Consider the following 72,089-nt stretch of genomic DNA (forward strand, 5'->3'; position numbering starts at 1 on the left):
GCAGATGGAGCAAACAATGCTTTTACCTAGCACCTACCTAGGAGGGTGCTACAGATGCCAAAAAACTGCCTCCTCCTCCTGGTAACTAGCTTTCCACTGACTAAAACAAAATACTGAAACCTGAAAATGCGTAAAAAACGCAAATACAAATGCACATGAAAACTACTGAATATGCAAACGCTCTAGTGTGAATGCTGCCTAAGAGGTAAATATTGCATGTATTTATTTGTATGGTATATAAATGTATTATGCTTTTATTTTCTGTCAATTCACAAAAAATATATATATTTATCAAATCTATTGCCAATTCTATTAATAATATAATTTAGTAATTATTTACATTGTTTTACGGCAATTGTTTGCTAGAATCCAGAGTACCGTACTTCATAACTTAGTATGCAGATGTAAAATCAGATAGTTTGATAAACATAATTATTTATTTAACTCCACTTCCTATTGATCATCCAGAAGTGTATGGGCGGTGAAATATCTTGGAGATATAACCACGACACTTTTACTTCTCCTTCTCCTCCACTGATTACCTCTAACAAGGTGGTTTCAAAAGCATCCATTCTGTCAAAGGTGAAAATTCCACCAGAGGACCGACAGACCCAAAATTTTGAGTATACCCCACAATAAATATTGATTTAATTTTTTTTTATAGTAAATTGTTTTAAATGGATTTCCGCATTTATCACAAAAATATTGTGCTCAAGTCAAAATTGGATGCATTTTTTTTAACTAATAGCTGTTAGTCACAGAATGGTGCAACATGCAAAAGAATCAGGGCATTATCCATTCCCGATTTTAAGTATTGTGGCTGTGGAGGGCATACATTTTTGTTGTACTTGTTGAAAATAAATAGATAAATTCAGTCTTTGGTCCCGTATCCCGTAACCCCACTGCACTTTTGCGAGAATATACTGCTCTGTCAAACTGGTCCAGCAGCCTCCTGGGACATGTGACGTGTTCCAGGAAGTTGTGGGCAGGGGAGTGGCAATCTGAGCCCCCTCCCCTGTGCATCCGAGTCCCCGCTGCTGAGTGGGGGAGGGAGCACGCCCCCTAACTGCGGCGGGCGGTCCTTAAGTGGTTAAGGGGACTTGGCAGGCGTCGTGCCCTATGCTTACATACTTTGCTAAAAGGTGTCTCTCTCTTTCCCATCTTAAAAAGTTTGGAGGTATGTAAGCACATGGTGAAAATGGGCTGTGATTGGCCCTGTCTGTACCATGTGATCACTGTGATCAATCACAGCTAGCAACATAATTGTACACAATGAATGGCATGAATTTAATCAACTTTCAACAGCAATTGTCTAAGTTGTATTCTGAAACATGCCTGAAACTCCTCCTGAAAAATAGCAGTGTACTTCCTGGTATACTACAAAGTATAATACCAGTGTATGGCGCCCTAGAAAGAAAGTGTATCAAATGTGGTTGCCCCTTTAACCACTTAACGCAAACTGACGTAGCCCTATGTCGGCTGACTTGAAGTGGTTGGACCGGGATGATGCCTCTAGCTAGAGGCATCATTCCGCTACTGTTTTTTAGAGCCGGCGGGCAGCTTTCCGGCAGTAATGACCGACGCGGCTCGGGAGCCGCACGATCGTTACCCCGGCGAGCGGGAGGGGACATCCCTCCCCCTCCCGCCACCTTCCGTGACTCTGCCCGGGTCTCCCGTCCCACCGAGAGACCCGAGCAACCTGCCGGCGTGTCCGCTGGCTGGATGGAGTCCCGATCAAAGCCAAAAGCAGCTTCAATCGGGTCTCCGATGACGTAACCCAGAGGCGGCGTCCATGACGTCACATCCGGGTTACTCGGCTGCTAAAGGCGGCAGTTTTAAAAAGTGAATGTATTTAAAAATTCAATTTTCGGCGTTTTTAATACATGGAAGTGCAGTGGAGGGGTTTGGGGTCTTTTAGACCCCGATCCCTCCATAAAGAGTACCTGTCACTGCATATTGCTGTCACAATTTAAAATTAACAAAAAAAATAAATAAATAGAAAAAAACATTTTTAGCCGCCCCCATCGCCATGAGCTCATGCACAAAAGAAAACGTATACGGGAAGTCGGGCCGCAAATGAAATCGCTGTTCAAACCACACATATGAGGTATTGCCGCGATCGCCAGAGCGTGAGCAATAATTTAAAAAAAGAACTACACTCTAACTCTAAACTGGTAACCGTTAAAAAATTTGAAAGCGTCGCCTATTGAGATTTTTATTGACCGTAGTTTGTCGCCATCCCGCGGGTGTGCGCAATTTTAAACCGTAACATGTTGGGTATCTATTTACTCGGCGTGACATCATCTTTCACAATATACAAAAAAAATGGGCTAACTTTACTGTTTAGTTTTTTTTTTAAATGCAGTGAAATGTAATTTTTCGTAATTTTTCCAAAAAAATGGCGTTTGAAAGACCGCTGCACAAATACCTCGTGACAAAAAATATTGCAATGACCGCCATGTTATTCTCCAGAGTCTTTGCTAAACAATATATATAATGTTTGGGGGTTCTAAGTAGTTTTCTAGCAAAAAATACTGATTTTAACTTGTAAACAAAAAGTGTCAAAAATGGGCTTGGGGCTGAAGTGGTTAAATGAGTGAAATCAATCCCCTATTATCACCAAAAAAAACAAACTGAAAGATGGCACTCACAAAATCATATGTTCATTACATAAGTTACATTACACCAGCATGAATATCCAAGAATCCATTGGCAGTGTAATTTCACAGAATAATACCATATTGCAATTATATCCATACAATAAAAAACAAATATAATATACAAAAAAAGTCCAATGTGAGAATCCCAACACCAAATGAGTGCTTCAGTATGGATATATCCATACGGATATTGTCTTCACCACTAGTGCTTAAGTGGTAGGTGTGAATTCACTAGAGGTTTGAACCCTCAGCTGCAACCTCTCCACTTATATGCTCCATTATTGCAAGGTAAGAAAAATGACTCCCCAGGAGACATAATTAAAAAATTCCATAATGTAATATGTTTATTTGATGGTATAAAAGTATAAAATAATAGTTTTGCACTCACATGTAAGTGTGCGTTAGACCGGCACTGGTGTATACACAGCATGTGCAGATAACAATAGTTCCTCTGGTGCTGGCATGCAGTTCACGCCTCGTTCTCACCACCAGCCCAAATTGGAAGTCACACAAGATCCAGAAGTGACGATGTACGTTTCACCGTGGATTTCTTGAAGACTTCCTGAAGATGCCAATCACTGTGAAACGTACGTTGGAGCGGGGATTTGTCACTTCTGGATCCTGTGTGACTTCCAATCTGGGCTGGTAGTGAGAACGAGGCGTAACTGCTAACTGTTCTCTTTGCTGGAATGTCTGATATGGGGAAGCAAAGCTTTGCCTCTACCAAGATGGCCACCTCAATACAGAGACACTGTGCAGAAGAAGGCATGGTAAGTCAGCAATGCATAGATATTGCATAGATTTTGAGGGACTGTCCCACATTCAGAACAAAGTCCCTCTATCCCTCTTTCCTTCTTATTTTTCCCTCATTATGGTCTGATCTATATAGTTTATTATAAAATGCACTATTTATCTATCAAAAAGTGTTTCCCAGTGCTAAACCTTTCATCCAATTTAAAAGCGTTTGACACAGTTCCCCACACACAGCTAATGTGAAAGGTAAAGTCTACAGGCTTGGAAAGATCAGTTTGTAATTGGATAGAAAAATGGCTAAAAGATAGAATTCAGAGAGTAGTGGTTAATGGTTCTCACACTGAATGGTCTAAGGTTATCAGTGGTGTACCCCAAGGTTCAGTGTTGGGACCCTTGCTTTTTAATATATTTATAAATTATATCGGGTCTGGGATTAAAAGTACAATTTCAGTCTTTTCAGATGACACCGAGCTTTGCAGTGGAATAACTTCCTTACAGGATGTCTCCAATTTATAACCTGACCTCAATGCACTGTTTCATTGGGCAACTATGTGGCAAATGAGGTTTAATGTTGATAAATGTAAAGTTATGCACTTGGGGGGGAAGAATATGCATGCATAATACATACTAGGTGGAGTAGAACTGGGAGAATCCATAGCAGAGAAGGATCTGGGTGTCCTGGTAGATCCTAAGCTTAATAATAGCATGCAATGCCAAGCTGCGGTTTCCAAAGCAAGCAAAGTCCTTTCTTGTATCAAGAGAGGCATGGACTCCAGAGAGAGAGATATAATTTTGCCCCTGTACAAATCATTAGTAAGACCTCATCTGGAATATGCAGTTCAGTTTTGGGCACCAGTTCTCAAAAAGGATATCAGGGAACTGGAGAAAGTGCAGAGAAGGGCAACCAAACCGATAAGAGGCATGGAGGAGCTCAGCTATGAGAAAAGATTAAAAGGAACTGAATTTATTCTCTCTTGAGAAGAGGAGATTAAGGGAGATACGATCAACATGTATAAATACATAAGGGGTCCATATAGTGAACTTGGTGTTGAGTTATTCACTTTAAGGTCAACACAGAGGACAAGGGGGCACTCTTTACGTCTAGAGGAAAACAGATTTCATCCCCAAATACGGAAAGGTTTTTTCACAGTAAGAGCTGTGAAAATGTGGAATAGACTCCCTCCAGAGGTGGTTCTGGCTAGCTCAGTAGATTGCTTTAAAAAGGCCTGGATTCTTTCCTAGGTGTACATAATATAAATGGGTACTAATATTTATAGATAAAGTTGATTCAAGGAATATCTGATAGCCTCTCTGGGGATCAGGAATTTGCTTTAGTAAATTGGATCATGCTTTGCTGGGGTTTTTACGCCTTCCTCTGGATCAACTGTGGGTATAGGATTGTGGGTATGGGATTGTATGGTTGGGTTTTCTTTTTTTTTGGTTGAGCCAGATGTCTTTTTTCATTCTGACTTAGGCCTCATGTACACTGATACTTGTAAACGGACGTTTAGGAGCAGTATGACATTTTTTTTGGAAGCAGCCCCTGAACCCTCCTATATGTTATCTTATCTGTCCATGTACACTGAGTCATTTACAGTCATTTAGAGGCAGTTGAGTTTAGTGTCGTTTTTTGGAAAGCAATTATTTGCGTTCAGGATGTTCAGAACGTGTGTTTACTGGCGTTTCAAATGCCAAACGCGGCTAAACGCGGCTACCCGCGTTTTGCGCTTGCGTTTTTACTGTTTAAAAGGGGAATGATTTTTTAATTTTTTAAACGCGGCATACAAACACGACACAACGGACGTTTTAAAATTTGTTTACATAGCTGTTAAGTTCCAGCATTCAAAGGAGGTTTTTAAACGTCCTATGAACATTTACCCTAGCTATATAACCATGTAAATTGCTGCATTTGTAAATTTCAAAAAGCCAGTAAAAAGGAATAGTAGTGGTAGAAAAAAAGTACTTGTGGGTTTAACTAATGATTTTTTTGTACAATTCCCTTTGGGGTGGGCGTGGCAAGGGGTATGTCCTACATACATTTGCTAATAGGTGTCCCTCGTTCCCATCTCATAAAGTATGGTAATGGAGATAGAGAAGGATCATCAACAGGAAGGGCCCCAGGCAATCCTGGTGACTGGTTCCTTTGTTCTCTGCCCTTTTTTTTCAGGTACAGCCTCCAGAGTTTATTTCTTCCTTAACCACTTAAGCCCCGGAGGATTTTCCTGCTAAACGACCAGGGGGTATTTTGCGATTCGGCACTGCGTGACTTTAACGGACAATTGCGCGGTCGTGCAACGCTGTACCTAAACTAATTTGACGTCCTTTCTTTCCCACAAACAGAGCTTTCTTTTGGTGGTATTTGATCACCTGTGCGATTTTTACTTTTTGCGCTATAAACAAAAAAAGAGCGTAAATTTTGCAAAAATAACAATATTTTTCACATTTTTTTATATGAAATTCCCCAAAAAAAATGTAAAAATCAAAATTTTTTAACATTTTCGGCCAATTTGTTTTATCCTACCTATGTTTGGTAAAAAAAAAATCGCAAAAAGCGTATTTTTATTGGTTTGCGCAAAAGTTATCGCGTTTACTAACAAAGGGAAAGATTTTTGTCATTTTTGTTGTTTTTTTTTTTTAACACGTAATGTCGGCGATCTGCGATTTTTTTTGCGGTACTGCGACATTGCGGCGGACAGATCGGACCCTTGACTGAAATTTTTGACACTTTTGGGGTTACCAGTGACATTTCTACAGTAATCAGTGCTATATATATGCACTGTTACTGTAAAAATACACTGGTAGTGAAGGGGTTAACTTTATTTGGGAGGGAGGGGCTGTGTGTGTCCCTAGGGGCGTGCTTTCTACTGTGATTGGCTGTGGCTTGAGGTGAAAGGACACTGATCAACGGTTCTACATAGTAGATCTGTCTGATCAGTGTTTTAACACCGAGGAGAATGACAGGCAGCTTGTTTACACAAGCTGCCTGACTTTCTCCCTCTCCCCCGACGATCGCCGAGTGAGCGGCGGACATCGGGTCCGCCGTTCACACGCGCGGGGGGGTCCGTGACCGCGCGGGAGCGTGCCTCCGGCGGCGCGCGCTCGCTCCCCAGACCCTCCCAGGCTAGTGACGTTAATTAACGTCACTCTGCCTGGCAGGGGCTGACCGCCGCAGTAAATTGTCTTGCGGCGGTCGGCAAGCGGTTAATAATAGAAATTTGCATTTTTCCCTTACCATAACAACAGTGGCTGACTATTACTGGCGTCAGGTAAGCAACTGAAGTGCGTTCTCAACAATGCTGACAATAAACAGCTTGGGAATACATCCGACTTCATTTCTGTAAGAGAGAAATACTTGAATGTGTGAAATGTGAGCATATGTTTTGTACTGACATTGTAGGGAAATAAAGTGACAACAACTCCTACTTCTAAATGTATTAAAGGAGGACTCCGCTCTGATGGAGAAGCAAGTAACACCTTTTTTTGTAGCAAACAGACAAGCATAGGCGCCAGCAACCATTTCCAAGTGAAAATCTGCATTGTGCTAATAAAAAATAAAGCCTAAGGATAAAGTCTAGGGATCCATATCTTTATAACAGTGACAGTTAAAGCGGAGTTCCGGGCAAAAAAAAAAAAAAAATTACCTAAAAATCCCCCCGGGACAGTCAGGGCTAGTAGTGAATTTAAGCAAGGATAGCCTCTGGACTGTCCCCTGTTTCATTTACCTGTAAGAAGAAATACTTACCTTGAAAATGTCTTGCCCAGCGCTGCCATCTCAGGTGTGGGCAGCTGAAGCCGGAGCGTCCCTCTTTGTGTCCTCTTCCATGATGTCGGAGTCCCAGAATGCCCTGCTCGTCACTTCCGGGGCAGGGGCGTCATCCCTGCACAGCTTCTTCTGGGCATGCCCAGAAGCTGTTCAGCAGGGAATGACGTGCCTACACCAGAAGTGGCAAGGGACACCGGTGCAGGTGCATTGACTCCTGGGATTGATGACGCTCATCTCCCAGGAGTCAATGCAAGGAGGAAGTGACGTCGTGCGCTGTGTCCGCAGAGGGCGGAAGAGGAAGGAAGATAAATATATTTTCATTAAAAACAAGGTAAGTGAAACAAAAAAAATTTTTAATTATCCAATTCTTTTTCAGGTTTGTGTAAGCTAGCGGACGGTGAAAAGTTTTTTTTTCTAGGGTGGAACTCTGCTTTAAAGTGACAGTAATTTTTGGTTAAACAAAAATTCTATTCTAGTATGTATTTTTATCTCAAGGAAGCCCTTTCTATTGCTCTCAGCCTCCTCCAAATCTCCAAATTCCTTCTGCTGTGATCTGACTTCCTGTTACAGGGTGGCTACAATAACTACTTAAGGACTGAGCCCATTTTTGACACATTTTGTTCACGAGTTAAGATCAGTATTTTTTGCTAGAAAACTACTTAGAACCCCCAAACATTATATATATATATATATATTTTAGCAAAGACTCTGGAGAATAAAATGGCGGACATTGCAATATTTTTTGTCACGCGGTATTTGCGCAGCGGTCTTTCAAACGCCATTTATTTTTTAAAATTACATTTCACTGCATTTTAAAAAAACTAAACAGTAAAGTTAGCCAATTTTTTATTTTATTTTTGTATATTGCAAAATATGATGTCACGTCGAGTAAAGAGATACCTAACATGTTATGGTTTAAAATTGCGCACACCCACGGAATGGCGACAAACTACGGTCAATAAAAATCTCCATAGGCAACGCTTTAAAAAATTTGAACGGTTACCAGTTAGAGAGTAGCTCTTTTCTTTTAAATTATTGCTCTCACTCTGGCGATCGCGGCGATACCTCACATGTGTGGTTTGAACAGCGATTTCATTTGCGGGCACGACTTTCGTATACCTTTTCATTCGTGCAGAAGCTCACGGCGACGGGGGTGGCTACATTTTTTTTTTTTTCCTATTTATTTTATTAATTTTTTGAATTTTAGCACAGGTTTTTTAAAAAAAAAAATCTGATCACTTTTATTGCTGTCACTGTCACAAGCAATGTGAACATCCCTTGTGACAGCAATAGGCAGTGACAGGTACTCTTTATGGAGGGATCGGGGGTCTAAAAGACCCCAAACCCCTCCACTGCACTTCACTGTATTTAAAACGCAGAAAACAGCAATTTTGAATACACTCACTTGTTAAATTTGGCGCCTTTAGCAGCCGAGTATCCCGGACATGATGTCATGCACGCCGCCTCCGGGTTACGTCATCGGAGACCCGATTGAAGCTGCATCCGGCTTTGATTGGGACTCCATCCAGCCGGCGGACGCACCAGCTGGTTGCTTGGGTCTCCCGGTGGGACGGGAGACGCGGGCAGAGCCGCGGAAGGTGGCGGGAGGAGGGGTGTCCCCTCCCGCTCGCTGGGGTAACGGCCGAGCGGCAGCGGACGTACAGTTACAACGGTTTGCGTTAAGTGGTTAATTCTCCATTGCCCCACTGTATGTAACCACCTCCTCTTGCTTACTCTCTGCTCAGGGATCTGTGAGAACTGAGAGATCAGTGGCGTTTGATCGCTCGGTTCTCGGTGTTAGAGCCAGCAGTACAGATGCAGCATCAGACCGATACTGAATCCACCTAGGTAAGTATGATTTAAAAAAACAATATTCCCATACTTCACTTTTAAGTTCCAGATTATTGGTGGTGATCGGAGTGTACTTAAGATTCGAAGGACCATACAAGAGGATATTTCCATGGAACCATTGTGTTGATCTGCTCTTTGACCTTTCTTTAGTTAGAAGGTCACGGCTATCTGGTGGGCCTGCATTGTGTTCTTTGGTGGAGGCTTTTCCAGCTATCTTCAGGATACCTGAATTTTGAGGCTCTTACGTTGGTGGATGTGATCAAATTTTCTTCACATTTCTATTTTGGCCACTTATATTTTTCACATTTGGACTTTATGATTTTTTACACATATTATAAGTAATATATCCATTTCTGCAGGATCAATTTTGTTTGAATTGGTTATTATAATTAAGTCACATTTTTATTTTTATCAGAAGTATTGGAATTAGCACAACATGGTTTTGGTGTGTTTTGAACTACTGTATGTCTAATTTCTCATAGTATGATTACAGCTCTTTCCATTTAAAGTGATTGTAAATGATCACCTTGTAAAACAACCCATTCAGTTTAAAATATAAATTAAAGGCAAAACATTTGTGTATAGATATAAAAAAATGTTTAAATACCTTTTTTTATAAGTCATCACATTCCCTCTGTTCTCAACTGCATAAGAGCTGGGGGAGGATACGCAGTAGCACACTGAGCTTCCCAGTGAATGGCTGTGCAGATGGGGCGTGTCAGGACAAGTCTGATTATTGGAGAAGAGCAATACAAACACACACATGCAGCGCTGATCAAAAATAAGAATAAAAGTCCAACAGAAAATATATGAAATAATCCAGTAATGGTTTGGCAAGATCTTCCACCCGGGCGCTAAGGTCATGCAGTAGTGAGCCCGATCCTCCACCTCCACCATACACTGACTCTTACCCTAATGTGTAGACCATCATTCCCACAATGGTCAAACTGCGCAGTGGGTGATTTAAAGGATCACTCAGCCTTATACATCTAGGCCGATCTTGTATTGAAATCTCTCCCGTAGCCACAATATACCTCATACATGAAAGAGGATCAAGGAAAGAGACTCTTAGTGTAGTAAGTTTCCAATGATTTATTTAAAACAGTGAAGTAACACTCACCAAACAGCAGATAAAATGCACAGATCACACTACATGGAACTCGTTGTTTCCAACCGATAAGACGGCGTGACGACATAACGTAAGGCTAGCTCCTCCCAACGCATTTCGTCATTAAGACCTTATTATTTTATTATTTTACATTGGAGAAGAGCAGGCTGAGTTCCCAGCATAGCTAGAGAACTGACTATGGTGTGTTCTCCTGCTTGGTGTGGTCAGTTTTTAATATGAAAGCAGAGGGACTGGCAGGAACACCAGAGATTTCACATGAAGGAAGCAATACAAAGGGAATAGGATACTTTCTCATACAAGTACATGGTACTGCAGGCACTATTTTAGGAATATGAAATACTGGGGTAACAAACACTTTAACACTTACTTTTCACCTAAGCACAGTTCACGTTTCTTTACACTATAAAATATCCATAACTGGAACTCCTCTTTAAAGTGTTAGCTCACTTTTACAGAAGAAAATGAAAAGGTGAACTAACACTGGACACTCTGCCCACCATTCTGGACCCTGCTGTATGTACCTCTGGGGTTGATGAGCTGGGAGCACCTCCGCAACCGGTCCAGCGGTCCAGGGATTCAGAGCTTCCACTCTTCTCCCTCTTCTCTGTACAGCGCTTCCGGGACAGACGAGATCGATTCTGATTGGCCAGCGACCTCACCGTGAATCGACCTGATATGTCCCTGGAGGCTCTGCAAAGGGAGAGGGAGAAAAGCAGGGATTTCAAATCCCCACACCGCTGGACCAGCTACAGGTCATCACCCATGTACAGTGTTTGTTCAACTTACATTTTTTTTCTGAAAAAGGTGAACTAACCCTTTAAAGTGATTGTAAAGCTTTAATTTTTATTGTTTAATTGAAATAATAAACATGTCATACTTACCTGCTCTGTGCAGTGTTTTTGCACAAAGTGGCCCAGATACTCCTCTTCTTGGGTCCCCCCGCTCTTCCCTCCTGCCAAGTGCCCCCACCGCAAGCAGCTTGCTATGGGGGCAACTAAGCAGAGCCACTGCTCTGTGTGTCCATTTAAACACGAAGCCGCAGTTTGGCCCCATCCTCTCTGTTTCCTGATTGTCTCACTGGTTGTGATTGACAGCAGCGGGAGCCAATGGCTCCCACTGCTCCCAATAGCCAATCAGGAGTGCGAGTCCCCGGAGAGGCAAGGCTCTTGTGGAATTCGCTGAAACAAGAGGGGGCTCAGGTATGTATTAGGGGTGCTGCTGTACTCAGAAGGTTTTTTACCTCCATGCATAGAATGCATGAAAGTAAAAAAAATCTTGCACCTTTACAACCACTTTAGGTTACCAAAAAGATAATATTACGGCTCCAGCACTATTTTTCCACTTTCCTCAACTATGGGTTTGAAATGACAGTGATGGATTAACCACCACAGAATGTTTGGTGAAAGTCACATTCCAGAGGCGTAACTAGAACCTTCAGGGCCCCGGTGCAAGAAACCATGAAGGGCCCCCTGGACCCTTGGCACCCTTTACTCTAGTTGCGGGGCCCTTTATTACAGTCCCGCAGCAGGACCCTTCTGCAGTGGGCCCCCTTCCTGCCATCTTGGGGCCTACCCACGGTGGTGGAATGCCAGGGCCCTGTCACAAGTGTGACCTTTGCGATCCTGGAAGTTCACCCACTGGTGTCAGTAGGTTTTTTTTTGGTATTTTAATTGTATTATTTTTATCATTTTATTTAATTTTTTTTACAATGTCACTGACTATGACTCTGTCCATTCAGAAAAGGAAGGAGCTTGTAAATTACATATTTACCGAGCCCTTCCTGGTTCTCTATTGTGAAGGGAGCATTCTGAAGGGGGGGGGGGGGCAGCACAGAAGGGGGGGGACCAGGGGAGCACACAGGGGCCCAGAGACAGCAGAACACAAGTGAACTGGATAGGAGAAGTGGTGGGGGCAGCATACAGAGGAACCAATCTCCTCCATTTTCCTCCTGCAGCTACAGAAGGAAAAAAGGAGGACAGTGATTTCTCTACATGCTGCCCCCGCCGCCCCTCCTATTCAGGTGTACAGGGGAGCCACATGGGCCCCCTTGAGCATGGGGCCCGGTTGCGATTGCAACCCCTGCAACCCCTGTAGTTACGCCCCTGTCACATTCATTGCTTTATAAATACACTCCTAATGATTCCATCCCTAGTGAGTTGTCACCGGGGAAAAAAATTGCTATTGTGACACATTTTATTCGGTACAGTATGAGAAGCCAAGGGTGGAGAGCATTTTATCAAAACAGGATTTGAGACCAGGCAGACCACAGGAACTCCCACAGGCTCACTGATGAATTATTACAAACACAACAGTCCCTCTATCGGCTGCCAAGTTTGCCAGATTGCCAGTCAGTTCCAGGACCCAACCACCATGGCCAACCTTCGGTAGAGAGAGCCTTGTGCAGGAGCCCCCAGCAGTACACAGGTCTGAGCTGTTCAGATTCACACTGTTCTCGTACCGGAGCCAGTAGGATGATCTCAGTTAACTCACGTACTTACATCTCCTGCAAATACTCCCATCGCTGGATTATGATTCTGTTTACATCTCCAGCGCCAGCAGTTGAAAGACCCTTTGGCAGCAATGAATTCCATTTCCTCCTGTTTTTCAGAATTCTTATTTGCAAGATGTTACAAGACTCTTTCTGCACACATTCTCCTTATGTGAGAATTCAAGATCAACAGCCTTCATTTAAATACAATTGCAGAGTTTTGCCCATTTTTTTTCTTAGCCTTCATTTAACCACTTAAGCCCCGGAAGATTTTACCCCCTTCCTGACCAGGTCCTATTTTGCGATTCGGCACTGCGTGATTTTAACGGACAATTGCGCGGTCGTGCGATGCTGTACCTAAACAGATTTGATGTCCTTTTCCCCCCCACAAACAGAGCTTTCTTTTGGTGGTATTTGATCACCTGTGTGATTTTTTTGATCATGAGCTATAAACAAAAAAATAGCGACAATTTTGCAAAAATAATATTTTTCAAATGTTTTTATATGAAATTCCCCCCCAAAAAAATGTAAAAATCAAAAATTTTTAACATTTTTGGCCAATTTGTTTTCTGCTACATATGCTTGGTAAAAAAAATCACAATAAGCGTATTTTTATTGGTTTGCGCAAAAGTTATTGTGTTTACTAACTAAGGGAAAGATTTGTCATTTTTGTTGTTTTTTTTTTAACGAGTAATGGCGGCGATCTGCAATTTTTTTGCGGGACTGCGACATTGCGGCGGACAGATCGGACCCTTGACTGACATTTTTGACACTTTTGGGGGTACCAGTGACATTACTACAGTAATCAGTGCTATAAATATGCACTGTTACTGTAAAAATGACACTGGCAGGGAAGGGGTTAACTTTATTGGGGGAGGAGGGGTTAAGTATGTCCCTAGGGGCGTGTTTCTAACTGTGATTGGACGTGTCCTACATAGTAGAACCGTGTGATCTCCATTTTTACACAGGGGAAAATGACAGACGGCTTTGTTTACATTAGCCGCCTGCCTTTCTTCCTTCACGGCGAACGATCGCGAGTGACCGGCGGACATCGGGACACACGCAATGACTTCTTAGGGAACGAGCCGGGGCGGGCGCGCCTCCGCAGGCGCGCGCTCGCCCGCTATTGGCTCACAAGCTAGTGACGTACCGGCACGTCACTTTGCCTGGCCGGGGCTGACCGCCGCAGTATATGTACTTGCGGCGGTCGGCAACTGGTTAAAGCGTAACTCCCCTTTTGTTGAGAAAAAAACATCCCCCTCTGGGTGATCTCTGTACATTACGAGGATTATAACAACCTTTGTTGCAGATTCCTACCTTTTGTTATTCTTTTTTTTTTATTTTTTTATTGAAAAATTTAGATGTATAGGTACAAAATATAATCTTTGGGCATTCCCCAGCTAATACATATGTAGCACTACTCCCTTGGGAGCTGCTGGTTACGGATTCCCCTGGGTTACCCATAGCAACAACTTGACAAAGCATGTTCAAAGTACTTGGCTCAGTCAGAAAACAGTCTAGGGGTTTTGGTTTTTTGTAGTTTTATTTGAGAACTTGGATAGGAGAAAGGGGTAAGTGGGATATTCCAACTTGAATAACTATGCACAATTTGCTGGGACTGCTGAATAACTGAATGCAGCAAGGCCGCTGATTCACCTTGACTATTCAGTGAAGAAGTATTTAGATAAGATGCACTGTACTGTAGAACACTCTTCAGGGCCCTTCCTGGTATCCACTTTGTCCCTATTCTTTGGGGTTCTCTACACGGCACCCCCTTTACTGTAACTCTCTGTGTTAGCTGGCTCCCTGATCCCCTGACTTCATTGGAGTGGTCCCCCTTCCTGGGCAGACCCTTTGGCAAGTCCCTTAGTACTCACGGACACTGTTTTTCCCAAGAGACTCTGCCAGCAGCTCCACCATCAGCTACACTGGATCCTCTGCAGCTCAGCTCCACCCCTGGTTCACTAGGCCGACCGCCTAAGACCACCTTCCTCTTGCTTCAGGGGGAGAGACAGCCACCAGCCTCCTCCTGGGACTCTGCTTCCCACCAAAGACGCCCTGTCACATGTCCCCTCAGCTTTTATGAGCAATCCCAGGATGCACTGCAAGAGTGCCCGCCCACTGGGACTCCCACAAAAGCCAATGTGTCACTGGCTGGGTTTCCTCCACTGTCCAACAAGCTCCCTCATTGGATACAGTGGGGACACTCCTCAGACCCAGTGAATCACAGCTGGAAACATGTAACAGGCAACAGATTAGGCTCCCCTGATAAGCAGAAGGAGCAATACATGCTTTTACCTAGCACCTACCTAGGAGGGTGCTACACATAAAAAATAGAACTACTAATAACACCTCCTATTAAAAAGAGGGAAAGAAACAACACACTTTCCATACACCTCACTCTGTCATTCTCTTATAAAATCACTCCAGGGGTTGATGAATTATAAGGAGATTCCTGTTCCCTCTCATCCATCAGAATTCTACCTGAACAAATGTAATGTGAGTCCCTCCGGAGGAATACATTTGTTCATATCATAAACTAAACCTTAAAAAAGGTAATCCTCGGCGCGGGTGACCCGTTCTGTTTTCAGATATAAAAGATGCAAATAATGCAGCTCTATAATCATTTATAAATCATTAAAGTGGGTGTAAATCTCAGACATGAAATACAAACAAAGCTTATCCCTCTATATAGTGTGTGCTTGTCTCAATCCAGAGCAATAAGTGTAATTTCTGTCTGCTGCTTCATTCCTCTGCTATCAACATTAACCCGTTGCCGACCGCCGCACGACTATATACTGCGGCGGTCAGCCCCGGCCAGGCAGAGTGACGTACCGGTACCTCACTTGCCTGTCACTTCCTTGTGAGCCAATAGCGGGTGAGCGCGCGCCTGCGGAGGCGCGCGCCCGCCGCGGCTCGTTCACAGGGAAGTTAGTGCGTGTGACCGGCGGACCCGATGTCTGCCGGTCACTCGCCGATCGTCGGTACAGAGGGAGAAAGCCAGGCGGCTGATGTAAACAAGCCGCCTGTCATTCTCCCCTGTGTAGAAACAGTGATCAGACGGTTCTACTATGTAGGACCGTTGATCGCTGTTCCTACACTAGTAGCCACAGTCAATCACAGTAGAAAGCACGCCCCTAGGGACACACTTAACCCCTCCCTCCCCAATAAAGTTACCCCCTTCCCTGCCAGTGTCATTTTGCAGTAACAGAGCATATGTATAGCACTGATTACTGCAGTAATGTCACTGGTAACCCCAAAAGTGTCAAAAATGTCAGTCAAGGGTCCGATCTGTCCGCCGCAATGTCGCAGTCCCGCAAAAAAAATCGCAGATCGCCGCCATTACTCATTAAAAAAAAAAACACCAAAAATGACAAAAATCTTTCCCTTAGTTAGTAAACACAATAACTTTTGCGCAAACCAATCAAAATACGCTTTTTGCGATTTTTTTTACCAAACATATGTAGCAGAAAACAAATTGGCCAAAAATGTTAAAAAATTTTGATTTTTACATTTTTTTTGGGGGGGAATTTCATTTAAAAAAATTTGAAAAATATTGTTTCTAGTGCAAAAAGTAAAAATCGCACAGGTGATCAAATACCACCAAAGCTCTATTTGTGGGGAAAAAAAGGACGTCAATTTAATTTGGGTACAGCATCGCAGGGACCGCGCAATTGTCTGTTAAAGTAACGCAGTGCCGAATTGCAAAATATGGCCTGGTCAGGAATGGGGTAAAATCTTCCAGTCTTAAAGCGGTTAAAAATTCGCTCATTGAGAATTTTTTTGTCAAAGACATGTAGCTAAATACATTTTGGCCTAAATATATGACAAAAATTGAATATATTGGATATTTTTTAACTGTCAAAGTAGAAAAATATTGTTATTTTTTCAAAATTGTCGCATTTTTTTTATTACTATCGCAAAAAATAAAAATCGCAGAGGTGATCAAATACCACCAAAAGAAAGCTCTGTTTGTGGGAAAAAAAAGGACGTAAATTCGTTTGGGTACAGCGTTGCATGACCGCGCAATTGTCAGTTAAAGTCGCACAGTGCCAAATCGCAAAAAGTGGCCCAGACGTAAGACAGCAAAATCCTCCGGTGGTAAAGTGGTTAAAATGATAGAATTTTTGATTTCTAGGTGTGATTTTTAAATTAAGGAACGTTACAGCTGAACTTAAGGCAACGCAGCAATATAATTTATCCCACCCCCTCTAGCTAATCTGACAATTACATTTGTAAAAGACTTAACCTAAGAGGCCAAATACTTACCTGAATCTGCAGTCACATGATGGACAGGATACCAACTCTTCTTTCTTCAGGGCCCTTAGAATGGGAGGATCTTTTTTCAGGTGCCCACATCGCTGCCTGGTGACATGGACAGTTCCCCCATCTGTCTCACGGCGGGAGCCCCACTGATACAGAAGACTCAAGCAATGGTGTAATGAGATTGAGAAGAAGGTGGGGGTCAATCAGATTGGTTGGCGGGGCACCTGATTTGAAGTAGCTCATTAGTCGCCACTCTTTGAAGAGGTGTTAGGGAATCCCATGATGGTGGGCCAGTGCCAGTTAGCTGAGGACTTGTGTTAATGGCATCGGTTTGACAACTGTTTTGGAACACTTCTGAGATGATTCAGCATTCATTGACTGGTGACCTGCGGTTGACCTCCTTCTGACCTGTGTTTGACCTGCTTAACGACTTGTATAGGAATGGAGCATTTGAAGCTAAAAAAGCCCATCCACACAGACCCTTAAAGGGATTGTTTATTTAAAAACTTGGGAAATTTTAGTAGTGGGCCAGCAGTGAGGAGAGGCTTTGAATTTTGCCCAGAGATGGGCTTTACAGACTCTAAATGACAGCGCAGATGGCGGGAAGGTAATGATTAAAATGGTTAGTGAAAAGCTTAGCTAGATGCCACCTAATTGAGTGTAGGGAGGTTGGCATGGAGTGGTTCCAGGATGGTTAGAGGGAATAGTGATTGAGGATGCAGTTGAAGAGTTGTAGACATCATGAGAACTTTCCATCCATCTACTTTGACATTGCTGATGCCAGATTGAAAGTCTGGAAGTGATGGTAGCTGATCAGCCGGTTAGGATTAGTTTGGTAGGCACAAGAAATGGTCAGGGACCCATTCTGGGTATAATGTTCTCTTATCAATGCAGTCAACTTGTAGTGACATGGTATTTTATTGGATGAGCAGGTGTCCAAAGGCAGTTTGTGATGTCCCTGTGGTGCAGCTGGAGGCCTAACATATGAAACTGGTTTCAAAGATCTTGTTCTCTTTTATTGCCCAAGTGGAAGGGGAGGGTTAAGGGATAGCTCCTGAAACGATAGTTTTTGAAAAATGAATATGCCGTGGGCTGTGCTAAGAGTGCTCAATGCAGAATTTGACATCAGAAAGATAAAATTTTCTGGGACAGAACTTGGCAAATCCCGTTGGGTGACCTAGATCTTCGAGATCAACTGGCTGAATTATAGCGGATGGGGATTACATGAAAGTTGCAATGCCCTTACGCCACCCCCATAGTTGTGGCAAGGAAGAAAAATGCTCCCTCAGCATGGGAATTGGTTATCTAACACTCAACTGGAGAACAATTCCTGACCACTACACTACTCCATGAGTAGAGGATGCTCTCCAGTGCCTATCAGGGGTTAAATGGTTTAGTGTGCTAGATCTAAAAAGCGGGTATTACCCAATCCCCATGCACCCAGAACCGGGCATCGTTGGTTGGCTGTACTGTCTAGGTTCCCATTTAGCCTAAAGTATCAACCTTGAGTCAGAAACATGGATGCCGATGCTTTCTTCACAAGGCCTCATGGTTTAGGTGTCCACACAGACAGCTGGATGCAACTAACTCCAGAAGGAGTACAAGCCCTGGAGCACCACGGCACAGGGGCGACAGACGCTGAAGTCGTTGGAGTCACCACAGCTGTTGCTCCCAAATATTACTGTGACCATTCCTAAATAGGAGGTGAAGGCCTGCCCAGTTTGTCAAAGAAGGATCTACAGCAAGACCAACAAGGAAACCCCCTCTGCAATTTAAGCTGAATGCTCTAGACCAGGGCTCCCCAACCTTTTTATCGCCGCGGACCGGTCAACGTTTGATCATTTTTCTATGGCCCGCTGAGGGGGGGGACGTCAATGCAGAGTGACCAGCGTGCCCCCAATCAATGCAGAGTGCCACAGTGTGCCCCCCTCAATGCAGAGTGCCAAAGCGTGCCCCCATCAATGCACAGAGACCACAGCGTGCCCCCAATCAATGCACAATGATCACAGCGTGCCCCCAATGAATGCACAGTGACCACAGCGTGTCCCCATCAATACACAGTGACCACAGCGTGCCCCTAATCAATGCACAGTGCCACAGCTTGCCCCCAATCAATGCACAGTGCCACAGCATGCCCCCAATCAATGCACAGTGACCACAGCATGCCCCCAATCAATGCACAGTGCCACAGTATGCCCCCAATCAATGCACAGTGCCACAGCATGCCCCCAATCAATGCACAGTGCCACAGCATGCCCCCAATCAATGCACAGTGCCACAGCATGCCCCCAATCAATGCACAGTGACCACAGCATGCCCCCAATCAATGCACAGTACCACAGCATGCCCTCAATCACTGCACGGTGCCACAGCATGCCCCCAATCAATGCAGAGATGCCAGCATTCCCCCTGTGAGACCAGTGCACTTACCTTACCTCACGGCAGCTTCTTTTCAGTTCCCGCATCTCCTCAAATCCTCAGTCCTCCCGCCTCCTCCTCGGCCAATGGTATGGGGTTTGCCTTTCGGCCAATCAGGAACCGGGAGGACCCGCTCCCTGATTGGCCAGAAGGAGGATCGGTGTGACAATAGCAAACAGAAAAATGATTTAAAGTTCCTCGGGCGGCCCGGTACCGTTTGATCCACGGACCGGTCCGCGGCCCGAGGGTTGGGTAACATTGCTCTAGACAGTCAAATCCCAGATTGGACACTAACAGACACTCTGAAAGAAGCATGATTAATCCACAGGGGTTTGAATCGATTGCAAATAAGAGATGGGTAGTCTACCGGACAACCCAGATGACAGATGAGAGACCATATTACCAGCTTTATATGATAATCATGGCCACCTAGGCCCAGAGAGACCTTTCAAGCTAGTCAGAAATCGCTTCTATTGGCGTTGTATGAGAGCTGAAGTCGAGGGCTATTGTCAATCTTGCCTAAGGTTTATGCAACAAAAGGCTTTACCAACCAAAGCTGCACTTATGGACTATCTCCAAAGTCAAGTACCAATGGAATTGGCCTGCATTGATTTTCTGTGTCTGAAGCCTGACTTGATTGGGCAAGGAAATGTCCTGATAATAGGAACTAACCACTTTACCTGGTACACCTAGGCGTTCCCAACCAAAGACCAACAAGCCTCAACTGTAGCCAAAGTTCTTGTGGAAAAATTCTTTGTCCACTATATCTAGCCTCAGCGTATCCATTCTGATCAAGAAAGAGACTGTGAGAGTAAGCTCATTAAACGATTGTTGGATCTGCTAGGTATTCAGAAATCCAGAACAACCCCCTATCATTCTCAAAGGTACCCCCAGCTACAAAGATTTAACTGCAAAGATTTAAAAGATTTAATATTTAACCAGGGGCGTAACTACAGGGGTTGCAGGGGTTGCAATTGCTACCGGGCCCCATGCTCCAGGGGGCCCGGTAGCAAACCAGTGGGTGAACTTCCAGGATCTCAAAGGTCACACTTGCGACCGGGCCCTGGCATTGCACCACTGTGGGGAGGCCCCAAGATTGCAGGAAGGGGGGCCCACTGCAGAACTTGTGAAAGGATCCTGCTGCGGGACCATAATAAAAGGCCATGCAACGAGAGTAAAGAGCCCCAGGATTAGTGGGAAGAGCCCCGGGCTTGAAGGGAAGGGCCCCGGCCAGGGGTCTGGCGGGCCCTTCATGGTTTCTTGCATCGGGGCCCTGAAGGTTCTAGTTACGCCTCTGTATTTAACCCTTCTAGATATGCTTGGGATGCTCTCATCTGAAAAGAAACAGCATGGAGTAGACACATAGAAGGTGTAGTACATGCTTATAATGCTTATAATAGCACTGAAAATGATGCTACAGGCTATTCACTGTATCTGCTGATGTTCAGGAGGAAAGGCCAACTACCTGTCAATCTGGCCTTTGGCACTTCTTTAAATGAAATGTCAATAACCTTACGTAGGTATGTAGATCACTTAAGAAAGACTTTGAAAACTGTGTATGAAAAAGCTCTGGAGGCCTCCAATGCTCGGGTTTAAGAGAACAAAAATAACTTTGGCCTTTAAATAAAAGATTTGCATCCTGGGGACACAGTATTGCTGAGTGTTCCAGGTGTAGCGGTTCCCCCCCCACAGGAGCCGCTGGTATTTTGCCCAGGTCTTCCCCACTGTTTGCTCGGCACCCAGGCACAAAGTATTTCCCACAGCCAGGTGCACACATACACTTCCGCTTGTTACTCCAATAACCAGTCTAGGGGATTTGTTTTTGATTTTTTATATTTTTTATTGGAGAACTTAGATAGGGTTAGTGTCCATTCACACTGGTACGACTTGTCAGGCGACTTGGTCAGCCTGACAAGTCGTGCACCGTCGCTCCCACTGTGTAGTGCAGGAGCCGTTTTAATAGGAGCGAAACAAGTCGCTCCGACTTAGAAAAAGGGTCCTGTACTACTTGGGGGCGACCTGGAGGCGACTTGCATTGACTTCCATTATGTGAAGTCCGTGCAAGTCGCGCCAAAGTCGCGCTGCACGCGACTTCACAGGTCGCCCCCTAAGTCGGAGCGACCTAATGTGAACGGGGTCTAAGGGATATAGTAGGCTGTTTCCAAATTGAACTATTCATATCAAAAAAAGACTCTATTTTCCTTTTCTAGTGAAACTTGACTGAAGTCCTTGCAAAGGCACATGCAGACCTCTCCACAGCAGCACAGAGCATTGTTCTTTAGTAAAGTAGTAAAGTCTGGACAATGCTCTAAGAACACTAGCTAGCATTCTTCTTTTTGTGGGCCCTCAGCTGACTAAGGCCCCTTTCACACAGACGGACCGTTTAGATCCGCCTGTCTGTTTTTTGGCGGATCTGAACGGTCCCCCCATGCATCCCTATGGGGCATCGGATGTCTGCTGATATCCGATCTGTCAAATCTGGACGGATGGAAACCCTATTTTCCATCCGTCCAGCGGATCGGATGGAATCGGATGAGAACGGACCGACGGTCCGTTCCCATCCGATTCCCCCATAGAGATGCATCGGGAACTGACAGCTGTGTCTCCGCACGCAGCCCGGAGAACAGCTGTCATCCTCCTGCTCAGCGGGGAATCGGCGGATCGATCCCCTGCTGAGATAAACGGAGTCCGTCCGACGGACGGATAGTGTGAAAGAGCTCTTAGAGCTCAAGAGGGTTTAATTGTCTTAGGCCCTGTTCACACCTGAGCGTTTTTCAGCTTGTAAAACACTCATCTCTGAAGTCTCAAAACGCCCAAAAAACAAAATCCTATTCATTTCAATGGCCCCTGTTCACATATGAGCTTTTTGTCGCCTGAAGCTCAAAAAAGTACATGAGCTTCTTTTTTGGCAGATTACAAGCGTTTTTGTTAGCTGTCTAAGTCTGCCTCCCAACACCTGCAAAAAATGCCTGAAAAAAGCCCCAAAAAAATGTCTGACAAAAGCCCAAAAAAAACAAACGCCTGGAAAAAGCCCAACAAACGCCTGAAAACAAAACGCTCAGGTGTGAATGGAGCCTAAGGATCCTTAGGGTGTCTGTTCTCACAAGGCTCCTGCAGCTCCACTGGTAGCCTTCTCTCTCTGTGATACCAGATCAGATGCACTGTAGACTCTCTCTCTGTTAGCTATGGTAGGACCAGGGTTGCCATGCAGACTTCAGGTTCTCAGATCTCCCATCCGAAGCTGCATGTCAGCAATTCAGGCCCTTAGGAGGCCACATGGCAGCAACATGCTAGGGGGGGGGGGGGCAGAGCTCCTCCCCAGCCGAATGCAATCCTCTCCAGGGATAACCCAGGGCCCATGTGCTCTTCATACATAAATACCAGCACCCAGCATGCCTAGGGCCACCTCCCCTTCCAATTGACCAGGACAGTATGCATGTTCATGCTGCTCATCTGCCTAGTCTCCACCTATAGCCCAGAATCTTCCTAGGCTGCTAGGCACAGGGACACTTAGACAGCAAAAGCAGCACCAGAGTACACTCAGCAGCCTACACTAACCAATCACAGCTCTATGTTAAGAAGACAGAACATACATTTATAAAACAAGTACCTCTTTAAAAAGGCATACTCCCCGCGCCTAGGAATTAGTGTTTAAAATTATCTTTAAATTAGTGATAAAACGTGAAAAATGTAGCAGCAGTAGTAGTGTGTAATTGGTATGAAAGGAAAAAAAATAGTCCTGAAATAGGGCTATCTACAGCACTTGCTAAAATTATATGTGAATTCACAAATATAAGTGCAAGTGTGCAAGTTGTTTTGTGCCAATCAAATATCCATATTAATACGAATCCATAAATAAATTAATAAAAGTCCATCTCATATTTCAAAAATTATAAAGAATATGATATAAAAATAATAAAAAATATGAAAAACAATGTTCCGTGATTATTCCTTTTTCTGGGAACTGTGCAGGTGCTCTAAAAGAATTCAATAGGACTGATAAAGTGCAGGTGCTGGGTGCCTTCTTCCCGTGCAGCAATTTATAAAATGGGTAACTTACCAAATGTAGTGGGTCTCATATACCTTACAATATTGAGACCAATCAACGAATTGGCAAGTCCCCTTTAAGATCCTCCTGTGCCGATGGTAATTTTCTTCCTCACCATTCCATAAGGCAGCTCATCAGGGGCGTAACTACAGGGGTTGCAGGGGTTGCAATCGCTACCGGGCCCCATGCTCCAGGGGGCCCGGTAGCAAACCAGTGGGTGAACTTCCAGGATCGCAAAGGTCACACTTGCAACCGGACCCTGGCATTGCACCACTGTGGGGAGGCCCCAAGATTGCAGGAAGGGGGCCCACTGCAGAACTTGTGAAAGAATCCTGCTGCGGGACCGTAATAAAAGGCCATGCAACGAGTGTAAAGAGCCCCAGGATTAGTGGGAAGAGCCCTGGGCTTGAAGGTAAGGGGTCTGGGGGGCCCTTCATGGTTTCTTGCATCAGGGCCCTGAAGGTTCTAGTTACGCCTCTGCAGCTCATGATGTTAAAATGGAAAGGCTCCAGATAGTGTGATATTGATTTTCAAGGGGTTTATTCCCATAAAATATACAGAATAGCAGCGATTCAGCAAGATCCAGCAAGGATCCTATTGCGGTAATGTGTAACGCTCCTGCGTTTTACGTATGATGTGGATTTTCAGCTGCAGAAATATTCCACTTCAGTAGTCATGTAGAGAAACGCTGAGACACCAATCCCAACTCTCAATGACTCATCATGTGTGGATGATCTCAATTCAGCAAGTAAATACACATTCTCAATAATATGTTTTCCTAGAGTGACTTATGTATATAGTAACACAGTGATGATAGGCTGAAGAGACAGGTTGGGTAGAGATGGTAGATGACAGACACTTGAAAGGAAATGTTCTTGAAAGTAAGATAGTAGCAGATGGGATGCAGATAGATTTAGCAATCATGTATGGTAGCAGATGACAGAGTAGCAGTGGACATACAAGAGAGATCAACCCAGTGCAAGAACAGGTGGTAGTAGGCTCAAGAGCTAGCAATCTTAGATAATGCAGATGTAGTAATAGTCCTTAGTATGCAGAGCTAGATAGTGTAAGCTTTAGTATAAAGGTTATAGAGGTTTCCCCTGTGGGGTACTTATCACTAATAGCAATGTAGCAGAGGAGAGGTTCGGCAAGAGCGGATAATCCGGTAGCGGGATACAGGGATCAGCGCAGCGTGGTTCCGACAGCGAGGTATGCTTGCAAGCATGAGAGCTTCAAGACAGGTTAGCATCAAGGCACAAAGCAGTTTGAACGAACACATGTGAGTGAGAGCCGGCGATCTAAATAGCCATCCAGTCCGGCGCTCAGTGATGACAGCATCAGTCTTAAAGGTGTATGCGCACCTTACTAAAAGAGAATGGTGGGGCGCATACACTTATGAAAGAGTAATTAGGGTACCCAAAGGTACCAGAACATTACATAATGTCCGTGACAATCAATATGACCATGCGGAGGGGCGAGCGGAGGTAAATCCGGCTTGCGTTCCAATGGTGTGTCACGTTGCGCGGTCCACGTACTGACGCGTTTCGTCACATATGGTGACGTTCTCAAAGGGCCCTGATGAAAGAGCGCGCATGTCCGATCGGGACCTTGCGCATGCTCAGAAACGCGTCGTCCATGCCGTTCATTCCAAGCATTCCAGCTCCCTGGTGACATGGCTGCATTCTTCTCTCCTTCATCTCCACATCGCAGTTGCTGCCCCGGACGCCGCTAAGAGACAGCCGGCAGTCTTCCTCCTATGTGACGGGCGGCTTTTCAGCGTTTTTTGCCTGTTGTGTAGATAGATGGCACCACCTAGAGGAGCTTCATATATTATCTGATGATATAAAGGCTGAATACCGTGGCATCTTGTGAGTTGCTACAGCTATTGTTCTCATTTTATAATAAATTTGTCTGCACTTAGAGCACTTTTCTTTTTGTTTGTTTCCTTCTACAGCAAGAGGTCACTGCAGTAGCAGGGACTAATGAGAAGGCTATTCGGCCATTGCTCATACTGCTAACAGGGACTCACTGAGAGCAGGACACCCAGTGTAAACAATTCATACCCCATCCATACTGCACTTGTTCCAAACCTAGACTTCACCTATACCAACCCTATGATACAATATACCGAACCTTTACCACACCTGAACCACATTTACCTTTCAGCTTTGCCGAGATTATACTGTATATACCTATATTCTACCTGTAGCACATCCCCCATAGGAGCCACTGGTGAATAGGAATCCCCCACCCTGCACAGCCTGGTACACCGAATTTTCCACAGGAAACAGTCCATGCAGCTTTTTTTTTTTTTCCCGGGGTTAATAACTTTGGTGGGGATAGGGGTATTATGGGATGCAGACTTGACTGGAACAGTCTCTTTAGGGACACTTCAACTATATACTGTACACTCTCTATGTACACTCCTCTTCCTCCAACACATCACTTGCTTACAGAAACACTCAGACCCAGCTGGAACAATGTTTAGAGGGATTTGACAGGGCACTCCAGATCCAGCAAAAACTCTTTACAGGCATGGACAGCGGGCCCCTTTGGTGTGTAGAAAAGTCCCAGTGTCCAGCTACATTCCTGTGGCTACTGATCCCAGCACCACCTCTTCAGGCACTGCCAGCCCACCTGGCTGCAGATGCCCTTTTCACTAGCCCTCCTGGCTAAACTTCCGCAGTGTTCCCAGACTGACTCTCCAATCATCCCAGACTGCCACTCACCAGTCCTCTCAGGCTGTCTCTCAGTCCTCCCAGACTGTCTCACTCACCAGCCCCCCGACTGTCTTCTCCATGGAGATCTTTTGGACGTGCTCGCAAGTTCCTGCTGTACTCGCCATTGATCCCGTGCCTCTGGACAGGACTTCTCCTTGTGTTTTCAGAGGATCCCTCCAGCACCCAAGCCCCAGACCTGAGGTCAAACCCCAAGCCCCAGACCTGCGGTCAAACCCCCCCCCAGACTAGGGGGTTCCCCTCAAGAGCCCACCGACAGCCTCCTCAGCACTCCATCTTCAGCTTCCACCAAAACTCCATACTGCCCCTGTGTCAAGGTCTTACCATGCCTTCCTGTCTGCAGCCATCTTGGACATGTGCTAACTGCTGTATTTTATAGACTCTGATTGCATCATCACTTCCTGCTGCTTCCTGGGCGTCGCTTAGTGATGAGGTTGCACACAGGATATATATATCACCTGTTGGCTTATAGTCCTTTGCTCGTATGTTTGTGCTTCAAGGTGCATCTATCTTCTGTTTTCTGTGTTCCTCTGTGCATGACCTGGCTTTGGCTGATGACCTTCCTGGCTCTCGATTTCGCTTTTGGCTGACGACCTTCCTGGGTTTCAATTCCCATCTGCTGACGACTTTCATGTGACTTTGCTTCCGTCTAATCCCTATCGGTTCCTCCACTCCTGGATTCGAACTTGCTCACCTCATGGTGGGGCTACCCTGGGGACCGTGACCTGGTGCCAACAAGCAACGAAGTCCATCTCCACCATCAAGAGCTCTGGTGAATACCGTTTGGTGCTATGTACACTAACTAGCACTCTATACTAAAGGATGCTGCATGCCTATACTGCATGAAGGGTTAACTGGGACTGTCGTTTGGTGCAAAGACACTTGTAAAGGGTCCCATCAAGAGCCAAGCAGTATAATTATTCTACAAGCCCCCTTTGTTCCCCTGCCCCCTCCACTACCATCCTCCTTTTCCTTTGGACAGTGCATACCCAGTACGGCTAGGACTAGCATCTCCGCCATAAATGCGCTCTGCCAGTATAATTCCAGCACTCCTTAGATTAAATATCACTACTGCTCACTGCTGCACTTGAGGTGGTCTTACTACTGTTTATGCTGATCTGGACTCAAAATGTCATCCTATGCTGCGTTATTACCATTGTAAATACATTTTATGCTTGCCTAGTTACCAACCTTATTGGTTGACAATATATTATTAGATTTGCATTTACTATCTAGTTTGGTGCTTTTTTTCTATGATGTAGCACTACTATTAAGTATTACTTTTGGTGACTTTCTGTGATATTATATGTTTTTATACTCAGCCTGGTGTTTCAGGCTCAAGTTCTTAAAAAGGTGTTTTAAAAACAGTGAACCCATCCTACAGACATGGGAGTAAGTCACACATATACAAGTCACAAGCAAGTCTCAAGTCTTAACCTTCAAGTCTCAAGCAAGTCCCAAGTTACTGTGGCTAAAAGCAAGCAAGTCAAGTCGAGTCCCTGCTAGAAGTCAAGCAAGTCAAGTCATTTATTTTGGTCAAGTCACAAATCAAGTCAAAATACTGATCTACCCCAATTTTCACCTTTAAATCAGTTAAGTCAGTGGTCAGGAAAGGTTTTGTTTTATTTTCAACATTAACAAAACTGCTTAGTGCTTTTTTCTTGGCATATTAAAGAAACACTTTGAATGCCCAAACAGCTCAAAATCCTTTGTCTGGTCATGTTTCAACACCACAGTCACTAAAAACATGTTAAAGCGGAGTTCCGGCCTCAAAATAGAAAAAAATCGAAAAAATTGCTGAGTGCAACCTGAAAAAGAAATGGATACTGACGATTTTTTTTTTTGGTCACTTACCTTATTATAGAAGAAAATATACTCACCTTCCTTCCACTTCCTCCCTCGGCGTGCAGGGATGCCGCGCCTGCACCGGAAGTGACGAGCGGGGCCGGTGCAGTGCATTGTGAGACTCCAACATCACGGAAGAGGACACAAAGAGAGACGCTGCGGCTTCAGCTGCCCACACCTGAGATGGCAGCGCTGGAGAAGAACTTTTCAAGGTAAGTATTTCTTCTTACAGGTAAGTGCAACCCGGAACAGTTCAGAGGCTATCCATTATGGAATGTACTAGCCCTGACCGTCCCGGGGGTATTTTTAGCTAAAATTGACCGAGGCCGGAACTCCGCTTGAAGTATTTCCATTGTTAAACAGCCAGTGTCCTAAAAATCAGAACACACTGAGGTGTTTTAAGTGACTGTGGTATCAGAAACATAACAGGCACATTCATTTTGCTTTAACACATCTTGAGAAAATGCAAATATTTAATAACTTAAAAAAGAAAAGTCATTTCGAGTCATATGTCTCAAGTCAAAGTCAAGTCTCAAGTCATGAATATCAAGTCAAAGTCAAGTCGAGTCTTTTATTAATTTTAGTCAAGCAAGTCTCAAGTCCTCAAACTGGTGACTTAAGTCAAGTCATGTGACTCAAGTCCCCCACCTCTGCCATCCTATCCAGCAGTTCCTACAGGGGTAACACTACACATGGTTAAGTGAAATTGGGAGTCCTAACCTCAACCCCATTGAACACCTTTGGGTTGAACTGGAAATTGGTTTTCGAGCCAAGTCTTCTTGTCCCAAATCATACCTGACCTCACAAATGCTCTTATGGCTGAATAGGCACAAATTCCCACAGACACACTTCAAAATCTTGTGGAAAACCTTCCAAGAAGAGTGGAGGCTGTTATACCCGCAAAGATGAGGGGAAAGCAACTCCACATTAATGGTCGTGGTTTTGGAGTTTGATGGTAACCAAAGGTTTGATGGTCAGGTATCCACAAGCGTTCGGCCACATTGTAAATGTTTGCTCCAAACAATTTTTTTTAATTTCCTCCGAAAGAGCCTTCAAAATATAAAAAGCAGACCCTGCTACGATCACTTTTTACGTTACATATTTATTGTCGTCTTTTGTGTTGAGTTTGGAGTTTTCTTTCAGTGTTCTCTGGAGAAAAGCCGATCTCTCTTCCAGGGGTCTGCTCAATACATTAGTAGCCAGCAGACGCACAATGATGTATTTTCAATTGGATTGTGTATAAATTAGGTCTGTTGGAGCTGATACAGATGGGATGCTAATGTAGATGGTGGGGATGGAAATGTATTTTTCTCCTCCAGCGCAGAAGCTTTTCATACAAGTACATTTGTGCAGTGAATGTGGTAATGCCACACATTCAGAGACAATTTGATTAGCTCTGCTCGGAGAGCTGGATGTAATGCTCCTATCAGACCCTCGTAGGGTTCTGCCTAATGTTATGCTGCAGCTACATGTGAGATTTAGTTGCCTGCCAGCAAAACACAGAACTTGTTTGTGAACAATGACTTCATTTCCAGTACACTCATTTCAGCTAAGGAGCTTGTCAACAAGGAATTAAAAGAATTTTGAGGGAAATATGTGGGTTGTCATTTTTCACCTCTTCCTGAAAATGCTATCTATCTAGCTAAATAAAATGACCTAAAATAAACATGTAGGCAGTGAAGACATGCAAAGGTTTTCGTGGAACACAAGGGGTTTGGTTTAATGACCCTTCTACCAGTTGCGAAACTTCCACCATTTTGTTTCAGCATTTTCTAGTTTGGGCACCTTTGCTTCCAAGCCTTTAGTCCAGTCAGAACTTACTGTTCTAATGCTTTACTGAGCAGTTAATTCTTTACAAAATAATCCAACTTGTGGGTAAAGTGGTATTAAAGCTTTGTTTGAAAAAAAAAAAAAAAAACATAATGTTATACTTACCTGCTCTGTGCAGTGGTTTTGCACAGAGCAGCTCCTATCCTCTTCTTTTTGGGCCCCCCTCGAGCAGTGTCCCCAGAGAAAGCTTCTTGCCCTGGGGGGCACCACTGCGTGCATGCTCCCGAGCCACTGCTCTTTGCGTCCTTAAGACACATAGAGCCACAGCTCGGCCCTGCCCCTGCTCTCTCCTCATTGGCTCACTGGCTGTGGTTGCAGCAGTAGGAGCCAATGGGGATGGAGAGTCCTGGAACATCACTGGATCAATAGGGATCTCAGGTAAGGATAAGTGGGGGCACACAGAAGATTTTTTACCTTCATGTATTACTGTATTATGTGTTACTGTTTTTTGTTTTTTATTGGTTGAGCTAGATGGACTTGTGTCTTTTTTCAACCTGACTAAGGCTCCATGTACACGGGACGCTGGAAACGGCCGTTTAGGAGCAGTTGGGCGTTTTTTTCAGAAGCCCCTGAACCCATCTACATTTTATCTTATCTGTCCATGTACACCAGGTCGTTTACAGTCATTTGCAGGCAGTTGCGTTCAGGGACTGTTTTTAGAACGCAATTATTTGCGTTCGAACGTGTGTTTCCCAGCGTTTCAAAAGCACAAACGCGTCCGAACGCGTCTGAACGCGTCCGAACGCGTCTGAACGCGATGACCCGCGTTTAGCGTTCGCGTTTTTCCATTTTAAAGGGGAATAATTTTTTTGACCTCTAGGAACGCTTCTAAACGCAAACGCCCGCAAACGCTGCTAAACGCCCGCTAAACGCGGGTAAAAACACGACCGAACGGACGTTTCAAACGTCCTAAAAATTCCAGCATTCAAAGGGACTTTTAACAACGTCCCGTGTACATGGAGCCTAACTATGTAACCATGTAACTATGTATAGAAAGCATGAAGGTCAAAATTATTCAGCCTTTAGAACCACTTTACCCTCTCCTCCAAACAAGCACATTTTCCTGCATAGAGGTTTGTAGGCAGGCAGGCAGGGCCTACAGGTTGCTTATCACGTCCTCCATGTTTTCCCATTAACTCGTTTGGTGCCAAGCACTGGGTAACATGAGAGGCCTACCCGCGTGGGTTCTTCTGGGCCATGTTAGGCACTTTTTATAAGGTAACTTTACTGCACGCATGGGGTACCGTTGTCTTGTGTCATCTTCATACATGCCCTCGACAAGGCTAAGGCTGCTATGGGGAAATACTCAACCTTAAGGCGGACTTCCATTGTTAGAGATGTTCACCATGTACACTCGCACTGCATATGTTTTCCAGTTAACCCTCAGTTCCCCGTGCCAATGTACACCTTCTCTGTACTGTGCATTTAGGGAGGACACTCTGAGCGAATGTCCACATCCACCTGTCCATCATTTTCCACTATTACTCCCTGGTAGCCGAATGGGCTCCACCATGTACTCTGCCTGGGCTCCACACAGGAACCTCTACATTGTCAATCCGTTTCCGTTACTCTGGGAGACAGACCGCTGGCAGAAGGAATGCCTACAACATCTCCCTCGCCGCTAGAGGCCGTTCTAGCTATAACAGGTACGCGCTTTCGACCAGCTGCTTTTTAAACTTCCGTTACTCTAGGTAACCACATGTGTCTTTCCATTACTCCACCCCATTTTATCCAAATTCATTATTTGCATTAAGATAAAAAACCCTCTGGGTGTAGCAGCCTCCCCAGCACCCCCTAATACTTACCTGAGGTCCATCTCTGTCCAGCGGTGTCTACAAGTTTCTTGGCCATCTGGGACTTTCCTTCCTGTTTGGCTGGGACACAGTCACGGCACCATTGGCTCCCATGGCTGTCAATCAAAGTCAGTTAGCCAATCAGGAGAGAGAGAGGGTGGGGCTGAACCGCAGCTCCATGTCCGAATGGACAATAGGTGCTGCAGGTCGGCTCGGGGGCCCCCATAGCAAGCTGCTTGCTGTGGGGGAACTCAACAGGAGGGAGGGGTTAGGAGCAAAAATTAGGGACCTGTGACGAGCAGGATCCAGGCTGCCGTGTGCAAAACCAACTGCACAGAGGAGGTAGGTATAACATGTTTGTTATTTAAAAAAAAAAAAAAAGAGGCTTAACAATCACTTTAAGAAAGGTGTAAATAGACATTTTACAGTCCAACGTATAAAGACATTATTCTTTCCTATTCCCTAACTTTAACTACATGCTTGAGTGCTGCCCCTGCATACCTGAAAAGGTGTAGTCCAAGCAAAGATAAGTCCTTTACAGGCATCTCCATGCAGGTGTAAGTCCTTTCCGAGGTTCATGCCAGCGCTGGTGTCTTCGAAGTGAACCCCAGGTTCAGATTGCTCTACATCTGGGTGGTGGTGGATAACATCCTTCCTCACCTTCTCCTTCTCCCACTTCTACCTCCCTCTGGGTTTCTCTGCAGTGGGACTCCCTCATGCTGGACCACTGTCCCAATATATATGTCATGGGATATGTTGGCTGGACCCAGAAAAAAATCCACCAAAAAGACAAAAGAATCGGAAGAGGCATTAACTCCTATCCTCCCGGCTGGGACAGCACCTAACTAACAATTTAAACATGCCCACAGGTTGCATGCCAGCCTTCTGCATCTTTGTACGTATCCTCTGTGCTCTGACACCCAGAACGATAATTCACTGGCCCCAACTGAGGGCCAGCAGAGGGTAAACAATCCTGGTAATCCTACCACCACCAAGCAGGGTAATCAATGGATTTTCTTTTTTTAATAGGAACAGAACTGGTACCACCCTAAAGGGGACAAGTAACTCTTGCTTACAACTTGGCAGAGTTGGTATCAAACCATCAGTGATCTTTTAATCTGTCACGTACCTGATCTGAGGCCGAGATGCAGAGAGGGCTCCCTTTGCGGCTGAGTGCGGCACACCCCTGGGGTTGAGACAGAGGGTGTAGCGCCCACAGAAGCACTGGTTGCCGGCAGGGTCCTGATGGTAGACAGGCGGTCTCTAGCAGAGTGCTGGGCAGGAATACACCGGACAGTCCAAGGAGGAACCAGGAACAACCAGGCAGTAGGTGTAAGACCGGCCGGGGGTCAAACACAGGAAGCTGCAACAGGTGCAAGCCAAAGGTATAGCAGGAAAGCCAGAAGCAGACAAGTCCGTGGTAAAGCCAAGATCAGGTACCTGGAGGGCAGGTAGACAGGAAGCAAGTCCGTGAGCCAAGCCGAGATCAGATAACGGGAGAGCCAAACTGGAGCAGGGATGGTCAGACGAAGCCGAGGGTCAAAGCCAGGAGAGAGAGCAGACAGGTCAGGTCAAACTGGAATCCAGGAAGTAGCAATGCTCAGGAAACAGGAAGAGCTGAAGACAATCCAGCAATCTGATGGGCTGAGCAGAGTCCTTTTATAGGCCAGTGAATTAGTCTATGGCCTGAGTCCATTGCGGCCATGGGAAGTACTGGCAAAGTTGCCAGTTTGCAGCACAGCCATTTCACTGACAATGAGTCTATGGCCTGAGTCCATTGCGGCCATTGGAAGTACTGGCGGAGTTGCCAGTTGCAGCATGGCCGTTTCTCTGACATAATCTATCTGTAAGAGGGGCATTCTGACCACCAATGTAAGTGCCACTTTTTCCACTGACACTGATAAACTACTAGGGTTCCTTAAGACCTGAAATTTATTTCAAGGGTTCCTCTTGGATAAAAAGGATGAGAAAGGCTGCTTTAGTAAATCAAGCCAGTTTTTCAACATTCCTACTCACGACTTTTTGAACTTTGCCATGCATGACGATACAATCAAACATCATTAGAAAAAGCTGAGCTGAGGCTTATTGCCTGTGTAGACCTGACTGGAAACATATAACCTTTGTCCCTTATAGATCCACAGTACTGATACATTTATTTACTCTTCATTGTGCTGTGACTTTTCCAACCACACAACACATTGCAGGAGATCTGGCGCTGGAGAGCAGAAGGAAATGGGCCAAAAAACTGATTATTCCTGCCATTTGCTTTTCATCAGTGCAATGACTATCTCATAACATTCAGCAAGACTGCACTCGTGGTCCCTAGCAATGTTCTGTGCTTCTTCACAAACAGATTGAATTCATTTGTTAGGAAGTAAAACAACTGGCAGCAGCATATGTGTCTCTGTTCAAGGACAAAAAACAATTGTCCGTTGTTTTGCCTGTACAGTCCAGCCCCAGCTTGTGATATACACTTGGTGCATAGATGAATGATCATTTTCATTTTGGAAGACAGAATACTTTCTGCAGTCATCTCAATGCTTCAAGCATTTTGGAAAATCGCAGTAGTTTGATATTTAGGAAGGAATAAAGATTGGACAGGACAGAAAGCCTATAGGCAGGCATAACTGGGCAACCTGAGCGTGTATGTTTAAGAGGATGCGCATCCAGAAATAAAGTTCAGTTGTTTGACTGTAAATGTGATTTAACCAAACAAGCCTGGAAGCCTGGTGTGACTATTGGGGGCTGAGTACTCCCATAGCAGATGGAGACAGGGGGGGTTATGTACAGACAAGGGAGGGGGGAAGGAATGGAGAAGGGAGAAAGATGGGTCCAGCCGGGGCAGGTCTGAGAATGTGTGCCAGAATTAGCTTACATTGGTGGTAGGACATGTGAGGGATTTAAAATGGGTGGGGGAAGAGAATGCAATCCTGTGACGAAGTCGCAAATGACGAAACGCGCTTGAAATGACTGCACAGCATCCGGAAAAAGCTGAGTGAGACCGACGGGTGTCTCCGAAGGGTCGTTTACCAGCATGGAGAGGGTACGATCTGAAGGATATCCCTAATACAGTCCTATATGCTATTTTTAAACTATGGAAATGTGAGTGTAAGAGAAGAGAGAAGTAGAGAAGAAGTTGTTTTAATAAATGTTGAGATTGTTAAAAAGATTTCACACTAGTGGAGGTTATCTTTTGCATATACCTGCATTATCAAACCGGGGAGGAGGAAGTGTATGGAGGATTGTTACTAAGCATCTAGAGGACGGGGATGAACTGTTGTAAAGTGAATTTGCCTTGTCCATGAGAATGGAGGGCATTTTGTTCTGGTGAGTGGCTTTTCAATTGGGAGTGGGATCACATACTGGTGGTGGAGTGTGAGGTGATTTTCCTATACAAATCAGGATATTACGGTCTCTCCAGAGTCAAACTATTCATATTGCCTTTTTTTTTATATTGATGGACTATTGCTCATTTTCACTTTTATCGATGGACTTTTGCTTACAAATTATTTTATGCAATTTAGTGAGTGGCATGTGGGATTGCGCTACTGATTTCTATTACATGGAGTGTTCCATGTTAGATTTGTCTCTTTTATAGATGAATGATCATTTTCATTTTGGAAGACAGAATACTTTCTGCAGTCATCTCAATTCTTCAAGCATTTTGGAAAATCGCAGTAGTTTGATATTTAGGAAGGAATAGAATTGGACAGGATAGAAAGCCTATAGGCAGGCATAACTGCGCAACCTGAGCGTGTATGTTTAAGAGGATGCGCATCCAAAAATAAAGTTCAGTAGTTTGACTGTAAATGTGATGGAACCAAACAAGCCTGGAAGCCTGGTGTGACTATTGGGGGCTGAGTACTCCCATAGCAGATGGAGACAGAGGGGGTTATGTACAGACAAGGGAGGGGGGAAGGAATGGAGAAGTGAGGAAGAAGGGTCCAGCGGGGGCAGGTCTTAGAATGTGTACCAGAATTAGCTTACAATGGTGGTAGGACATGTGAGGGACTGAAAATGGGTGGGGGAAGAGAATGCAATCCTGTGACGAAGTCGCAAATGACGAAACGTGTCGGAAATGACTGCACAGCATCGGAAACAGCTGAGTGAGACCGACGGGTGTCTCTGAAGGGTCTTTTATTACCAGCATGGAGAGGGTACGATCTGCAGGATATTCCTAATACAGTCCTATATGCTATTTTTAAACTATGGAAATGTGAGTGTAAGAGAAGAGAGAAGAAGTAGAGAAGAAGTTGTTTTAATAAATGTTGAGATTGTTAAAACGATTTCACACTAGTGGAGGTTATCTTATACATATACCTGCATTATCAACCCGGGGAGGAGGAAGTGTAAGGAGGATTGTTTCCAAGCATCTAGAGGACCGGGATGAACTGTTGTAAAGTGAATTTGCCTTGTCCATGAGAATGGAGGGCAATTTGTTCTGGTGAGTGGCTTTTCAATTGGGAATGGGATCACATACTGGTGGTGGAGTGTGAGATGATTTTCCTATACAAATCAGGATATTACGGTCTCCCCAGAGTCAAACTATTCATATTGCCTTTTTTTTATATTGATGGACTATTTTTCATTTTCACTTTTATCGATGGACTTTTGCTTACAAATTATTTTATGCAATTCATGTATGCAATTTAGTGAGTGGCATGTGGGATTGCGCTACTGATTTCTATTACATGGACTGAGTGTTCCATGTTAGATTTGTCTCTTTTATAGATGAATTATCATTTTCATTTTGAAAGACGTAGTCGTTTCAATTCTTCACGCATTTTGGAAAATCTCAGTAGTTTGATATTTAGGGAGGAACAGAGATTGGACAGGATAGAAAGCCTATAGGCAGACATAAATGGGTAACCTGAGCGTGTATGTTTAAGAGGATGTGCATCCAAAAATAAAGTGCAGTAGTTTGACTGTAAATGTGATGTAACCAAACAAGCCTGGAAGCCTGGTGTGACTATTGGGGGCTGAGTACTCCCATAGCAGATGGAGACAGAGGGGGTTATGTACAGACAAGGGAGGGGGGAAGGAAGGGAGAAGTGAGTAAGAAGGGTCCACCCGGGGCAGGTCTGAGAATGTGTGCCAGCATTGGCTTACATTGGTGGTAGGACATGTGAGGGATTTAAAATGGGTGGGGGAAGAGAATGCAATCCAGGTGCTCCAGGTAGCAGTAAAGCCCAAGGACCTGTCATGTAATCTAGATGTCAATTCTTTTTTTTTCATTATGATGTTCAATTCAACAGCCTATTCCCCTATACGGGGTGGGGGGGGGGGGGTATATTTGGACCTCCACTGCCTAGGGATCAGTGTTCTACCAGCAAAAAGAAGAACTCTTATGGTGTGAATACACGATTAGAATATCGCCCGATCATTCGACCACCGACTTTTGAAAAAGTATTTGTCGGTCGAAAACTTTGCCAACATACACGGTCCGAATATCGCTCGACCGTTGCCTGCCGACCATCGAAACAGTGTTCGTCGGGGTCGAAAATGTTGCCAACATTAACGATCAAAAAAAAACCATTACAGACCAATCGATTAGATACGTAGTCCTCACGTTTCACGTTTAAGCGGAAGTGATGTTATAACTGCACCAACAATGGCTCAAAAAACTGCCGTTGCTCCTCTGACACCTTCCTTAATTTATTAGCTGTCAAAATTCCGTAGGCATCACAATCATCAGTTTTTCGTTGTAGAGCGGCTGTAGCCTGGTTCAAGAATCTATTAGTTGCCTCCTCAATATTCTTCCTTTTACCAGGTATGCTTGGTGAAATTATTGTCGGAGATGGAGTAAAGGATTCATCATTAGGGCTTTCCTATAAAAATAAATAGCTTTTCTTTAGCTTTTTTCATTCGTGTTTACGAAACTTCTTGAACTTGTACAATGCTTCCGGGTCAACAAACATTTCCGGGAAAATATTTTCGGGCATGCGTGATGAGGTTATACAGATTTAAACTGAACGACCTCAACACCAATGTATAGAATATCGTTCTTTCGCAAACGAGACAACATAATTTTTCGTGTTTTTCATACGGTATTTTTCGTTCTCAATATCGATATCGCTCATTGATGGCTGGACATTAACGAGTAGTATATAGGCCGATCGCTGGCTGAACTGACATTTTTGGCCGATTTTCTTATCGTGTATTCCAGCCATTAGTAGGCCTTTCTTCTGGAGGGCTACCTCACACCAATGATACATGTACAAAGGTCAAAAATAGCAGGGTCAAAAATGGTGGTGTGACCACTAGATGTGGAGCATGGTATCTTCCTCTCAATTGTGTACAGAGAACCTCCAAGCTGCCATATTGCATTGAATTTTAAAGAGAATTACAGTGCTGTAGATTAAAAAGGAAAGTTACATTTTAATAATGTTTAATTATAATATGGTTTGTATAGCAATTGTATGTGCTATATTATTTTTTTTATTTGCTATTTTGTCCCATAAAAGTGGAGTTACCCTTTAACATAATATCAAAAATATAACACAGCTAGCATGTGCAAATGCTTTTAAAATGAAGTTACAGTAAGTTTACAATAATTACCCCTAATTACTGCTGCCAGAAAATCAAACAATGCAGCTTCCTATGGTGTAACCACAAACTATCACACAAGGAACTATCTGCTCTCATTGTTTCTGCTAAACAAAACTGTTTCCTAGTTGCAATTGGTAGTGCATCTTGTAAATTGTCACCCTTTAAGTCCCGGTTCACATTTGTGCGATGCGGGAATTCTGCGAATATACAGCGTGTTCCCGCTTCGCATCCGCACCCCTGGCAGTTCACACTGCCATATGGGATACGCTGGGGGTGTCAATTAAAAGTTAACGACACTACCAGATCAGATCGCATATCGCAGTGCGATCTGAAAGTTCGCACAGAATCGGATCGCACTAGTGTGAACCACCATGCGATCCGATTCTGCTGCGGACCAAAAAAAAGGTCCTGTGCATCTTTTAGTGCGATTGTGGTGCAAATTCAGCCATACAAACTGTATGGCTGAATTTGCACCGCACAGAGATCGCATGTAATTTTAGGAGCAGTGCGCTCCGAATTACATTCGATCTCTGTGATCGCACAAATGTGAACCGGCGCTAAGGGAAACGATTGGGGGTCACTGTCTCATCAGCTGACCCCCAATCGTCCATTTCTTCATCTATGGATCCGTACTTGCATTGGAAGGATGGGGATCCAAGGATCACAGCACCAGCCTCTTCTTCCTCACCACCAGTACTTGTGGGTGAGGCCTTAATGGCCACAGGCTTGGTGCACTATGGAATTGAAATGGGAGCAGATCCTGATACTCCTGCAGTAGATGCATCTTCCAGCCACCCTTTGGCCGCTTGCACTGGCATGCGTCCTCTCCCCAGAGAGCTTTGTGACCGAGTCCCCCTTACAGATAATGCTGGCCCACTGTCCACTGGCAGGGCCTCCAGCTTCATTATCATCGAGGAGGAACTTGGACTCTGTGCCGGTCACCTCCTGAGTGAGTCCAGACTCCCAGGTCACATACAACTTCTTGGGTCGGCTCTCACTCCTCTCTGCCCGCAGCAGCAGATAGCCACATTGCCCACACTGGACCCACGCTTGCACTTTCAAATTTATATTTGCACATCGGTGACATACCGCTCCCAGGTACTCCAGGCTGCCTCCCGTGCACAGCACGAGTCCTCCATACTGACATACGATAGCTGGGCTGGGCTGGTGAATTTGCTCCGGTGTCTGCCTAGCAGGATCTCCACCGATGGATGCGGTAATAGCGGTCGCACTCCTCTGCTCTCTCACAAATGCCATGTTTCTCTCACGCGAAGGGGGAGGGGGTACTAATAGGACTCCCTTGGTCAATCCTGATTGGCTGGATGGTCCCACTATCTCCACCCTCTTGCCATGCTGGGCGGTGACTCCTATTGCTAGGCAGTTCTGTGTGGATCGCGCTTTCCCGTGCAGTACAGTAACACTTCCCCTGCCATGCTCTCTCTCTCTAGCCCACAGGGAAGTTGCTGTAAAGCGGACCACGTCACTTGCCAGACGTGCATCCACTCTTCTTATTTGCACCCGGGCCACAACTGCGCCTTCCTCTCCTGAAGCCAGCTGTCCCTCCTTTCTAGGCAAGAGTAATATCCCGCTGTCGTAAGTTTGGTCAATAGTCCTCTTCCCAACAACACATGTGCAAGTAAGGCCCTCCATACTGTCTCCGAAGATAGTCCCACTGCCTCTCCCGGCATGGCCGACTGCAATCTTCACAGTATCCATGCACTCACTATACAGAATAAATGTCCCGCTGTCAGCAGCACGGTCAACATCAGTCCATATAGCTTGTACACACACCTGGCCCCTGGCACCTCGCTCCTTGTGCCCCCGGCCACCATCTTCTCCGTCCCCACCGGGACCTCTGCCGCCATTTTCTCCGTCCCCACCGGGACCTCTCCCTGTTAAGTAGTTGCAGCATTGGTACACTTTTCCTCCTTTTCCCCCTGCTTTCCAATGCCTGATAGCAGAGTACATGTCATAGTCCATGTGGACGGTTCCCATCATTTTACAGGAGTTGCTTGGACACTTGCGTTGCCATGGGCAACCTTATATGCGCACTTCAATCTTCATTCCACTCTCCCTGCCTCCCGCAGATCCCGCCTCACACTTGGCTTGAAATTTAAAGAACAGTTCTGGGCACAAAAATTGAGATTTCCGACTTTTGCTAGGAGCAACCGACCCAGTAACTCATGGAGCCCCTAAATGTAGCAATATTTCCAGGCATTGGGCCTGATTTGGGTCTGCCATGGTTACTGTTACCACCATGCTGTGTGGCAGAATCTGCCCTTCCAGGATGGATACAAGCCCTGGTGTGCTATTGGTCAGGTTTCCTCCACTGCCCTATGAGAGCCCTCATTGGGATACAGTGGGGAGACTCCAACACAACAGGCACACCTGGGAACACATGCCAGCCGAGCTGAAAACATGGCCTTGCTGATAAGCAGACAAAGCCCACTATATTTTACCTAGCACATAACTTGGAGGGTGCTACATCAAGGCAAAATCGAAAATGACATATATGATGCAGCCTGTCAAGAGCATTAACACAGCAGTCTTTGTTTTTCTGACCCTCCCCTTTCTCCTTAGTTTTCTTTTTTTATAGTCTTCTTCTGTCTATTAATTCTATTTTTTTTTTTAATTTCCTGCAAAAATGGCAGTTAGAGGGCTGAGACAAACCGTTTACCACTGACAGGGTGCTTACCATGGTCATTTATTACTTAATGGGTATGGGAGAACTCATATACAACACAATATCTACAGTATCTCACAAAAGTGAGTACACCCCTCACATTTTTATACATTTCTTAATATATCTTTTCATGTGACAACACTGAAGAAATGACACTTTGCTGCAATGTAAAGTAGTGAGTGTACAGCTTGTAAACCAGTGTAAATTTGCTGTTCTCTCAAAATAACTTAACACACAGCCATTAAAGTCTAAACCGCTGGCAACAAAAGTGAGTACACCCCTAAGTCAAAATGTCCAAATTAGGCCCAAGTAGCCATTTTCTCTCCTCAGTGTCTTGTGACTCGTTGGTTTTACAAGGTCTCAGGTGTGAATGAGGAGCAGGTGTGTTAAATTTGGTGTTATCGCTCTCACTCTCTCATACTGGTCACTGGAAGTTCAACAGGGCACCTCATGACAAAGAACTCTTTGAGGATCTGAAAAAAAGGTTGCTCTACATAATGATATCCTAGGTTATAAGAAGATTGCCAAGACCCTGAAACTAAGCTGCAGCACGGTAGCCGAGACCATAAAGGACAGGTTCCAATCAGAACAGGCCTCGCCATGGTCGACCAAAGAAGTTGAGTGCACGTGCTCAGCATCATATCCAGAGGTTGTCTTTGGGAAATAGACGTATGAGTGCTGCCAGCATTGCTGCAGAGGTTGAAGGGGTGGGGGGTCAGCCTGTCAGTGCTCAGACCATACGCCGCACACTGCATCAAATTGGTCTGTATTGGCTGTCGTCCCAAAAGGAAGCCTCTTCTAAAGATGATGCATAAGAAAGCCCACAAACAGTTTGCTGAAGACAAGCAGACTAAGGACATGGATTACTGGGACCATATCCTGTGGTCTGATGAGACCAAGATAAATGTATTTGGTTCAGATGTTATCAAGCATTTGTGGCAACAACCAGGTGAGGAGTACAAAGACAAGTACAGTCAAGCATGATAGTGGGAGTGTCATGGTCTGGGCCTGCAGTAGTGCTGCCAGCACTGGGGAGCTACAGTTCATTGAGGGAACCATGAATGCCATCATGTACTGTGACATACTGAAGCAGAGCATGATCCCCTCCCTTCGGAGACTGGGCCACAGGGCAGTATTCCAACATGATAACGACCCCAAACACACCTCCAAGATGACCACTGCCTTGCTAAAGAAGCTGAGGGTAAAGGTGATGGACTGGCCAAGCATGTCTCCAGACCTAAACCCTACTGAGCATCTGTGGGACATCCTCAAACGGAAGGTGGAGGAGTGCAAGGTCTCTAACATTTACCAGCTCTGTGATGTCATCATGGAGGAGTGGAAGAGGACTCCAGTGGCAACCAGTGAAGCTCTGGTGAACTCCATGCCCAAGAGGGTTAAGGCAGTGCTAGAAAAAAATGGTGGCCACACAAAATATTGACATTTTGAGCCCAATTTGGACATTTTAACTTAGGGTTGTACTCACTTTTGTGTTGAGTTATTTTGAGGGGACAGCAAATTTACACTGTTATACAAGCTGTACACTCACTACTTTACATTGTAGCAAAGTGTCATTTCTTCAGTGTTGTCACATGAAAAGATATAATAAAATATTTTATAAAAATGTAAGGGGTGTACTCACTTTTGTTAGATACTGTATATCCCAGAGGCATCAGGTATCATCCCATGTGAAACAAGTAAATCATGGGAAACCTCAAACATACAGCGTGTGGGAGATTGTTTATGCCAACTAGGAGATTCCATGTGTATAAGTAAAACCAAAATGTATAAAAACATATATTTATTTTATTTGGGCATAAAATCAATGAAAAACGATGACGCATAGACAGGACAGTCACAATCTATGAATTAAAAACAAATAATCTCAAAATTCCATGTAACAAATGTGTTTACTGAGCCACAGATTCAACTATAAAGTTACCGTATATACTCGAGTATAAGCCGAGTTTTTCAGCATGTTTTTTCATGCTGAAAATGCACCCCTCGGCTTATACTCGAGTCACTGACTGGAGTGTCTTTTTAAAAATGGCGCCGCTCGGCGCCGACGTGTCACTGCGCATGTGCCGCATGCCCGGAAATAGCCGAACGTGTTCGGCTTTTCCCGAGCATCGGTGGCGCATTTGCGGTGACGTATGGTGGCGCCGGGTGGCGTGATTTTTAAATCGAAGACGGCGCCTCACCGACAGGTAAGTGAGATGCCTCCGCAGCCCCTGTATTTCCTCATGCAGTGCTGCGGGCATGGTACAGACATTCTCCTGTACCATGCCCGCAGCACTGCATCTCCTGTGCCATGCCTGTAATTACTGTGCCATGCCTATACCTACTGTGCCATGCCTATACATACTGTGCCATGCCTCTAATTACTGTGCCATGCCTCTAATTACTGTGCCATGCCTATACATACTGTGCCATGCCTCTAATTACTGTGCCATGCCTATACCTACTGTGCCATGCCTTTACATACTGTGCCATGCCTCTAATTACTGTGCCATGCCTATACCTACTGTGCCATGCCTTTACATACTGTGCCATGCCTGTACATACTGTGCCATGCCTGTACTTACTGTGCCATGCCTATACCATCACCTGTACTATGCCTATACCATCACCTGTGCCATGCCTATACCATCACCTGTGCCATGCCTGTTCCATGACCTGTGCCATGCCTGTACTGTGACCTGTAACATGCATGTACCATGACCTGTGCCATGCCTATACCTTCACCTGTGCCATGCCTGTACCATCACCTGTGCCCTGACCTGTGCCATGCCCTTACCATGACCTGTGCAATGCCTGTATTATGACCTGCGCTATCTCCTGTACCATGCACGCAGCCCCTGTTTTGTGTCTCGTGGTGGTCCAGTTGGGTCCAGTAGCTGCAGCATTTCCCACCCTAGGCTTATACTCGAGTCAATAAGTTTTCCCACTTTTTTGTGGCAAAAGTAGGGGTCTCGGCTTATATTCGGGTCGGCTTATACTCGAGTATATACGGTAATCCCTATAGTGGCAACCCTTGCTGCTGCTCCCACTTCCCTGTGCAATGTACACAGTGCAAATGAACTATAAATACCAAAGGTAAGCACTAGGTGCTAGTGTTGTGGAATTTCCTCAGGTACTAAAAACCTGTTACCTGTTAGTCAGTGATACCAAATCAGATAATATATATATATATAAATATATATAATGAGATCAGAATAAGACTCAAGATGGCTGAATCAAAAATGACCTGATTTATTACAGAATTGCTGGAGTTTAAATATACTCAAAAATGGGTTTGTCATTACAATCTGACGTACAAGAAATGGGTTGTTATTAACATCTTTTGTCCAATTAAGGTTAACAATTAATTATAGCAAGCATTGTGATAATCTATATTTGTGATTATTTGTCATAAAGGGAATTTCTTTCGGTGACGCTCATCAGAAGATTCCGAAGGGGCTTTTTGATGATATTGTTGGCTTCTGGTGGTCAAGCTGTCCAGACAGTCCAGACAAAGTTCCCCTTATGACAGGTAGTTGCGGGTAGCTTCAGCTGATATATATATTTTTAGCTTTATGCGAGCTCAATGACGTGTGTAAAGAAATAAAGAGAAATGAGATTAATTAACTCATACAGTTTGTTTAAGTCAAGCATTTTAGAATGCCAATCAAGGCATTCTTCAGAGTAAAAAGGTATCCCGTATAGGCCAATAAGGTATCCAGAAAATGCGAGATAGGTATGCCACGACACTAGTATAAACCCTTAACATGGTATTATGTACACAATTTATGTAAAACCTTCAAAAAATAACAAACTCCAAAAAAAATCACCCCTATGAAAGTGTACAAATGTCAATATACAGTAAAACCTTGGATTGTGAGCATAATTTGTTCCGGAAACATGCTTGTAATCCAAAGCACTCTTATATCAAAGCGAATTTCCCCATAAGAAATAATGGAAACTCAGATGATTCGTTCCACAAGCCATTCATTCATTCATTCATTCATAAGTCCTTCAGTTTATAGTGCATATAAAAAGATTATAGCAATGTAATAGGATGTGTAACCATAAAATGTCCATCCACCAATGGCAGCCTCCACAAGGGGATTAGACGCAAAATCCAGCAGGAACTACAGAGTATAAAAGAGAACAGAGGCGCCTCTAAGTGTAGCAATATGGTTACATTAAGGAAGGTTCAACATTTAGGAACTCACATGGTTGATGATTATAAGAATGCAGGCACCCGGAGTAAATCTATCCACATAGACCATCCTCCATACCACTGGCTCCCACCGCCTCCCACCGCCGTCAGTCTGCAGTTATGACCGGGAAGACCACCCTGCAGTAGAAAGAGAGGCTTGAAACGCTCGTGGAGCGCAGCGTGTAAGGGATGACGTGGATGGCAGTGCTGAGGATGGTCTATGTGGACAGTTTTACCACAGATGCCGGCATACTTAGTTGACCCCCTTCACCCCCCTTTGACAAAATCAGGAAGTGATGAAACGTTAGGGCCGTGGCTAGACAACAGACTGAAGGAGTGATCGAGGTGAGCAGGGTGATTCATTTGGCTCCGTGGACATTATGTACTTCACGCTGCAGCATCCCGGACTAGAGTGAGCTCCACTATCCCTCTCATTTGTTTATTGGATGTATATATGCGCTTGGCAAGTTAAATACATGTACAGGCATTTTATATTGTTTTTGTGGATTTAATAAAGTGTTTTAATGGTACTGCACCAGTGGGGTCCCTCTGTTATATGTTTTTTCCACATGGTTTGGAGCTAAGGATTATCCCCCAACCTTCTGGTTTATATGAGGACCGCTGTCTGCATTGCCTTGGTGGAACACCACAGCCAACAGTAATATACACAGCGAAATTTATCCACGAGAGTGGTAGGCAACAAATGAGGGTGAGTTGCTAATTTGACGGGTGTGGAGCACATCGGTGGTGGATCTAATTTGGGTGTCACCTTATTATTAGCACTGGAATCTCAGAAGATCATTTGGTTTATTACGTTTATAGAAGTTATTTTTTGGACTTCATTTTTTGGACTCACATTTATTCACAGTATATATTTTGTTTTTTGGATTCCATATCCAACATTCATATTGTGGACTTATTTTCTGGGCACAGTTTATTGATGCACCATTATTTGATGTATTGAGGATTGTTTTCATTTTATTTATTGGTGTTGTGCGCAACTAGTGTCATGATTTTCTTTCACTATTTTCACAATACAATGTAAAGTAGTGAGGGTACAGCTTGTATAACAGTGTAAATTTGTTGTCCCCTCAAAATAACTCAACACACAGCCATTAATGTCTAAACCGCTGGTAACAAAAGTGAGTACACCCCTAAGTGTAAAGGAAGGACATTTTACACATGGACTTTAGTTTTATTGATGGACTTTTTTTTAGTTTATGTGCTTTTTTTTATTTATTTATCAGTCTCACTTTTGATTATATTAATTATTGTACACTTTCATAGTGCTGATTTATAGGGAGTTTCCTATTTTTTGAAGGTTTCACCTAAATTGTGTACATAATTCCATGTTAAGGGTTTATATTAGCACCTACCGCTCACCTTTGGTTGTTTATTAATCTCAAAATTAAAGCAGGTAGAGTCAAATGCGCCCTAGAGTAATGTAATATTGGTCCATGCATTTCTTGGACACTGACGCTTCTTCAGGACCAAAGGGGCTAATTCTTTAGACTTGATCAGGAATGTACACACTCTAAAATAAAAATGAAACAATATAATTACAAATATTCAAAAGTAACATAATTCAAAATGGTATAAATGGAAATAATCGAACTAAACAATACGTACAGTACTTAATCCAATAAATACTGGGAAACAAGGCAAAGAAAAGAGCTAAAGTGCTCAAACTATCCCATGCATGTATAAATGCAAATCATAAATCATATTCAACAAAGAGTATCCATAATAAAGAATATCGAGTAGAAGTAGCTTCATAGTATCCCAGCTTAAAAAACTCCAAAAAAGTAAAATCTGTTGTGATAGTGAGTGAATAGGAGAAAACACCCAATAACTGTGCTACACGCAGTGCCAACACAGAATCCTTACCAGATGAATTTGACCACTCTGCAACAGATGATCCAACAATGTTTTAAGACTCAAAATCCCTCTGATCAGGAGAATAAAGCTTTCACATATTATAGGAGAAGGTATCCAATATCCCCCATATGAGCACCACATAAATAAAAGCAGCTCACATAGGGTAATATACGCTGCTCAAAAAAAATTAAAGGAACACTTTTTAATCAGAGTTTAGCATCAAGTCAGTTACACTCCTGGGATATTGTTCTGGTCAATTAAGTAGAAGAGGGGGTTGTTAATCAGTTTAAGCTGCTTTGGTGTTAAATTAACAACAGGGGCACTCGATGGGCAACAATGAGACGACCTTCAAAACAGTAAAGGTTTTACAGGTGGAGGCCACTGTTTTCCCTACTCCTCTTTTCTGATTCTTTTTCACTAGTTTTGCATTTGGCTAGGGTCAGTGTCACTACTGCTAGCATGAGGCAATACCTGGACACTATAGAGGTTGCACAGGCAGTCCAACTCCTCCAGGATCACACATCAATATGTGCCATTGCCAGAAGGTTTGCTGTGTCTTTCAGCACAGTCTCAAGAGCATCTAAGAGATTCCAGGAGACAGGCAGTTACTCTAGGAGAGCTGGACAGGGACAAAGAAGGTTCTTAACCCATTAGCAGGACCGGTATCTGCTCCTCTGTGCAAGCAGGAACAGGATGAGCACTGCCAGAGCCCTACAAAATGACATCCAGCTGGCCACAGGTGGGAATGTCTCTGACCAAACAATCAGAAACAGACTTCATTAGAGTGGTCTGAGGGCCCGACATCCTCTAGTGGGCCCTGTGCTCACTGCCTGGCACCATGGAGCTTGATTGGCATTTGCCATTAAACACCAGAATTGACAGGTCCGCCACTGGCGCCCTGTGCTTTTCACAGATAAGACCAGGTTCCCCCTGAGCACATGTGACTGACGTGAAAGGGTCTAGAGAAGCCGTGGACGTTATGCTGCCTGTAACATTGTTCAGCATAACCGGTTTGGAGGTGGGTCAGTGATGATGGTCTGGGTAGGCATATCCATGGAGGGACGCACAGACCTCTACATGCTTGATAATGACACCCTGACTGCCATTAGGTATTGGGATGAAATCCTTGGACCCATTGTGAGACCCTATACTGGTGCAGTGGGTCCTGGGTTCCTCCTTGTGCACGACAATGTCCGACCCCATGTGGCGAGAGTATACAGCCAGTTCCTGGAGGATGAAGGAATTTATACCATTAAATGGCCCCCATGCTCGTCTGACCTAAATCTAATAGAACATCTCTGGGACATTATGTTTTGGTCCATCTGATGCCACCAGGTTGCACCTCAGTCTGTTCAGGAGCTCAGTGATGCCCTGGTCCAGATCTGGGAGGAAAAACCCCAGGACACCATCCACTATCTCAAAAGGAGCATGCCCAATTGTTGTCAGGCATTCATACAAGCATGTGGGGGCCATAGAACTACTGAGTACCATTTTGAGTTGCTGCAATGAAATTTCAGCAAATTGGACTAGCCTGCTGCATCATTTTTTCACTATGATTTTCGGGGTGTCTTTAAATTCTGCCCTCTGTAGGTTGATAACTTTAATTTTCATTAAACGATGTGGCATCCTTTCATTCCTAACACATTACCCAGTCCATATCAGTATAGATATCCAGCATGATATTTTTCCCCATTGAGATCTGATGTGTTTTCAAAGTGTTCCTTAATTTTTTTGAGCCATGTAGTTAAAAGGACCAAACCAGTTTATTAAATGTGTGCACTCACAGTAGTTAACATTCAAATCCAGCAGTATTAAAAGGTATTCATCTGATTTGTGTACCTCCGTTCCGCTCCACTTCCACTAGGCGCGTGCATGATGACATCACGTCTGCTAGCCCCCCTACGTGTTTTGTCCTCATAGACGTCATCAGGGGGAGTGATCATTCAGTTCTTGGCCTTAGAGGTGGCGGGGGACCGATGCTGCATCCACCTAGGTAAGTATGTTTGTTTGTTTTTTACATCCCGAACTTCTCTTTTAAAAACAATAATGCACTTACATATTTCAGTGGTACAGGCAGCCCTGATCACAAGCTCTTCTAGATGGCAGCCTCCCTCACATACACAGTAAACTGGATGGTGAAACCCCCTCTGTGTCTGGTGGTGCACAGCCAATAGATGTCTCACAGAGGCTGGTTGTCAGAGGATGAACCACAGAAGAACTGGCATATTTGCCAACATGGTCCGCTAATGTGTGCGGAAATTCAGGCAGGCATTGTATACGGCTGCCTGGGCATGCCTGTGCGTGTGTGGTCGTGCACACAGAGCATGACAGATCCTGGTGTCCAGTGGCCTATTTAAAGACAGCAATCTGGTCCACAAGTTGTTTGAGGATCATCAGCCCCCTGTATCCTCTGCTTCCGTGTTGCCGTATTCTTGGACTTCCTGTTGCTGGCCAGGCTTTCCCTTGGACCTGTCTTAGCTTCTTTTCTGGCTCTGACCCCGGCTTATTCACATGGACTTCGCTTACTGCCTACTCACTGTGCATGACCCCAGCTTGATCTTGGCCACGCATCTGCTCCTGTTCCGGACTGATCGCCTGTGCATGACCCTGGTTCTGGCTCCTGACTTCGTGTCCTGCTCTTTCAAGATCCACCAGTACATTAAGAGTGACATCTGTCTTGCTGATATCTCTGCATGGTAAGACTCCTTCTGGTGCCTCATCTACTCTGATCCTCGGGCTACTTCACAGTTGTTGACCCGTGCTTCTTTGGGCTCAGCATTCTCTGTCTCCACCTTCAGAGGTGCTCTGCACTCAGCCGCAAGGGGAGCCCTCTCATCAATTCGACCTCCGACCGGCTACGTGACTATGGCCTATACCGGGTACGTGACTATGGCCTATACCAGGTATAGGAAACAAGCTCTGGAGCTGAAATGGAATGTATGGATGCAAGTAGGGTGGGCGCTGCAATGCATTTTGGGGCAGAGCCACTTTCTCAAGCCTAGCCCACTCAAGGAACCAGGTGAATTATATAGAAAAAGTGGGTTTTAAAGTGTTACTAAACTTAGGAGCCTGTGTTCACAATATCTGATCTCCCACAGTACACAGAACATGGAAATGCAACTAATTTAGTAAATATAAATTGCTAACTACCCTTTCTCATCAGCAGTATATAGCAGTCTTATGACTTCTATCAGTGTCTGGTTAAAGCTTGTAGGAGGAGTTTTCATTATAGTCTCACCGTCCTATGAAGCTGCATGACCCCTGACCCTCTGTCTGGACAGTGCTGATAGGCCCTGTGCAAATCACGTGCACCCTACCAAGGAAGGAAAAAAATGTTCTAGCATTACACACCTAACTGAGCATGTGCAGAGAGCCTCCCAATGCTTTGTACTGTCAGCAGATGAATTGGGGACTGTGGAAGAATGGGGGGGATCAGAGAAGACAGGATCAAACAGCTTTTTTACACAATGCAGAGGATTAACCCCTTAGGTTCCACAGTGAGTATAATGAGCATGCTTTACTGCATATACAGACTGATTTTACTGTTGTGGGTTTAGTAACACTTTAACTTATCTTCAGGCCTAAAGGTATTTTTTAAACGTGTGCAAATAAGAAAAAATGGCTCTGGCAGCGAAAGGATTAAACGTTGATGCTGAAGTACCTATTTGTCAATATGCACTGAAGAGATCTTAATAACCATTTTTTTAAATATCTTTTTTATTGAAACTAACCAGTGTTTACCCTAATTAGTACATTTCTTAGTTTAGGGCCTCCAGCAATTGTCCTTAAACCAGCCATACAAGGGATAACATAACAATGTCTGATCAGGTCCTCCCAACAGACAAGAGTACTAGAGGTACATTTTTCAGGTGACACGCAGTCATTTTTTTGATTGGCGCCTCGTCAGGAAAGGCCCACGGGTTTCTTCATGCACACGTGTGACAAATGATTCTGCATTGTACGGGTCACCAATCAATTGGATCATATTGCAAAATGTCCTTAGTTATGTGACCTTAAAGTGCCTGTTATAAACCTCACAGCTTTCTCACAATGAGGGACATTGCCTAATGACAAGTATTTTAGGTAAAAGATGTCAAATCTATTACCGGAACTTAAAATGTTACTACACCCAGGACCCTGCAATCACTATATATGGTCTCCCACAGTACACAGAACATGGAAATGCAATTATTTTAGTAAATATAAACTGTTAAATACCTTTTCTCATCAGCAGTATATAGCAGTCTTGTGACTTCTATCAGTGTCTGGTTAAAGATTGTAGGAGGAGTTTTCATTCTCCTCTGATTGTCCTATGAGGTTGCAGGACCCCTGACTCTCTGGACAGTGCTAAATGGCCCTGTGCTGATCACATGAACTCTCCCAAGAAAAAAAAAAAAAACTCTCTAGCAATACACACCAAACCGAGCATGTGCGGAGTCTCTGTACTATCAGCAGATGGATTGGGGACAGTGGAAGAAGGGGAGGATCAGAGAAGCAAGGATCAAACTGTTTTTTTTTACACGATGCACAGTATTAACCCCTTAGATTCCACAGTGAGTATAACAAACATGCTTTACTGCATCTACAGACCGATATTACTGTTGTGGGTTTAGTAACACTTTATAAAATACCTAAAGGCAACTTTTTTGTTTTTTTGTTTTGGATAGAGAGGAGAGGGATTAGAACCCCTGTCAGGCTTCTATTGCTGTCTGTGTCCCTGTTGGCGAGATTCACCCTCTCTGTTTTTCCTGTTTACTATTATCATGGAGAGCAAATGAAAATCCCAAACTTGTCACCAGTGCAAAATCTGGTGCAGCTGGGCATGGTAGCCAATCAGCTTTTAACATCAGCTTGTTCAATTAAAAAGGAAGTAAACCCTCCTCTGTAACTTGTACCTATAGGTAAGCCTATGATAAGACTTACCTATAGGTACTGTAAATATCTCCTAAACTTGCACCGGTTAGGAGATATTTACTTTGCTTGCAGCCAGTGACATCACTGGCGCATGCGCTTTGAAGGAACAGTCGCTCGTGCCATTCCTTCAGAGTCCTGTGCCCTGAATGTCAGCTCCTGCGCGCATGCGCTGGAGTGACGTCATCGCGGCTTCAGCCAATCAGATGGCTGGATGCCACAAACCCGGAATAAGGGCGACAGAACATGTCACCCATGAGAGAGATGAGCGGGCGGCACTGCGGGGCTTCGTTCTAAGGTAAGTATTTCATAACGAGCTAGTATGCAATGTATACTAGCTAATTATGTATTTGTCTTTCAGGTGTTTGTTTTTTCTAAAAATTCTGAGGTTTACAACCTCTTTAACCACTTAAGCCCCGGAAGATTTTACCCCCTTCCTGACCAGGGCCTATTTTGCGATTCGGCATTGCGTGACTTTAACGGTCGTGCAACGCTGTACCTGAACTAATTTGACGTCCTTTTTTTCCCACAAACAGAGCTTTCTTTTGGTGGTATTTGATCACCTGTGCGATTTTTTGATCATGCGCTATAAACAAAAAAAGAGCGTCAATTTTGCAAAAATAACAATATTTTTCACATTTTTTTATATGAAATTCCCAAAAAAAATGTAAAAATCTAATTTTTTAACATTTTTGGCCAGTTTGTTTTCTGCTACATATGTTTGGTAAAAAAAAAAATCGCAAAAAGCGTATTTTGATTGGTTTGCGCAAAAGTTATTGCGTTTACTAACTAAGGGAAAGATTTTTGTCATTTTTGTTGTTTTTTTTTAACGAGCAATGGCGGCGATCTGCGATTTTTTTGCGGGACTGCGACATTGCGGCGGACAGATCGGACCCTTGACTGACATTTTTTACACTTTTGGGGGTACCAGTGACATTACTGCAGTAATCAGTGCTATATATATGCACTGTTACTGCAAAAATTACACTGGCAGGGAAGGGGTTAACTTTATTGGGGAAGGAGGGGTTAAGTGTGTCCCTAGGGGCGTGTTTCTAACTGTGATTGGACATGGCTACTAGTGTAAGAACAGAGATCAACGGTCCTACATAGTAGAACCGTATGATCTCCATTCTTACACAGGGAAGAATGACAGACGGCTTTGTTTATATTAGCCGCCTGCCTTTCTCCCTTCACGGCGGACGATCGCGAGTGACCAGCGGACATCGGGTCCGCCGGTCACACGCGCGGACTCATTAGGGAACGAGCCGGGCGGGAGCGCGCCTTCGGGGGCGCGCGCTCGCCTGCTATTGGCTCACAGGCTAGTGACGTACCGATACGTCACTTTGCCTGGGCGGGGCTGACCGCCGCAGTATATGTAATTGCGGCGGTCGGCAAGCGGTTAACCTCCTTAGCGGTATTCCCGAGTGTGGCTCGGGGTAGAATTTCAGTGCCATTAGCGGTAACCCCGAGCCACACTCGGGGTAGCACCAGGGAGCATCGCTGGATCCTGGTAAAGGCTACTTACCTTGTCCCCGGGATCCCGCAATGTGTCCCTTCTGCATACGGCGGCCGGATCTTCCGCCCGATGCTGTGAGCCCCGGCTTCCGTCTCCTGCAAGCGTCACGTCGCAGGGGGGTGGAACCGGTGGCAAATTCAAATAGTAAAACACACGAACACACTGATATATATTAATCCTATTGGATTACATTACTAAATAAAATACATTTACATTAGTTTGCCCCCCAGTGCCCTTTCCTGCAGTTTTACTGTACTTTATATATACAGTATATATATATATATATATATATATATATATATATATATATAGGTGTGTATATATATATATATATATATATATATATATATATAGATATAAATGTATATCTATATATATATATGTATACACGTGTACATATAGGTATACATGTGTATATATATATATATATATATGTGTGTATATATATATATATATATATATACTTTAACTTATTTATAGTTATTTATTATACAGTAAAACCTTGGTTTGAGAGTAACTTGGTTTAAGAGCGCTTTGCAAGACAAGCAAAATTTTCAAATAAATTTTGACTTGATATACAAGCGATGTCTTGATATACAAGTAGCCTCAAGTCACAGCTGAGTATAAAAGAGAAGAGAGGCGCCTCTAAGTGTAGCAATATGATTAAATTTAATGAAAGTACAACATTTAGTAATTCACATGGTTGATGATTGGAACAGGCACATCTAAGGATGCAGGCATCAGGGGTAAAGCTGTCCACATAGGACCATCCTCCGCACCGTCATCTACGTCATCCTTTCCATGATGCCCCTCGCTTTCAGATCGCTTTACTCCAGGGTGGCCTTCCCGGTCATGATTAGAGACTAGCAGCCGGCGGTGCAGAAGATGGTCTATGTGGACAGCTTTACCCCGGATGCCTGCATACTTAGATATGCCTGTTTTATTCATCAACCATGTGAGTTGCTAAATGTTGTACCTTCATTAAATGGAACCATATGACCATATTGCTACCCTGTAGCTCCTGCTGGATTTTACTTCCAATCCCCTTGTGGAAGCGGCTATTTGTGGATGGACATTTTATGGTTACACAACCTATCGCAATGCTATAATCTTTTTATATGGACTATAAATTGAAGGATTTATGAATAAATGGTTGTGGAACGAATCATCTGAGTTTCCATTATTTCTTATGGGGAAATTTGCTTTGATATAAGAGTGCTTTGGATTACAAGCATGCTTCCGGAACGATTTATGCTCGCAATCCAAGGTTTTACTGTATTATAATTTATGATTTTGTGTTTCAAACTTTATCATACCCGAGATGTTATAAAGAAGAACGCACAGTAAAAAAAATCATATGTAAATAGTTGGTTTGGGCTGCTCGTCCTTAAAAATTACATGCAAAATAATTGTACCACCTAAAATCAGAAACAATCATACCGCCAAGGAGCTAAAGCTCTGGCAGGAAAAAGAACCTTGAACCTGATTGGCTACCATGCATAGCTGCACCAAATTTTGCACTCTCCAGTTTTTGTAAATAAACCTCATTATGGGGATGATTCACAATGTCTGTGTGAATGCTGAGGTATTTTCTAAGTCAGTTTTTTTTTTATAAATAAACACTTTAAAGTGATTCTAAAGGCAATTTTTTTTTTTTGTTTAACCACTTACCTACCGGGCACATTCAACCCCTTTCTTCCCAGGCCAATCTTCACCTTTCAGCGCTGTCGCACTTTGAATGACAATTGCGTGGTCATGCAACACTACCCAGATTACTTTTTTATTATTTTTTTTTCCACCTTTGGTGGAATTTAATCATTACTGGTTTTTTGATAAATGAATGAAAAAAGACTGACAATTTGAGAAAAAAATATATAAATTTTTCATTGTTTGTTATAAAATGTTGCAAAGAGGTATTTTTTTTCCTTCACTGATATGCACTGATGAGGCTGCACTGATGGGCACTGATAGGCTTCACTGATGGACATTGATGGGCACTGATGAGGAGACACTGATAGGTGGCTCTGATGGGCACTTATAGGTGGCATTGATAGGCACTGATTGGTGGCACTAATAGGCACTGGTAGGTGGCACTGATGAGCACTGATAGGCAGAGCTGGTGGACATTGATTGACAGCACTGGTGGGCACTGATAGGCAGAACTGGTGGGCACTGTTGGGACTGTCAACATGAGAAAAGGAAAGCTGATAGCTGGCTTGTATTTACATCGTTATTAGCTGTCATTGGACACCGCTGATCCCGTGGTAAAGGGCCACTGTGATTGCCCCTTTACCCCGATCTGTGATCAGTTGAGTCCGCCGAAGGACTTAGTGATCACAGAGCATGCCCCAGGGGGCACACGAGCAGCGCAATCATGGGAGGACGTCCCATCTTTTGGCTATAGCGTTGGCCGGAAGAAGTTAGTTAAGAAACATGTCATACTTACCTGCTCTGCGTAATGGTTTGTACAGAGCAGCTCAGGTCCTCCTCTTCTTGGGTACCCTGGTGGCGCACCTGGCTCCTCCCCCCTGCCTAGTATCCCCATAGCAAGCCACTTACACTGGGGGCACTTGTGTGTGCACATTCTCGAGCCAGCTCAGCCCCGCCCTTCTGTACTTCAAATCAAAGTATAAATAAACTTTTTTTTAGCCTTGGAATTAGTGCAGAGGAATAGGACAACTTTCAGGATTTTATTGCTGTCTCTGCCCCATTAGGAAGATTCTTTATTTGTCCTCTTCAGGGCTTTTTTTCAGCAGGAACACGGGGGAACGCAGTTTCGGTACCTCCAGTACTGAATGTATATAATGGCAAAGGGTGTGATGGAGGTTCTATTGATGCTGGCCGCTGGGGGATTTATTGTCACTGGTGGGGATCTGTTTTTTTTTTAGGGTCTATTGTTGCTTGTTGAGGATCTATTGTTTCTTGGGGGGTCTTTTGTTGCTGGTAGGGGTCTACTGTTGAGGTAGAGGTCTATTGTTGCTCGCTGCTTGAGGGTCAAATAATGCTGGCCTATAGGAGATCTGTTGTTGCTGCTGGGGTGGGCTCTAATGTTGCTGGGATGGATCTTTTCTTGCTTAGGTCCACTTTTCTGTGTGGGGGGGGGGGGCTATTGTTGTGTGGAGTAGCTATTGTTGCTGGGGTGGGGTCTATTGTTGCTGGGGGAACTATTGTTATTGGAGGGACCTATTGTTGCTGGGGAGTCTATTGTTGTGTGAGGGATCTATTGTTGCTGGCTCCATGGAATCTATTTTACTTCTTTTAGACAATAACAAATTCCATACAAATCCTTTATGATACTTTGGGAAGTACTGGGTGGTGGGTGGGGGGTGGAACCAAGGGACGGTGCTTGGAGGTGGGTAGGGAGCAGAGACAAGGGGGGGCTCAGAAGGGGGGAGTTCCTGCACTTATTTTCCAAGAAAAAAAGCCCTGGTCCTCTTTACCTATAAGTGAAAGAAAATCCCAAATTTTGGGTTGTCCCCAGAACATAAATAGAGGGGAAACCTTCCAATGAGGAAAGTTCTGGTAACACCCCAGGATTCCCTCACTTTGAAGGGTTTTCCTCCTACTTTCTGTTTTGGCTATGAGAAAGGAAGTGAAGAGGGATTCCTCCCACCAATGGGACACCAACAGAAAAACCTGACAGAGGTTATAACCCTCTCTTACTCTATCCAAAATAAAAAAAAGGTTGGCCTTTAGTACTTTAACGACTTGCCGACCGCCCACCATGTTGGCTCGGCTGCGAACCGATGTACCCATACGTCGATTCGCGGAAGCGATCCACAGGGCTGGCGCCCGCGATTGCCACCAGGCACCCACAATCGCTCCCTCCCCGCTGAGAGAGAACGACGGTCAGCTGTTGTAAACACAGCTAACCAATCTTCTCTCTGAAAAGATCACAGAGCGCCTGTGATCCTTCTATTTAGGATCACAGGTCTCTGTGATCATTTCATAAGTCCCTCTCCCATGCAGTTAGAAAACACTCCCCTAGGCTCACACTTAAAACTTTGATCACCACTGTGTTAACCCCTTCCCTGCCAGTGTCATTATTACAGTAATAGTGTATATTTTTAGCACTGATTACTGAAGTAATGTCACTGGTCCCTCCAAAAGTGTGAAAAATGACAGTTAGGGGCCCGATCTGTCCGCCGCAATGTTGCAGTCCCGCTAAAAATCGCTGATCGCCACCATTACGAGCAAATAAATAAATAAAAATTACATAAATCTTTCCCCTAGTTTGCAGACGCGATAACTTTTGTGCAAACCAATCAAAATAATGCTTATTGCGATTTTTTTTTTATGTAGCAGAATACAAATTTGCCTGAAAGGATAAAACATTTAGTTTTTTAAATGTATTTATTTTTTTGGGGAATGTTATATAGCAGAATGTGAAAAATATTGTTTTCTTTTACAGAATTATCGCTCTTTTTTTGTTAATAGCGCAATAAATAAAAATCGCACAGGTGATCAAATAACACCAAAAAAAAAAAAGCTCTATTTGTGGGGAAAAAAAGACATAAATTTTAGTTAGGTATAGCATCGCACAACCGCGCAATTGTCCGTTAAAGTAACGCAGTGCCGAGTCGAAAAAAAATGGCCTGGTCATTAAGGGGGGAAAACCTTCCGGTCCAGAACTGGTTAACAAGGACTGGAACGATGGGTGGAACCTCTTTGTGTGGGTTAACTGATTTCTGCTTTAGATCAGCAGAAGAATCCGTCAGCTGATGATTGGTTTCTTTTTCTCTGATGTCCTGAGCTAAAACGAGAATTTTCCCGTCTTTGTCAGCAGGTTTCTTGTTGAAGTTTAGAGAAAACTTTAACCTATTTACATATTTTTTGCTCTATTTCACTAATGTTTAACGTTTAATAATGGGGATATAGATAATAGATGTTGTGAATGTGACCTTTGAAATCTCGCTTTGAAAAATCCTAATTGACTTACCGGATGTTACAGGTGGAGGAAAAGATGACTATTTAAAAATAGTGGACTTTGATTTCACTTTAATTTCCACCAAGCTGGCAACCGCCTATCTTCCATTCTGTCTAAGACAGGAAAGAGAGAGCGGCACCTCTAAGTGCAGCATCAAAAAACGATTTATTTGGCTATTAAAAACACACAGGATAAATGCAAAAAGAAGGCTCATCAAATGGAGTAAATGCAGGAGGTTGTCCAAATGTAATCTAGTATAGTGGAGAAGATCCCGATCCGGCCAGCAGAGAGGAATCACTGCCAGGGCCAGCGTGGAACACATGACCCGGATATGACCTTTACAGGGAACAACCGGCGTAACGTTAAAAAACCATACCCCGTGGAGAAACCATACCCTTGTCACTTCCGGGCTGAAACAGCTGAGCAGCGCAGCAGTGCGCATGCTCAGAGCCCCGGATACGTGATTGAACATTAAAGTATTAGACAAGTGCGCATGCTCGGTGGGCATGAAATTCTCACGGCACTGTGTGTAATGTAAAACTTGCGGCGCTTACATTAAAACAGCTCCTCTGAAACGTAAATCATCTCCGCTCTTCGCCCTGTCACTGCCCTCATCTCCGGTAATAAATATAAAAGCGGCGGCGGGTGTATGTGATGTAAATGTGACGGCGATCGTGGCTCCGTGATCCGCTTTTATATTTATTACCGGAGATGAGGGCAGTGACAGGGCGAAGAGCGGAGATGATTTACGTTTCAGAGGAGCTGTTTTAATGTAAGCGCCGCAAGTTTAACTACCGTGAGAAATCCATACCCTCCGTAGCGGAACCGGAAGTGACGAGGGTATGGTTTTCTCACGGGTATGGATTTTTCACGGAACACCGGCGTCAGCGTGGAATGCAAGCCTGGATATGACATAAAAGAGGGGGGACGCGTTTTGGGGCATCTGATTGGTTCCTTCTTCATGCCGTAGTCACATGACCTAGTTTCACCACCACTCACAGAAATGTAACATTATATACTGCAAATATTTCTCTGGCCAGTCTTGTTTGCTCAGAGCGCCCTATATTGTTTTTACCTCTTTCCATTCTGTTTTCACCAATTCAAACTATAATGGGCTATTAGTTCTTACATTCCCCCAATAATTGTCTTTTACCCAATTCACTCCAAGGCCAATTCTGACATTTCTCTCATACATGTAAAAATCAGCATTTTTGTTACTAGAAAATTACTTAAACCCCCAAATATTATATATATATATATATATATATATATATATATATATATATATATATATATTTTTTTTTTTTTTTTTTTATTTTTTTTTTTTTGCAGAGACCCCAGAGAATAAAATGGTGGGTGTTGCAATTTCTTTTGTTACATAATATTTATTCAACGCAATTTTTTTAGGAAAAAATACACTTTCATTCATTTTAGTGAACGCAAACACAATATAATACCCAATTTCTTGGTAAAATATAAAATAATTTATTATGCCAAGTAAATAGAGACCAAACATATCTCGCTTTAAAATTGTGCATTCCCTGTTGAAAAGTGACAAACTATGGTAAATTAAATAATCCATAGACCTCACTTTAAAAGCCTTTACTGGTTACCAGTTTACAGTTAGACAGGACGTCTGGTCTTAGAATTATTGCTCATGCTCTGACACTCGTGGCCATACTTCACTTGTGGTGTGATCACAATTTACATATGCATACAGGACCTATGTACAAATTCACCTTTGCGTGTGAGCATGGGGGGGGGGGGGGGGGGTGTTCAGGGGTGTTTTGTTTTTTTTTTTATTATTATTGTTTATTTATTAATTTATTTATTTTACACTGTACCTTTTACTTATGTTTTTTTTTTTTTTTTAGCAGCTTTATTGTTATCACAAGGGATGAACATCGACTGTGAGTGCCCGTTCACATACGAGCGACGCTACTTCGCACTGCGACCTCCGAGGTCGCGGTGCGAGCAGCGCGTCGCGACCTCGGAGCGGCCGCCACGGACTAACATTGAAGTCTATGGCGGTCGCCTCCTGGTCGCCCCAAAGAAGCTCCGGACCCTTTTTCTAAGTCGGAGCGACTTGTTTCGCTCCTATTAGAACGGGTCCGCAGCTTCCCTATGGGACCAGGTCGCCTCACAGGTCGCCTCAGTGTGAACCGGGACTGATAGGTCCTCTTAATGGAGAGATCTGGGGTCTGTGTGAGACCTCAGATTTCTCCTCTGGCCTCCAAAGCAGCTGATCAAACTGAGATCTGTTTGATCAGCTAACTCTTCTTGGAAGGCTGTCCACAAGCTTTAGGAGCGCGTGTATGGGAATGTTTGACCATTCTTCCAGAAATCCATTTGTGAGGTCAAGCACTGATGTGGACAAGAAGGCCACTCACATTCTCTGTTAGACATGTGCAGAATGGAAAAATTTGTTTCGTTTTGGATAAGATTCGTTATGTTACTAATTTAGTTTTGTGATAAAATTTGTTTAGTTTGGTTTTGGATTTGCATTTAGTTTTTGTTAAATTTTGTTTAATTTATTAATTTTCTAACAAATTCCAACTGTTCAGAATGATTAGAATTTGGATCGGTCGAAAAACGATCGACCGTTTCAAATTCTGTGTGAAGAAATAGCTGGTTGTTAAAGCGGAGTTCCGGCCACAAAATCAACATAATCGATTTTGGGCCATCCGCTTCCTATTTGTCACCTGAAAAAGAAATGGATAGTTACGATTTTTTTTTTGTTTACTTACCTTGTTATTGAAGAAAATATACTCACCTTTCTTCCACTTCCTCCCTCTGCGGCCACGCCCCACGCCGTCACTTCCTCTTTGCGTTGATTCCTGGGAGCAGGAACGTCATCGCTCCCAGGAATCAATGCGCCTGCACCTTTTTCTTCTCCAGCGTTGCCATCTCGGATGTGGGCAGCTGAAGCCAGCTTGGCCTCTTCTGCGTCCTCTTCCGTGTCCTCTTCTCCCAGAATGCGCCTGCACCGGCCCCGGTTGTCACTTCCGGTGCGGTGCCGCATTCCCTGCTAAACAGCTTCTGGGCATGCCCAGAAGCTGTGGAGAAATGCTGCGCCGCACCGGAAGTTATCCATTGTGGAATGTACTAGCCCTGACTGTCCCGGGGGTATTTTTATTGAAAAAAAAATGTTGTGGCCGGAACTCCGCTTTAAGCAGCGGGTCGGGAAACAAAATGTAATTTCATGCATTTTTTTTTCTTTAGAAATTAAATTTTTGCTGTAGCATTATCTATACATGCTACAGAAGCACCACTTTACAGGCAGACTAAGGCGACCCCCCCGCCACTATGTTTAAAGGAATTTTTTATTTTTATTGTTTCACTTAAAGTGGGAACTCCACTTTAAGTGAAACAATAAAAATTAAAAATGTCTTTAACCGCTTGCCGACTGCCTAACGACGATTTACGTCGGCAGTCAGCCCCTCACAGGCAAAGCGACGTAGGTCTACGTCGCTAGCCTGTGAGGCTCTGGGGAGTGAGCGCGCGCCGCCGGATGCGCGCTCCCGCTCGGTCACGGACCCCCCCGCGCGTGTGCCCGGCGGACCCGATGTCCGCCGGGCACTCGCGATCGTCCATTAAACCGGGAGAAAGGCAGGCGGCTAATGTAAACAAAGCCGCCTGTCATTCTCCCCTGTGTAAGAATGGAGATCATACGGTTCTGCTATGTAGGACCGTTGATCACTGTTCTTACACCTCAAGCCACAACCAATCACAGTTAGAAGCACGCCCCTAGGGACACACTTAACCCCTCCCTCTCAAAAAAAGTTAACTCCTTCACTGCCAGTGTCATTTTTACGGTAACAGTGCATATGTATAGCACTGATTACTGTAGTAATGTCACTGGTAACCCCAAAAGTGTCAAAAATGTCAGTCAAGGGTCCGATCTGTCCGCCGCAATGTCACAGTCCCGCAAAAAAAAAAAATCGCAGATCGCCGCCATTACGCGTTTAAAAAAAAAACAACAAAAATGACAAAAATCTTTCCCTTAGTTAGGAAACGCAATAACTTTTGCGCAAACCAATCAAAATACGTTTTTTGCGATTTTTTTTTTTTTTTTACCAAAAATATGTAGCATAAAACAAATTGGCCTAAAATGTTAAAAAATTTAGATTTTTACATTTTTTTTGGGGAATTTCATATAAAAAAATGTGAAAAATATTGTTAATTTTGCAAAATTGACGCTCTTTTTTTGTTTATAGCGCATGATCAAAAAAATCGCACAGGTGATCAAATACCACCAAAAGAAAGCTCTGTTTGTGGAAAAAAAAAGGACGTCAAATTTGTTTAGGTACAGTGTTACACGACTGCGCAATTGTCCGTTAAAATCACGCAGTGACGAATCGCAAAATAGGCCTTGGTCAGGAAGGGGGTAAAATCTTCCGGGGCTTAAGTGGTTAAATATAGTACCTAGGGGGACCCCTTAGTCTCTCTGCAAACAAGTCAAATCACAACTGAATTGACTCATGGTTACAATTGCGAACACCCAGCTATTTAAAAAAAAATTAAGGAAAACGCTTTGTTGGGGTCCCCCCCAGTCCATACAAGGCTATCTGGGTCTTGATTTTCAGGGGAACCCCATGCCAAAATTAAAAAAATAAATGGTGTTGGGTTACTCCTAAAATCTATACCAGACTCTTATCTGGGCATGCAGCCCAGCAGGTCAGGAAAGGGGGGGAATGAGCAAGTGCCCCCGTTCCTCTTGAACCATACCAGGCCACATGCCCTCAACATAGGGAGATGGGTGCTATATCAGCTTTGCCGATAATCGGTCGATCCCTAGTGTGTATCCAGTTTAAGATACTGATCTTTAAAATCTGTCTCTTCTTGCAAACCTCATGACACCTATCTGTGCTACAGTTTTGTTTCTCCCACACCGCTGTTATCTGCAACAAACTCTATGAATGAACCCTCTCCCTGGAAGCTAGGGGTGGACTGTGCTTATCTACTCTGCTTCATTTAAGTGCTGCTTATCTAAATGGTTAAATGATTAACTTTACAGCTTAACATCTGCAGGCTTTTGCTTCTGGTATGAATGGCATTTGTGCCTGCTTGTGTATCTGGTTAACCCTTCATAGATACCTGGGATTATGTGGCTAATGCTGCCTTCTGACATATGAAGAAAAGTGTCATTTCTGATTATGGATCAGTCTGCATTTTATTGTCCATCCTGCTGACTACATTTAAGACTGACGGATTTATATATATATTTTTTTGTGTGTGTCCATTTAAGTACACGTCTCTATTTGTAGTGAACAGTGAAGTTTGCTGAAGAGGCCAATGATTTTGGCCTACATCCTTACATGGGCATCCGCAGGTAGGGACAAGGGGGGGCAAATGCCCCCCCCCTGGAATCTCAACTTCCCCTTTCAAGTGGTTGTTAAGCCACTTTATACCATCTTGTCTGGTCTGTTTATTAATCCTGTGTGCCCGTGTGTCTGTTTTAAAAAAAAAAGCCGTTCTTTACCAGTTTTCAGAGGGCCGAGCGCCACTCACGTGACCCATTGGCTCTCTCCTATCCCCGTCTGACAGCTGACTGTCGCAGGCGGGGCCGAGGATTCATCACTGATGTCAGAAATACATCTGACAAAATAAATATAATGACTAAGCCCCTCTCCTTCATGACATAGTTAAAAAGGGGCGGAGTATGGGTGACCTTAAAATGATGCCCCCCCTGAAAAAAGTTCTGCGGACGCCCATGCCTCCTTATGATCTATCCAATCTCTGCTGTGCCTGCTCCACCACCCCCCGCCTATAGTCCACCCACTGATGCGCATACACATACACACACACTTGCGTGCTTTCTGTGTGTATGTTAACCACTTTAAGACCGGAAGGATTTGCCCCCTTAATGACCAGGCCCTATTTTGCGATTCGGCACTGCGTTACTTTAACAGACAATTGCGACTCTGTACCCAAAAAAAATGTACGTCTTTTTTTTCCCACAAGTAGAGCTTTCTTTTGGTGGTATTTGATAACCTGTGTGATTTTTATTTTTTGCGCTATAAACAAAAAAATAGCGACCATTTTGAAAAAAAAAAAATGTTCACATTCTGCTATATGACATTCTCAAAAAAAAATTTAAAAATCAAATTTTTTAAACATTTTAGGCCAATTTGTTTTTTGCTACTTATTTTTGGTAAAAAAAATAGCAATAAGCGTATTTTGATTGGTTTGCGCAAAAGTTACCGCGTTTACTAACTACGGGAAAGATTTATGCCATTTTTATTGTTTTTTTTTTTTTTTACTAGTAATGGCGGCTATCTGCGATTTTTTGCGGGACTGAAACATTGCGGTGGACAGACCCCTAACTGACATTTTTGACACTTTTGGGTGTACCAGTGACATTACTACAGTAATCAGTGCTTATAATATGCACTGTTACTGTAATAATGACACTGGCAGGGTAGGGGTTAACCCTGTGGGTGATCAAGGGGTTAAATGTAAGCCTAAGGGAGTGATTCTAACTGGGTGGGGCATGGCTTCTGAAATGACCATAGAGACATGTGATCCTATGTAGAAGTGTTTACAACAGCCGACAGTCCTTCTCTCTCAGCGGGGAATGATCGCGGGTGTCAGGCGGCAATCGGAGCCACCTGACCCGTGCATCGGGATCCCCACTGCTGAGTGGGGGCGGGAGCATGCCGCCGGCGGCGCACGCCCACCCCTATCTTCCCCCGCGCGACCGACGTACCCCTACGTCGGTTTGCGCAGGAGAGCCACCCTGCCGCATTAAATATGTGACGGGTGGTCGGGAAGTGGTTAAGGTGTGAAGGACAGGTGACAAACTGGAATACATGCACACAAGAGGCTGGAAAATTGGTGAGTTTAAACACCACCTCTCCCCTTGACAATTGCACTAATGCCCCCTCTGCTGCTCCAAGTCTCTGATTAAAAAAGACTGCCACTCCTCTGAAAAGCAATCCACACACAGATTTCTTTTCAGAGACAATTGAGGGGCAGTGAGGAGGCAATATGTCACCATAAATGCTGCAGCATGGATCCTTATATTTGAATGGGTTGCCTTCAGTAGTAGTGGGTTGTAATTCTTGAGAGTAGGTTCAGTAATTATGGCAGGCTTATAGGGGCTCCAGTGCATTACTTTGCCCAGGGTCCCATGATGCTACTAAGATGGCCCTGGATGTGGGGACGAGAAGTTTAAAGCCAAAAAGCCAGAAAAGGAAAAACAAAAAACTTGGCTCCTAACTTTTTTAGCTGGCTCCTAGATTCAAAGCAAATTTGTCCCTGTTTAAGGCCATAAAAAAAAATGTTACAAAATCACTACATAACAAAAGTAAGTGTACCTCCCTAGGAGCATGACACAGGAGGTCAAATGGGCTAGAATATGCAAAGTGATCTAGACATAGGTGTAGAAGGGAAGGTTTTTGCTAATAATTGAGGACGTGGGTGCCCATGCTTACATTTGTGTCATACATGGGATATAGACAGAGAAAGAAACATGGGAAATTTTGTATCTTATTTTTTTAAGGCTTCAGTCCCTTGTAAGACCTGCAACACCTCTGCGCATGTAAGGAGAAGTTAGGAGACCTTTTTGTTTCTGCCACTAGGTGATGCCTTTCACTAGTATACAGTATATAGTTGGGTTTAGTAAGAATTAGAGGAGTTTGGCCAAAGAGTTAGTAGAAAGAAGTAGAAGAAGAATTTGGATTGCGCCAACATGGGACGTGGTGGGGCCCTCCTGGAATCCATGTAGCCTTCAAAGCAAGTGGTGTTCCCTGGATGGGAAATGCCCGGGGGTCCTGATTCCCTTAACTGGGCTAGCACAAGGGACAGGACCAAGTTTGCCCATTACAGGGATATTGCTGACGGTAAACCCCGGAGTCTGTCAAGAATGTAAATGCCATGCCGTTAAAGCAAGTAAAGTGTTGAATAGCAAGCTGAACTTGCCTGTTATTTTTATAGGTGACTTATTCTGAAACTGGTTCTCTGCTTAGCTGGGAGGGGAGCGGGGTGGTTATGGTGGACTGATTACTTTATGCTCCCTGAGGGGGTGGGGCACACACTAATGAAAATATAGGCAAGAGGCCTGTTGGTGATACCCAAGGATGCAATGTAGTATGTACAACTTTTTTTGCCCCGTCCACACACCTAATCAAGAGAGCGTCATTAGGGGGCCCAGCTGTGCAAATGAAAAGACAGCTAGTTCCCAAATATAAGTGATTCAGGATGGTGGTGTTGCTCAAGATGTGCGGTGGAAGAAAAGGACAAGGCAGTATTCCCTGGGCTTCCATTTTTATTCTGCGTAAAGGAGCATCACAGGTTACATAGTTAGTGAGGTTGAAAAAAGACATCAGTCCATCCAGTCCAACCTATGATGTGTGTGTGTTTGCTGTTAACCGTACATTGTATACCCCTGTATGTTGTGGTCTTTAAGGTGCCCATCTAATAGTTTTTTGAAACTATCGATGCTCCCTGCTGATACGACTGTTTGCGGAAGAGAATTCCACATCCTTACTGCTCTGACAGTAAAGAACCCCCTACGTATTTTAAGGTTAAACCGCCTTTCCTCTAGATTTAGTGAATGGCCACGTGTCTTATTGTATTCCCTTTCTCTGAATCGTTTTTTCCTTATGCTAGGGTCGCCAGTACAGTATTTGTACATTGATATCATATCCCCCCTCAATCCTCTCTTCACCAGAGAGAATAAGTTCAGTGCTTGTAGTCTTTCCTCATAGCTGATGTCCTCCATTCCCCTAATTATTTTTGTTGCCCTTCTCTGGACTCTCTCCAGTTCCAGCACATTCTTCCTGAGGACCGGTGCCCAGAACTGGACAGCATACTCCAGATGTGGCCGGACCAGAGGTAACTGGAATATGAAAAGTAAAACTCATGAACAGGTGTTAAGTTCCTCTTTAATATTTAAAAAAAAATTGTCAATCTTGTTTTTCCAATGGTATGATATATACCAGGATCAAATTTTGCAAAAAAAAAAAAATCCAGTCCTAATGCAAAAACCGAACTGATGTATTAGCTTTGAACTGCCAACAAGTGTGCTCAGTACATACAATGCCTGGTGAAGTGGCCTTGGCAGCCACAAAAAGCATTGAAAGTGCCTTTATCCATCTTCAATTCTGAATAAACAATAATTAAAATTGTAAGTCAGCCAATCCATGAGTCACAGAACATCCCTCTCAAGTATTTTCATGTGAACACTAGATACTTTGCAATAATGTGCACCACCTAGACTAACCCCCTCAAGGGTTGAAGGTTTCTGAACAACGCATGCTGACTGAATGTGACTGTCGTGTACCTTGGTTGGAGGCCAAAGTGACGAGAGGGCTTCCCTTTGGGGATCTGGTCTGAGTACCCCTGAGTGTAGGAACAGGGGCACAGGGCACAATAAAGCATGGGTGTCGGTAACCAGGTAGCAGTAGTTTCAGGACTGCAGTCAGCAGTAATCATGGCACAGAGGAGGACCAAGGATGGTGACCCACAGGAAGGCATCTGGGTACTGGACCTTGGAAGCTTGATACAGAGACTGCGAGAATATACAATCAGAGGAGGATGCATGTACCCAATGGGGTCAAGAACATTGTCAGATGGCAAGCCAGGGTTAGCAGGGATGGACAGCAAGGACGTAGTCAGTAGCCAAGCCAGAATCATACACAAGGAGCAATAGTAAACGTAGTCAAGCAGCAAGCCAAGGTCTATACCAGGAAGATGGGAGAGCGTGGTCGGCGGCAAGCCAGGGTCAGAGTCTAGAATCCACAAAGCGAGGTCAGGAGCAGGCTGGGTCAGCAATGCGAGGTCAGACAACAAGAGCAGGAACACAGGTCATAGGCAGCTAAAGAACCTCCAGCGATGAGCACACATCATTGCCTACTATAAATAGGCAGCTTGGAGCCAATCCCAGAATTTAATGCGCGTGGGCAGGGTTTTTTTTTTCTCAGAGAATAGGTGCAGGAACTCCCCCTTTCAAAGTCACCCCTTGTCTCTGCCCCTTACCCATCTATGAGCACCGTCTCTTGGTTCCAACCCCTACCCACCTCCCAGTACCACCCCTTTTAGAGAATAAGGAACCAAGTAACATTTGTGGTGCTAAGTAATTTGTATGGAATTTGTCAATGATAACAAGAAAAGCAGTAAAATAGATCCCCTGCAGCCAGCAAAAATAGACCAACAACAGAGTCCCCCAGCAATAATGAACCGTTTGCAACAATGTACCTCCCCAGCAAAAATAGACCCCCCTGCAAATATAGATCCTCTCCTGCGACAATAGATCCCCCAGCAGTCAGTATCAATTGACCCTGCAGCACACCCTAGCACTCCTTGCCATTACATACATTCAGTGCTGGAGGTGCCGGAACTTAGTTCCCCGCGTTCTCGCTGAAAAAAAGCCCTGTACACCGGCATGCGTGAATGCGCGTGCATGTGTGTACAGATGCGCTGATTTGTCAGTCAAAAAGGACAGATCCTGCACATGCTGATATACAACAAGTACAAAGAGGAGTACTTCACCAGCCCATGGCGCTGTCCATGTGTTCACCTCCTTTGTTTGTATGTTTTTTAGCTGAAATGTCCTGGTTGCTGCTGCTCCTCTCTCACTCCACTGGGGGGGGGGGGGGCGGATCAAAACAATTCAAATCTGTAAAGAAAAGCGCACGCAACCTCGGGCAATAACGCTTTAATAAAGGACAATGTGGCTTAATTTATGTTGGCAGGACAGTTAGAGCAATGCGCACCAGGTTTGGCGAACATCGCCGGTTTATTGAGCAGAAAAAAGACAAGCACAGCGTGCCAAGACACTTCTGTAAAGCGCATGGTGGGGATACTGCAGGCCTGGAACTATTTGGGATTGAAGCCATATCTATGACTCTCCCAGAAGGTGAAAGGTTTTCGATCCTGTGCAAGCAAGAAACATTCTGGATCTTTACGCTTGGGTCCATGTCGCCGGGTGGGCTCAATGAGGAGCTGGAAGTCAACACGATCATTTGACATATCAGCACGGGGGTGTGGGCATGGTAGAGTGGGTTCTAGCACATGCACATACACATGGTTACTAAGGGTAGGGAACATAGTCCCTGCCCGGCCATGTGTCTGTGAAGTGTGCACGGAGGCATACGCACATTTGTGTCCACACAACAATATCTGAGCAGCTGGGTATGAGAGTAGGTGTATATGTACAGATATATATTTGGGGATACTCAGGGTGTCACCACTGATGGGTATGTGTAGGTATATGTATATGTATTTCTCATGTGTGTGTATATATATATATATATATATATGAGAAATATAAACAACTGCCGTGTAGTATATTTGGTTGGCCTATATGGAGTAGTATTCTCATATACTAATTGATATTTGCATATGTGCCATATGGAATTGAATCTTATCTTATTGAATTTTAATGAGACTAGTATTTTTATTTATTTATTTATTATGTGTATTATCCTGACTTATGAAATTATTTTGGTAGATGGATGAGAGATAAATGTGGAATTAATATGATCTGTCGACTATTGGTATTAGGAAATGCTGATGTAGCTTAGAGTCTTATATACATATATACTTTTAGGATACGTTTATGTATTTTTAGCAGGAGACAACCATTGCTATGTAGGGAATGTGATATCCAAACATGTATCTATAATAGCTCTGGTTAATATCTGCGCTGGTATTGTACTGTTTTAAATTGTATTTTAAATTGTATCTTAAACTGTATTTTTAATATATGTTTTTTAATATATGTTTTTTAAAAGTGGATAGCCCCTTGCTTCTCCCGTCCCAGCCAAGGTGATTATCGGTAACTGGCCCCTTTAAGAATACACAACTAAATAATTAGGGCCGATGGTATCCCGGGTATATAGGGAGGGGCGTTAGCAGGAAGCAAGGTGGGACCTGAGGAAGGAGGCTCAGCCTCCGAAACGCGTTGTCCGTAGTAACAGCAGAGGCAGTGCACCCGTGCCTTGAATCCCCCACCTCGCAGCTCCGTACAACTTGTGGCTCCGGCTTTGGCTGAGGCTCTCCTGAGGCGCCGTAGATCACGTCGGTATAGTGTGCAGGCGCACTAGAACCGGCATCCGGTGACCAGGCAACACAGGAAGTGAAGGAGAGCGGGAATTCAGCGGTGGCAGCCGTGGATGAGGAGACCGCAGAGTCACCATCTGGAGGGACGGGAGGAGTGAGTAGCTCCTGTTGGAATGCTGTAAAGCGATTGTCTTAAAGGAAAAGTGTGAGTGCAATTCCAATGTACTGTTTTATTGTCCTTTATTAAAGCGTTATTGCCCGAGGTTGCGTGCGCTTTTCTTTACAGATTTGAGCTGATTTGTCAGTGCATGCTGTGTGCTGGTACATATGCATGAGCACAAAGATAATTATTACATGCACGAGTATGAGCATTAGCTGTACGAATATTGGTCTCCTGACTCTAATAAAAACAAGGTCCAGGTTAAAAAAAAAGTCATATTCTCGACAAATTATTCAAATTATTTTGCACAAAAGTTATTTATCCCTTTGGCCCCTGAGCAACCACTTGAGGCCGCCATAAACATGGTTTTCCCATAGGAACCAATAGATCAGTGACATGCCTGCACGGTATAAACCAGGCTATTTCGAGAGAAAGGACTCCAGAACAACATACTGAAAGAGCTGAGAACCTTTAGACTTGCATGTGTAGCCAGATAAGGGGAAAACCTAAAAAAAAAAAAAAAAAAAAAAAAAAGCTCAATATCTCTGGAGGTGGCTCCCACATAGCAAGGCTTCCCTCTATTGGCACGCAACAGTAGCTCAAATCTCAGAAATATAGAAAGGAGCCAGACTAATGGACTGTAGGAAAGTTATGGAGCCCACAAACTATGCTATACAATGTATCTAAAAAGCGATCAATCCTGATGTACTGATGGCCTATCTCATTTCATGAGGCCTGACAATGCCAGGACAGTACAAATATCCCCCAAATGACCCTTTTTAGAAAGCAGACAGTCTAGGGTATTTAGTAAGAGGCACAGCAAGTTTTTTGAAGTTGTACTTTTTTGTCACAATTTTTTTTAAAAGAAAGAATCTACAAAAATATTATTTTTTAAAATTGTTTTCTACATACTGTCACCAGTGCAGTACAGCATCATCATATAACTGGTGTGGCGGTGATCAGGGACAATTACTTTTTTGTTACAACATTGGGGAGGTGATCAGGATTTTTTTACACACTATGATTGCTTATAACTGTGAATTTTACAGTTATAAGGACCATTTTTTTCTGAATGAAAACTACTTATTCAGTGTTTATTATTGTGATTAGCTGTGATTGGCCACAGTTAATCATATGGTACAGATCTTCTTTGATTCGCCCTGTGTGTACCATGTGATGACTGTGACCAAACAATGATCATCACAATAGTACACAATGAAAAGAATAAGTCAAAGCCTTTCATTGTGTCATGTGATCTGCTGTGATTGGCCACAGCGGTTACATTTTACTGGCAGTGGGTCGGTCCATTGATCTGTCATCAGCCGTGTTCATATTGCCCTGGAGCCCTGCCCAATCCCAGGAGGACGTCATATGACGTCCTCCCAGAACAACATTGTTCCCGCCGGCCGTCATTTTGCAAAAAGGCTGGGTGGGAAGAGGTTAAAGAGTCCAAGATCATTTTAATTGCTGGTCACATAAAAAGATCCAACGAGTTTGGGGGGCCACAACTCTCCCCCTTCATGAGGGCTTAACCCAGGACTTCACAGATCTACATCAGAACCAGCATTGAACTCTCCACATAGAGTAAAACCTTGACAGCAGTTTCGGGAGAAAGGCTGTGTGACTCTGAGTAGAGCTACACAGTAAAGCTCGCTGGATCAGGGCTAGTAAATAATTCA

Source organism: Pelophylax lessonae (genome assembly GCF_965119305.1).
Source record: "Pelophylax lessonae genome assembly, chromosome: 6".
Taxonomy (NCBI): domain Eukaryota; kingdom Metazoa; phylum Chordata; class Amphibia; order Anura; family Ranidae; genus Pelophylax; species Pelophylax lessonae.